This window comes from Rosa rugosa, chromosome 4 (genome assembly GCF_958449725.1).
Source record: "Rosa rugosa chromosome 4, drRosRugo1.1, whole genome shotgun sequence".
Taxonomy (NCBI): domain Eukaryota; kingdom Viridiplantae; phylum Streptophyta; class Magnoliopsida; order Rosales; family Rosaceae; genus Rosa; species Rosa rugosa.
The window spans coordinates 22,807,991-22,876,919 of NC_084823.1; the positions used below are offsets into that span (position 1 = coordinate 22,807,991).

The following is a 68,929-nucleotide window of genomic DNA, read 5'->3' on the forward strand; positions in this document are numbered from 1 at the left end:
ACTCTCATATATATATATATATAGACACTTATGAGTTACTCTCAATTTAGCTCATAAGATCACTCACTCTCATATATATATGTAGACACTTATGAGTTACTCTCAATTTAGCTCATAAGATCACTCACTCTCATATATATATATAGACACTTATGAGTTACTCTCAAATTCGCTCATAAGATTTCCCAACATTTGGTAGACAGACTCATATATATATATAGACCCTTATGAGTTACTCTCAATTTCCCTCATAAGGTTACCATATATATATTGACACTTATGAGTTACTCTCAATTTCACTCATAAGGTCACTCCACATTTGGCAGACAGACTAGAGCTCTAACTGAACGTAACCACTCGTCCGGCCACAGACGTGATTACGATTTAATACTATTAATAACCACCAGCCCGGTACGAGAGCGTGATTCACTAATAGATGCCATGGTCACCTCGTGACCTAGTGATCTCCACAGATCACAACAATTTATTGTTCCTCAACAATAAAACTCAACACCTCTCACAATATATTGTTTCTCAACAATAAACTCAATACCTCTCACACTGTATTGTTTCTCAACAATAACTCAACACAACTCCAACAATACATATTATTTCACGTAAATAATATATATATAGACATTCACACAGGAATGTCTAGTAACACCAACAATAGTTCATATGATTGCAACAAAATAAGCAATTAATTGTATTGGGTTCGTAATATGAACCACGTGAGGTTTACTCACCTCGATAATCCCGCTGCGTCTTCAATTCAGCTCAAAATACGATCCACAATCGTCCACCAACTCAAACCGTCAATCACCTAGTCAGATACGATCTTAACTTAGCAATCATTCATAAACCACACATATACGGAAATCCAACGGTCGGATTCTAATTTAATGATGATCCAACGGTCAGATCGAATTTATATGATGATCCAACGGTCGGATCCTCACGGATCGCCCTTAGGATCATCCTCCAAAATTATCACGAAGATCCAACGGTCGGATCTTCCTGAATCGTCCTTACAAACATCTCCACAAATTTTTATGGAAATCCGACGGTCGGATTCTCACGAATCGCCTTCCGAAACACTATTTCACAATTATACGAAGATCCAACGGTCGGATCTTCGTCCGTGACCTCTCAAAGTCATCAGAACAGTCATACGATCAACATATCAAAACTACAAGTCCATCGGACTGTCCGATCTTCAAGAAACATTAATCGAACGATCGAAATTAATCGAAATCATAAAATTCATAACTAAATCATACGATATCCAAAAATTGCGTATAATATATCGAAATGATCGTATCGACATGTAGAACACAAAAATGGACAGAAACTGTCCTTGGGGTGGCCGGAGGTCGCCGGAAACCACCATCACAGTGGCGGCACCGCCACCCATTCAAAGTCAAAATTAGCCAAAACTTCCAACATGAAAGTTCTTTATTTTTACATGCTGGTCAATATTCATAACTAGCACAAGATCAGAAATTAATGGGAAGAGGTTGAAAAATACCAAAACAGTCGAGTTGGCCGGAAAATCTGCAGAAACCGGCGAGCTCCAGTTTGACGTAAAAAGGTCCTCCAATGGCTTCGATCCCTTCTGGATATTTGTTCAGAAGTTCAAGGTGAGCTCTCCAGTTCAAGAATCACTCAAAACGAACCTCCACAACTCGAGATATCGAGCTCCACAGTCCGGTTTCGATCTAGGTCGGGTTGAGCTTCCAGTCGCCACCACAAGCCACGCCGCCGTGCAAGGTTACTTCTGGGAGCTTCAGGAAGTTGAGGTGAGCTCGTGGGTGAAGTTTGATGAGCTTTGGTGGCTTGTAGCTCGAGATATCAAGCTTCGAACCAAAACTGGGCTGAATCGGACTCGTGCCTCCGCCGTCGTTTCCGGTCGTACCGCCGCGCAAGGCTGCCTCCAGCATCTGCGCAAGGTTGAGGCGAAACTAATGGCGGTGGTCCGACGCCGTTTGGTGGACTAAGGGAGGAGCTATTGATCGAAGAGCTGCTGCTCTGTTTTTTTTCTTCGTTTCGGATGCGAGGGAGAACGAGAGAGAGAGAAAGAAGAAGAAAAAAGAGAAAAAGAAAAAGAAGGAAGGAGACCCGGAGGAAAGGAAAAGGAAAAGGAAAAGGAAGAAAAAGAAAAGAAAAAAAAAGAGAATCCGAGGAAAAGAGATTATAAAAAAAGAATCTCATATTTCCAAAATTCGTAACATAATCGTACGAACTCCAAAAATTTCGTTCGACATATGCACGCGATCATATCGACGAGCTCTACAACTTTTATGAAGGAAGTTTTCCCAAATTTTGAACGTATAAAAAGTCAACTTTGTTGACCCCCTAAAAACGTTCGTTTTCGAAAATAAAATCGTTCGAACTAATTCCACAACTTTTCCAAGCTTCGTACTCGCTCCTACTATCGTGAAATCATTTCTAAAAAACCATGGAATTTAATTGGGATTTTCCGGGGTATTACAGGTTTATCAGTGATTGAATTGCTATCATGCAAAGTATGTGAATTATTGAAGGAAGTTGAATTAGTAACTTTATCATGTTTATGTTTAGTTCAAGAATTATGGTTAATTGCGTATAGTCCTTCACAGTAATCTGGATTTAAGGTTTCTGTTTGGTTTTTTTTTTTTCCATAACTAAATGAAAGCGTAATACGAATTTTGATAAATAACAGCTCTGTTTATTATAATGTATCAAATTAAGATTTTTTATTTAGGTATTATCTTAATCTGACTTTACTTCTTTTTGAGCTGTTATACAGATCTATCAACAGAATTAAACGAACACAATTGTTTCCGATATGTAGAAAACTAGAAACTGATGGTATTAATAACTTTTAACTGTTTTCAAATATTATATGCAGGTCAATGCCAACGATCATTTGGTCAAGCGTCATATCAAAGGACGAAGCAAAGTTATTCCTGTGTAGCCATTATATATATACTAGACAGCATTCCCGCGCGATGCTGCGGGTTTGTTTTTGACTTTTTTCATTTCTCTAATTTGTTCATAATAGTCACAATTGTAAGGTAAAAACTGTTAATTGAAACTGTGTTAATTTTACATATTACAAAAAGTGGTGTTTTAATAGTAGAAAAATAAAACTACTACTGTTCTCTCTGCAAGTGAGGATGACTTACAATTAAAAAGAATACATCAATATCTACCAACAGAAGAAGCCGAGCTATGGAGCACAGAGGAGGTATATTTATCCTTGCAGATTTCTTGCCTCTGATAGTGATCTGAGGAATCCTATTTCCGCCTAAAAGAGTATGTATCTGCTGGGGGTCCATACATAGTTGTCCAAGAAATTAGAATAAGCCAATTATCATCACTACTGCCTGCAGATAGCAATTAGCATCATTTGCTCTGCCATTCTGATCAATAACATGAATGAGACAATATATCAAAGTAGTATAGATGAATATTAGATTCAGTAATGTAGGATAGCATATCAAAGGTCAGAAGCTGGTTTATGCTAGTTGTCTGAGATGAAATATACAGTTCCTTTCTCTTTTCTATTTTGATCAATACATCATGGACGCAACCAAAAGATATGCAAAGTTGTTGAAATCTATGAGGTTAGATACATAATAGTAAATAGATGTAATGGATTGGTAACAAATGGTACGGAAATTATGCTGGTTATTGAGAGTTATATGCAGGATATGCTTCGAACTATCAGAGGCAGGCATTATGAGATACACTCTCCTTTTGTTCAAATCAAATTCAAACAGGGGAGGAGAATAGGGAATGAAAGAATTCAAGCCAATAAAAAAAAATTAAAAATATTTAAAAAAAAATAAAAAAATGTAAGAAACAGCTTTTCAAGATTTTTGCTTGCTTATTTTATCTATCTGCCTCCTGTTAGGATTTCACTTTGGGTAAACAAACCACCTTATATATCCAGCCATCTAAATCAAGTGGCTTTGAATCATCCCACCTTTTTACTCCCTAATGCTGTCTCTTCCTAAATTGGGAGACAATTATTTACAAAACCAAAGAATGTGCTCCCAATTCACAACCCAAATCATAAAAAGGAAAAGAAATTCCAGCCCCAATATCATTCACCAATTTCTTTTAGGCAATCAAGGGACTTTGAATCGTCCTTCTGTTTTTCACCTGTTTTTTATTTTATTTTTTATTTCTTCTTCTTGCCTTCTTTTAATTTTAAGGGAAAAAGCATACTTCCAGAAGAACATGAAAAGTTTGGGGGAAACAAATAAGAATTTGCAAGAGAAGTGAACTTAGTTACCAGCCTCGCATTAGTTGCTTGAACTGCTTCTCATTGCTTCATCTTTTTTTCTAACATTCCTTGCATTTAAAGAAGTTGCTTTTAATTTTGGAATGTCTGTTCGACTCCTTCTTCCTCATGAAGCTCAATCAACATATGCCTTCAACTTCACTTTTGATGAGGAAGGAGACAAACTGCAACTTCTGTTACCGAAAAATTGATGAATGCACAGATCACTGAAAAGTTGAAGATGAATTTTAATGTGTGAATGAGATCAGTCATCTAGCAAGTAGCAACAAAGTAACAGAGCCAAAACAAAACAAAAAGTTTGAACCAAAAACCAATTTCAATGATAATCTCATTCACACAGAAGCAACAATGAACGTTAAATTGCGCATCGAAACTAATTGACCGAGATCATACCTTGCTAGTATGTAATATTCTAGATGGTGTGAAGTTGATTTCAACAGCATTAACTTGCTTGCATGAGTTGTAATGATGGGATCCCCACTGAAACCAAAACCAGGCTGCAATGTCTATTTCTTCTTTTTCTTCAAGGAAATTGGTATATGCCTGCGGCACCACATATAAGCAAGAGATTTAGACATAGCAAGACAGGAACGTGTGGTACAAATAAATCGATCTACAACTCATGGACAAAAATATTATCGATCGTACACTCTGAGGCCAATATTGGCCTAAATCATTTCTAGATTTAAAATTCACACTCTCACAGGTTATTCTAACGCCAATATTTTGTTTATTCTTATTTTTACGTATAATCACGAAAACATAAATCGAAAACAGAAAATCATACCAAATTCTTATTGGATACAGAGAGACCAAGACTCGGACCACACGAAAAATCTCAGCTTCTAACAAACCTGTGACAATCACAACAACGATAAAACGCAAAATCCAATAGCTCAACATAACTGAAATCAAGTGGCAGAGAATAAAAAACATAGCTGATCTTCTTTCTTTTAGACTGAGAATTTCATCATAGCTTCAAATAGAAAGATATTGTTACAAAAGAGCACCACAATCCTATAAAGTTATTGTCCAGTTCTGCAAGTATTGTTCTTCAAATAGAAAGATATTGTTACAAAAGGGCACCACAATCCTATGAAGTTGCTGCTGTTGCATTAGTGATGCTTCAGTTCAATAAAGGTACTACTACATACTACCACATACCAGATTAGTAAAATGACTTCTGATGATACACAAACTATTTCTGAAAGTAGAACCTGACAAACTTATGGGGAATGAAACTAAGTTGAGTCACAACTGAAATGTGTTTTGGTGTGCAGCCTCTCATAACAACAACCAAAACAAATGCCCTTCCCTAAGGATCTTAAAGCGTTTACCACAATGTATCTTTTGTGACTCATTGTCAGCCTTGAATTGTCTACCTAATTGGAGATACTTTGTTTCGACACTTCTTTCATATGCATGTTTCTGTGACTCTGGTTTGCACTTGTGGTGCAAGATTCCTCAATTTGTGGAACTGGGCCAAAGAGTGATCAAGCCTATTTATTACTTGGCATTTATACAAATTCCTCAATTTGTGGAACTGGGCCAAAGATTCCTCAATACTTGTGCATTTATTACTTGATTTTGTAAGTCCTATTTATAAGATGAATCATTAAGCTTCTGCATTCATATTGTGTTCACCTATTTCTAAATCTAATGCTGAAGATTCTTTAGAAAAGTACGGTTTGTTTCCAATGCTTAAACATTTAAGAATAAAACTGAATAAATAAAGCCTTCACAATGCTGCAAAACCCAATTCCCAATCAATTACTCCAACAAAAAGATTAATACTTTGTGGTGAAATCAAGGAATCGAATTCCGAATCAATCAATCCGACAACCAAACCAAAAAAAAAAAAAAAAATGTTGTTCCAATATATATCAATCGAAGTACATGTAAATAATAATTAATACGGTAAGTTCAAAAGATTAAAATGCAACCAATCCAACCAAGTACCTTTGGGGGGGGGGGGGGCGAAACAAAATATTGAGGATTTTGGATTGTAATCAAAACTCCATCATTACTATGATTGACTCTTCCCTTGTGTGCTTAATAAGCCGTCAAAACTTTCAAGGTTATAGATTGTATGACCTTAACAATAGACGCCGAAAACTCATATGATCTAGCGATTTTTGAAACTTGTTTCAAGCTATTTGAAATTTCATCTGAATCAGATTGTAGAAATTCATTCAGCTATAGAAATAGGTCCTAAAAGCTTCAAAACCGTTTTTATTTATTCAAAAATTTCAAGTATCAAAAAAAAAAAAAAGAGAGAGAGGAAGTTTGAGACTTTGAGTTAGAGTAAAACATAATGGCATCCACAATTCAGTCTCCAGAACTTACCAAATCTAGTGAATCAAGATTTAAGTGTCTGCAATGTAATTACAGAGATCAAGTTTTATCAATCGAAGATAAAACAGAAGCAAAATCCTGACAATAGATTCTTCTTAACCAAGATTGAAGAGGCAAAGACATGTATTTCAACAGAAAAACAATTAGAGATTCAAGAGATGGCGTTAACAATAATCAATAAAATCAAATACATTGACCACAATCTCACATTTAAATGGTAAAATCATAATCAAAATCTGACCTTCAACCCTTTCCAACTAATCACCCAAATCGCAAACTCCTCAATATACAATATCCCTAAAACTTGAAAACCCATATCAAAGCAACACATGAATTTAGATTCAAAAACATAAAACCAAAATCAAAATCTCACCTTCAACCCTTTCCAACCAATCACCCAAACCGCAAACTCCACAACAAACAATATCCCTAAAACATAAAAGGGCTAAATACTGATTACTACCTTGTAGTTTGGGTCCAAAATCAATTCAGTCCCTCAACTTCTAATTTCATCAAAAACACCCTTGCACTTTCAATTTTGATCTAATAGGTCTAATTTGTTAGTTTTCCGACAATTGAGTTATTTAACTTGTTAACGTGGCTCATATATGGCATATGTTTTATAATGTGGTGTCGAGGTGACCTGCATAGTCAATTTAAGAGTGAGTCCTACTATTAAAAATAAATAATTTTTTAACAAATAATCTAACTATAACTTGAACCCATAAAAGAATATTAACGAATTGGACCTATTAGATCAAAATTGAAAGTGCAGGGGTGTTTTTGACGAAATTTGAAGTTCAGAGACTGAATTGATTTTGGACCTAAACCACAGGGTAGTAACTAGTATTTAGCCCAACATAAAAACCCATATCAATTCAAAGCTAAGAACAACAAAATCGAAACCCAATTCAATTTAAAACCAACCACAGCAAAAAAAAAAACCCCAATTGATAAGAGCATAAAGTGCGACGATATTATTGAGTATATGCCCCATTTTAGCCTTGTTTCTCCCTTAAGTTTCGTGTTTTGAGTCATCGAGTCATTTTAAGAGTATTGTAGAGTGTTTGGCGTGAAATAAGCGGAAAAATATAAATTCATGAAAAATCCTAGCTGGATCAGGATTCCTCACTGTCGACTGTTTTTGCGGTCTTTACATTTTAATTCCCTTATTTTCTCTAGAAAATTCTGATATTCTCCTGCTTGTTGTAGGAAACCTTGGCTGGTGGAACTCTTGGAACCAGCAATGATGGAGTCATAAAATAAAGCATTTAAGACATTTGACCAAGCAATGAAGAAGGGAAATAAAGGAGAAAGACGTTTTCAGTTGGTGAATAAAGGAGAAAGACGTTTTAGCTTGTTAAAAGACCCCATTATGAGAGGAATTAAGGCCATAAAGGAGATGTTTCAGTTGGGAAATTAAAAGAATTATGATGCAATCTCATCGGTCCAATGATGAAGGGTATGATCGACAAATGCCAACCAATGCTCCCCTATAAATAGGCAACGTCCAGAATAGAATTGGCATTACTTCCCGGCCTATCACTTCCCGGCCCATCACTTCCTGGCCAAAAGCTATTCCAAGACTCTGCCCAATTCACTCCTTAAACTTCCATCACTTACAAGACCGTGACCACCATCCATCCATCATTCTACGAAGTTCTTAGGCGCTGAGTCAAGGACGCTCCACCACCATAGTAGAGACGAGTTCATCACCTTGTTGCCAAGCCGCTGAGGAAAGCTTCAAAGTGTAACTATGACTCTATTTACAATTTTTGTTTCGGTTTTGTGTGTTTGGAGTTGCGAGTTGTGTAATTGGAGACATGAGATTTTCAGAATATTTTTATTAATATTTTTGAGATTTTCAGTTTATTATTGAGTTAATTTCGAGAACTCTTTTATGATGCATGTTACAATCTTGTGCCCTTTTATGTGTTTAGGTAATTTTCAGAGTTAGGTTCATAAGTTTGCATGCTAGAATAATGGTGAGAGTTCTTGTGTGTTTGCTTAATTTGCCAAGAGTAATTATTATTTGTTAAGGCGCTGAGTTAAACAAGTAGTAATTAGTTCTAACGGGTGGTAAAAATCATGTCTTAATGATTAAACGATTCTGGAAATTACGTGTTAAATTCTATGTGTAATGGTTAATTTGCACGTGTGAGTTGATTCGAGGGTTAGATAATACTACTAGTTAAGAGAATTACGCTGAGTGTTTTCAAAAACTAGTAGTGTTAGGCTTGGTAAGGACTTTTCCGATCCAAGCCTACATTAGAACGAATTAGATAAATGGATTGATCCGCTGAGGCTTTTCATTTGGGCTCTTATCTAGGCATTTAAGATGGGCACAGTTTTGTAGCATGTTGAAATGAATTTCTGAGTGGTATTGATCTAGGTTAGGGAAGTCGATCATTGTATATAGTTTTATTTGTTTTGTTTTTATTTTAAGTAGATTAGGAACCAAATCTCAAAACCCCCATTTTATTCTTTTATTTGTTAATTGACCTTTTTGTGTAGGTGTACCCTACAATCCCCGGACTGAACGATCCCTGCTTATCCTATACTGACAACTACATTTTGCAGGGTTAAATTGTGAGGCTATTTTAGATCTGATTTATTAATACAACAAGTTGAAGGAAATTCTCGGAAGAAGAGACAGAGAATATCTATGCGAGAATATATAGCGTACCAAATTCAAGATCGAAACAACGAATTAAGTACTTTATTAAAAGGTGGACGATTATTTCAACAATTTTTAGTGGATTCTTATGCAACTGTTGAAGAAAATCGTTTAGATTGGATCAGAAAAAATCAAAAAAAATTTCGTAGTGAAATTTTAAATTTTTTTTATAATGCAGCTTCAAGTACAAGTAATAAAGCTAGCGATTTAGGACAAAAAATAATTTTTCCCAGCTCTCATACAGGAAGTCCAAGAGATATGATTAATAATTATCAAGATGCTATGACAATTTGTAGACAATATGGTAATCCTGATTTATTTATAACTTTTACTTGCAATGTTAAATGGATAGAAATTCAAAGATATTTTGAAAATATACCTAATTATAAAATTGAGGATAGGCCAGATATAATTTCAAGAATTTTTAAAATAAAATTGGAAGATATGATTACTTATATTAAATCTGGAGAACCTTTTGGAGAAATAGACGCATATGTTCATACAATAGAATTTCAAAAAAGAGGACTTACTCATGCTCATATGTTATTCTGGCTGAAAAAGGCTTATAAATGTTATATAGCAGCTGACATTGACTCTATCATTTCAGCAGAAATACCAGATAAAAACACAAATCCAGAACTCTTTGAAATTATTAGTCAATTTATGATTCACGGACCTTGCGGAGAGTTAAATATAAAATCTCCTTGCATGCGAGATGGAAAATGTTCAAAAATTTTTCCAAAATCATTTAATGCAAACACTATATTCGAGTTAAATACACCTACGGTATATAGACGTCGTAATGATCCCACAAAATACGTTTTAAAAAATGGTATTCAAATTGGAAATAATTTTGTTGTCCCTTATAATGCGAATTTATTATTAAAATATAATGCTCATATAAATGTTGAATTATGTTCTCAGTCTATGTTAATTAAATATTTGTTTAAATATATAAACAAAGGACCAGATCGAGCCCGAATTCTATTACGTGAAGATTTAAATGATGAAATTTCGACCTACCTTAATTGCCGATATTTAACTCCTCATGAATGTATATGGAGATTATTTGAATATTCAATTCATTCTAGACATCCGGCTGTACAACATTTACAAATTCATTTACCATCAGAACAAAATATAATTTTTAATGAACATCAATCAATTGAATCAATAATAAAACAAAAAAGTACTGAGGATACTACGCTTACCGGATGGTTTAAAGCAAACATAATTTATCCAGAAGCATTGGAATTAATGTATATAGAATTTCCAACTAAATTTGTATGGGATGATCGTAGAAAATATTGGACACCAAGAAAAAAAGGTGAAAGCATTGGTCGAATAACAAACATTAATCCCACAGCAGGTGAATTATATTATATGAGAATGTTATTAAATATTCAAAAAGGTTGTATTAATTTTGATTCAATAAAAACAATTAATGGTATTATATATCCTTCTTATCAAGAAGCCTGTCAAGCCTTGGGTTTATTAGGAGATGATAAAGAATGGATTGAAGCACTAGAAAACTCTTTACACGCTGCAACTGCTTCTGAAATTCAAGAATTATTTGTTACAATTATGTTATTTTGTGATGTTACAAATCCTGAAACATTACTAGATTCGTATTGGGTAAATATGGCCGACGATATTTTGTATAAAGCTAGAATTGAAATTGGTAACCCAAATTTAGTTTTACCAGAATCCGAACTAAAAAATAAATTGCTATTTGAATTAGAGCAAATGTTTAACAAATCATCAAGTTCATTAAAAGATTATAAATTGCCAATGCCGGATATAAATATGATACTTGATTTAAACAACAAACTCTTAAAAGAAGAATTAGATTATGATTGTCTTGAATTAAAACGTCAACATTTAAATTTAGTTGCTCAATTGAATACATGTCAAAAAATCGTATATAATGAGGTTACTAAAGAGGAAATAATTGAAGTTATAATACCATTAAAAAAAACCCAAGGCTTGACAGGTAAAACGTGTAAACTAAGTTATAATCGTATATAAAACATGTAATACTTTTTTTGTTCATGGTTATGGAGGAATTGGTAAAACGTTTCTATGGCATACAATTATAAATAAACTAAGATCTGAAGGAAAAATTGTTTTAGCTGTTGCCTCATCCGGAATTGCTTCATTATTATTACCAAACGGTCAAACAGCTCATTCTCGATTTAAGATACCATTAATAATGAATAATTTATCAATATGTCCAATAAGAAAAGGTACACAACTTGCAAAATTAATTGAGAAAACAGATTTAATTATTTGGGATGAAGCTCCAATGTGTAATAAACATTGTTTTGAAGCGTTAGACAAATCTCTACGTGATATTCTATCAAATTCAAATAATTTTCAAATTAATAAACCGTTTGGTGGTAAACCAATTTTATTAGGTGGGGATTTTAGACAAATTTTACCCGTTATTACTGGAGGAACTAAAGAGGAAATAATTGAAGTTACACTAAATAGTTCATATCTTTGGCCATCATTTAAAATATTTCACTTAACAGAAAATATGAGATTATTAAGAAACAATTTGACTGAAGAAGATAAGAAAAATATTTCAACTTTTGCAAATTGGTTACTGGAAATTGGGGAAGGTCGTATATCTTCAATTTATTATAAAGATGATGAAGATACATCTTGGATAAAAGTACCAAATGATTTGCTCATCCACAATTATAAAGATCCAATAGAAGCAATTTTTGTAACAACTTATCCAAATTTTGATACAAAGTATAACGATTTTAATTATTTAAAAGAACGTGCAATTATTACACCACGAAATACTATAGTTCGAGATATAAATAATTATGCTATAAATTCATTACCAGGTAACAAAATTACTTATTTAAGTTTTGATAGTATTATATTAAACTCCGGAAACAATGAAAATATTAATACTTTATACCCTATAGAATTCTTGAATAAACTTGAATTTAATGGATTACCATCACATGAATTAATTTTAAAAGTTGGAATGCCAATAATGTTATTGAGAAATTTAAACCAAATATCTGGTTTATGTAATGGCACTAGATTAATAGTGACAAAATTATTTGATCGATTAATTGAAGCAAAAATATTGACAGGAAATAACACAGGTAAAAAAATTTTCATACCTAGAATAGTTCTTACTGCATCAGAAAATAAATGGCCATTTATTTTTAAGAGACGACAATTTCCAGTAAAACCCTGTTATGCTATGACTATTAATAAAAGTCAAGGTCAATCATTAAACCATGTAGGAATATATTTGCCAGAACCAGTCTTCACTCATGGACAGTTATATGTAGCACTTTCAAGAGTTACAACGAGAAATGGATTAAAAATTTTGATAAATAATAACAACGATATTCCAAACATATATACTAAAAATATAGTTTACAAAGATGTACTACAAAACTTATAAATAAGCATATGCTTATTTTATATTAGTGAATCATCAGTGTCGATAAAAGAAAGAGAGAGAGAGACAGAAAGAAAAAAAGAAAAAAATTTGCAAACATGACGAGAAAATTTCAATTAACTCATTTTAGTTGAAGTGTGTGTATACATATATATATTGATAGCACATACTTATCAATTGTATATAAGACGAATTCATTGTAACCTAAATATGATATATATTATCCACCGATAGCTTACACATTTAACATTAGTCATGTGACATATATTACTTCAGAAAAGAAGAGCTTTCTTTATTGTTCTATAACTTTAAATCGTATAATTATAATTATTATTATTATTATTATGATATATAGTCAAAACAAAAGTCAAACGCTTAAATCAGGTGGAATCTAGACGAGGAGGAGTGGGATGTGTAATCCGAGATAGTGATGGCAGCTTTGTAGCTGGACAGGCTCGGCCATATACCCTTCTCACTTCTCCATTTCATGCTAAATTACTAGCTTTGCGAGATGGACTCTTTCTAGCTCAAACACTGCAGCAAGATGAGGTAATTTTTGAAAGTGACTGTGCACTTTTGGTACAAGCTATCCAGTCTCTAACTTATGACCTTTCTACTATGCATATTTTGATTGGGGAAGTCAGAACTTTGTTACAAACCCATCCTGGGTTCAGTCTTACTCATGTAAACAGAGAAGCAAATGTAGTTGCACATTTGCTTGCTTCTCATGCGTTGAGAACTAGTGATAGTCAAATATGGCTTGTAACAGCTCCCGAAATTATAAGGGATGCCATTCGAAACGATGTAATCGTTATCTGATTCAATGAAATCTATTTTCAAAAAAAAAAAAAAAAAAAAGTCAAACGCTTAAAGAAAGAAAGAAAAAAAAAATTGAAAGTTGAAACCGTCAATTCATTTTTTTTTTAGGGCAACGGAAGACTAATCCATTGATGAAAATCATAACGACCTCTCTCGGTCAAGCATGAAGGGTACAAACCACCCCTCATATTACAATGCATGCTCATCAGATAAACTGAAACTCAAAAAATCCAAAAAAACTAAAATCCAAAACAAAGGAACTACCAGCGAAAGTAATAAACTAAAGAAACACGAACCCTATGACTTCCAAAGTGTGACACCTGCTTGATTTCTTTGACGCCTAAGACCTTTCTGGTGTACGTTTCCAAAACCAAGAAGCCCCATCACACGCTAGTTGGCATAGAGGAGCATCTCCTACTCGGATTGGGGAACAGGCAAAGCTGCCTCTCCCCAAGGCATACTGCCAGAACCCTCCTCGATTGAGGCCATGGAAGAGCTTCTGCTCACAGACACCCCCTGCTTAACCTTGTTGCGTTGACCCCTAGGCCGACCTTTCTTCTTATACACTTTGGGAGGCGATGTCACCTTCACCTCCACCAACCCATCTGATGAGAATTCCAACCCAAAGTTTTCTGGTTGCAAAGTTGTTGGGACAAGAGCTAGGCCATGTTTAGCTCGCTTACCATCCTCAGTGTCCGCCTCCTCCCTAGGGCGGCGCACCCCCACAACTGGACCAGAATCCGTCGTGCTCTCAGACCCAGGCAAAACCACTAGCTCCGGGATAGGACGGATATTCACTTGTTTCTTCTTCAGTAAGTTTGGGACTTTGAAAGTCGAAGGCAAGGAGAGGGAGGGCTGAGAATTAGCCCGAAACACAATGCCCGGGAGAGCCGTCCCCGAAACCAGTTGCGAGCCATCCTCCACCACAGTGTCAGTTTCCGAATCATCCTCCCTAGGACACCGTTGCCCACCGTGGTTCAGAAGAGCGCACAACCTGCAACTACCCAACAATCGCTCATAACGGAAGCGCAACGTCAGAACATCAATGGGAGAAACCCTAACCCTTCGATCCAGCCGCACCGGATCGCTGATGGAGAGAACAAGCCTAACCCGGGCTTCTCCACGACGAAGAGCCAAACGATCCACTTCTAAGACCTCTCCAATCGTCCCTCCCACCAAACTGACCGTGGGTTCAGTCAAGATACCCGGTGGGATGCCCTGAAGCACAACCCAGATCCAGACGAAGTCGAGTTTCACCTCAGCAATCTCCGAAAAGCCATCATAATCAGTCAACAGAATCATAGCCCGTTGAAATCCCCATGGACCTCCCTTCTTCACCCTCGCAACATCACGTTCATGAGTGAACGTAAAAAGAAAACGATCACCCCGGGGTTGGACCTCCACCGTCCCCGTCAGCCTCCACATGGAACGAACCGCACTCCTGAACGATTCCAAAACCACTGCCCTACAAGTGTTGAGTTTCCCCACCAAGTAAAATCGGCGAGCAAGAAATTTCTTACCCGGAACCCTAAGGTTCCCCAAGTCCACTGGTTCTTCACCCTCTCTGAGCGACAACTTGGTCGCTAGCCTGGCAGTCATGGAGGCAATAGCAGCAGCCATGAAGCGGGACGCCGCACAACTCAAAATACTCGAAAACCCTAACCCTAGCAGAGCGAGAGAGGGGGGAGTAAAAGTCGCAGTATATTAGTTAGTCTGTTGAATGACGTACTCCCGTCAATTCATTTCAAAGTGAAGATCAAGGTGAAAAACAGAGTTTAAAACAGCTGCAATTTGAAAGAGATAATCAATCTTTGTCCTTCATCGCTCATTCAAGCACTCAATTCATTTCAACCTATCACAAGTATGCTTCCAGACAAAAAAGAAGAATGGAGATAATTCCAGAATAGACAGAAACAGTATCTAAAAGGAATGAGCTTCATGATTAACCTTTTACCCTGAATAACTGAGTATAAAGCTGACCTTTGGAACATTTTATCAACTCTAGAAGCCTCCACTCAGCCACTGCCTACTGTTTCATGATCTCAGCCTCATCCATCCCAATTAATCTCCATCAAAACTTGGTAAGGCTTTGTCTCTGTTCAATCAACGGTTTTTTTTTTCCAATCTCTACAGTCTATATCAGCAAAAGAAAATCACTTTGTTTCCAATCTTATTGATTTTGTTGTTAAAGCTAGGCAACATGTTTTTCTTATCAATAGTTTAAAATTAGGTGAGAGTTTGAGAACTAAGTGAGAGTCTGGATTCGAATTCTGTAATTGGATTCAATCTCTGAGAGCTTTTGCTGGACTTGCAGAGTGGGAGGCAAAGAGGGAGGGGACTTTTCCATGCCAATCAGAAGAAAAAACAAAAAAAAACAGGAAGATTTATTGAGGGAAAGTTTAGAGCGGAGGAAGGGATGTCTTAGCCGATTTCAGTATGTTCCCAATTTTGGAATTTCCGTTTCACATTCAAAGTTTCAATCTTTAAAGGTATCAGCTAACTTCATTATATAAATTTTTCGGCCAATTTTGGGTATTTGGTTCAAAATTATCAATAAAACATCAAAATTTTGACCACAATTGATTTTGATTTTGATCAAGATTGAGATTTTAATTTATTGATTTGGATAGGTCATTGAAAAAGTTTTCATATTTTTGTTTTTGCAGGCAATGGAAGATATGAATTTGGCAGGCAATGGAAGTCTCGCTTTATATATAAAGATTAAAGCCAAAGCAGCCACCGAGACCTCACCATTTCCACTGCTTCAGTCTCCCCAAGCTAAAGACTCCGCCTCTGAGGTAAATTCCCATTTTAAAAACCAAAACATATATATCTCCCTAAACATGTAGCTACATACATCTGTCTATTTATTTATCTAAATTATTCGGAATTTTCTTTTGCATTCCAGGCCTATTTAGAAATGTGACTCCTTACGTTGGAGATGCTATAGGAATTTTACTTCATAGACTTCTCAGTATTATAAGGACCATAGGTTTGAGTTGATTATTTTATTGGATATTAAAACATATATGTGGTTCCTTGATCATTAAGTAGAATTTGGTTTCACCATCACTGCCCTTTTGGTTATCAAGCTTATTTAGAAGTGTCTTTTGGTATACATTTGTTATCTGGGAAAGGCTATAGGAATTTAACTCATAGATTTGCTGGTATCATAAGCACCTTTAGATTGACTAACAGTATATATGAAATCTTGGTTTTCTCCAATATTCAGGTCAGGTTGAAGAGAGATTTGGAGATGAAGGTTGAAGAGAGATTTGGAGATGAGGGGTGCTGATGGAGGACCGGCCTTGGAGAAACTTATGTGCTTTGCTTGCATTTTGGGTAATAAGCCAACCGACTGCAACCTTCTCTTTCCAGATTGCTTTGCTTGCATTTCAATTAGGTACTTTTACTTTTGTTCTTTAATTTTCGCTACTTTTATTCGATTGGATTATTGAGCACAACAAGTTTGGCAATGCTTATTCCTACCTTAAAGAAACTTTAGCTTCAAAAATGAATTTTTTTTCTTTGTTGGTTATTTTTTTTCTTTGTTGGTTTTTTATTTTATTTTGTCAGTTTTGCTAGGATGGAAGCTGTCGTTTTTGTCAATGCTTTTGTTAGTTCATTTATGATTAGTCAATAATTCATTTATGGCGGAGGAAAAGATCTTACTTACATTAGATATTTGTTGAATAGGCTGATATGTTCTCATCAGTTGAATGGCATATTAGGTAGTAGTTGCTTTAGAGCATAGTCTGTTTCAAGAGTGATTTAGAAGCCTTGCCAGATTTAGAGCATAGTCTGTTTTTGATTATATACATGATATTTCCAGATTAGGTTTTAGCTTAGAACACATCACTCTGGTTCGCTTAGAACCTACAAAAGAGTATCAATAAATTTTTTGTCGCCTGGTATCAAGAAAATGATAGAGAAATATGTCTGGTACCAGGTTTTGGCAACCAGCTCAGCTCCTTCCTATACACTTATTTTTCTGAGTAAGTTCTACTCTGGTTTATATGTGGTTAATTGTGTTTCTGTTTATGTGCATTAGCAACTCTTATCGTCAGTGATTTATAGGCTTCTATTGTCTCTGTTTTTGACTTTATTACGTACCTTGATGTTTTATGTACATCACAGATATAGCATGGAGGCCATCTCTACTTTGATGAAGGTGTAAGGAACTCAAGACAACACCAACTGGAAACAAGAGCATTAGATGTATGGCTACTCTCTCTATGTTTCTAATATAACAAATTTTGGTTAAGTTTTTCCAGTTTGAAACAGCTCCTGGAAATCAGTTTACATTTTTTGTTTCATTACCATATGTATTGTAGTTTAAATGTTGCTTTTGTTTGAACTTTCCAATTTTTGTTCCCTGCTGATACTACCATGCTCAAGCATTGAAAAACTTTAAATTGACATTGGAGCAGTCATTAAACAAAGGAGAAGGATTTGCCTCATCTGTTCAAACCTGTAAGGATGCATGCATGCTTCAGTTTGACCATGGATATGCAAGTAGTGTTTGTATAATTGAAATTATAAAATTTTGTTACTTATAAATGAAAGAATAAATGCCTGAGATTTTGTTTTTTTTGCTGGTGATCGTCACATATTTGCAAAACACATTGTTTTTGTTATTTTTTAACATGCATTTGAATCACCTTCATGATTCTCTTCTTTTCATTCCTTACATTATACACTTGCACTGTCGATTCCTTATATTCTTTGGAAGAGTCAGTTTTAGCTGTGTAACTACTGTGGTTTGATACTTGCTGGATGCACTAGAAACTTTTAGTTCCATTGCAGCTCTGGGCATTGAATTTTCTTCTAATGATTAGCCTTTGGTGTAGGTTTTGATAGAGGCTCGAGCTCTTTATAACCTGAACTTTCTTGAAGTTACTAATATGGCTCTCTTAAGAACTATTTGTTTTCTCTGTTTATCTGCAAACTTGCTGCTACTTGCTACATATTCAACTGGTATCCATTCTTATTCCCTTTTGCTGCATTCTTTGTCTTGGCTAATTAGGTGACCTTTCGTGAGGAGTTCTAAATTAAAGGACCTGCAGACTCAAAACCAACAAATGCTGTGAACAATGAACCAGCTAAAGATGCGGAGTCTGAACTGCAATCATACACAAGTTTTTTGCCAAGTTTGACCATTTTTTGTAATATGCACATATACACCTACTTGGTTAGCATATTTTGAAATCTGGCTAAAGTACCAAATTTTGGATCATGTAAAACAATGTCTAATGTAATATATAATGCTCTTATATAGTGTACCTAATGTTTGTAAATTCAATATCTTAGAATTCAATAATGTATATCGTCGAATTCAATAATGTTGATAATATACCCGCAGCATCGCGCGGGCTATTTTGCTAGTTCTTATATAAAGACAAAACTTAAGATATTAAAAACAAAGTTTAAGTTACTTAAAAAATATAAGAGTGTAGATTGTAAAATTAATAGAATTGTGAATTTTATTCCCTTAAAGTTATAAACATCATGTACTGTTGTTTTACTTAACTGAGGCCTTCTCTACTATTGCTTGAGACTTGTTTTCAAAACACTTGTGAACGGCATGTGCATTCAAGGGGTGCTCACACTTGTGCAAGTCTTCTAATGTTTTGAGTGACATACTCTGAAGTATGATGATATGCGTAGTCCTAATAACGTGGCGAGCACAAGGCTAGGAACTCCAATTGACTTCATTTTTCGTTGCACGACTTTGGACTCGATTATTGGAGTTGTAAAACCTTTGTGGATGTAAACCATCATCCCCACAATGGGTTGCCTAGTGAAGTCGACGTCACGATGTGCATGAATTAGATTTGAATGCTCATAGAACAGGGGTCAGTTCATGCTCTCGATGAGTTTGTATAAGTTTGCATCGACTGTAACTATTATTTCTATAGTATTTTACGTCCTGAAACTTCTAATCACATCATATGGTCGATCAATGCTTTAGATAGTTGAGATTCATATATATTATCTTCAAAACCTATGTGCTTTTATTGTTAGGACTTAGGGCTTCATACCTTCATCCCTAGCCTGTACTTAGAAAAATCCACAGCATATGTCAAAATTAGCCTAGTGCGTGCATGGTGAAGAAAGCGCATAATAATGTGGAATTGAACATCTGTGTTTTAACTGGTAAAGTCAATATATGTAGAAACGCAGCGGTGATGAGCAACCAATACGAGGCAATTGATTCCGGCATACCAGAAATGGCCTGGATGTGGATTCTGGTCGTCGGGGAAGTGCAGGACATCCCCCTGTGCAAAAGGGACGGAAAAGACGGCTTTGTCCCTGTTTTTTTTTTTTTTTTTTGTAATTACATCGTTGCCATTCGTATCAGGGTTCACCTTTTTTCCTTCTCTCGCCGCTCAAATTCAACTGTTTTCGCGATCCAAAAGAAAGAAAGAAAATCCAAATCCGATCGTCTTCTTCAGTTTACAAGGTACGCCGATATGTTTCTCTCTCTTGTCTATCTCCGATTGTCTTCAGTTTACAAACTACATCCCATATTCCATAGGGCTAAAGCCAATCAACAACTGGATATGGCCAGAACATCAGTGTTTAATCAGAAAGGCCATCCTCACAATCAATTAGGAGTGAGGCAACACCATCTTTCATCACTTTTCCCACTCGGGTGTACTCATCCTCCCCGGACAACTTTTCTCAAGCAGTTATGATCCCTAGCTGAATATCGGTGAACAAACAAGTTAGTTAATAGCCGCATTCTTTAAATTTAAGTCCAAGTACCTGTGTAGAGGTTATCATACCTGTGATTGTAAAGGCCAAGTTAGTGTTTAAACATTTTCACCGAGTGTTAGAGCTTGGGACAAGTTGGTTCAGTTCTCAATTCCTCTTTGTTTTGATATACATTACTCTTTGTCAGGGGTGAAGACTGCATTATACTTGGACATGGTCTGGTCTATGTAGTAGATATTTTCAATTTATGATTAGCCAACTTGGATCCTTATTTTCCATAAAAGATCCAAGTGATCTCCATTGTTTATAGGCTTGGGAAGCTGTAGACACTCTATTGGTCACCATTTGTCCTAAACTAATTACATTTCTGATTTAATCAATGAACTTAATGTGCTTTTACTGGTTGGATATCTCTGCGACGTAGGCTTGGGTTCGTTTTGGAAGAGGTGTGTGCTGAGATTGTGATCGAGTTTAGGAGACGGGCTTTGGGAGTAAAAGAGGTATGTGTTTTGTTGCTTTCTCCAGTTCTGCCAAGTCAAGGTTGGTGTTTTTTTTTTCCCTTTTGTATTTGCAGATTTATTAGAAGAAAAAGGAAGAATTATGAACAAGAGAAAATTTATAATGAGCTTATTGTTTAGAACAGGTGTGTCAATAGTGAAAACAAGTGTTACTGTTTTTGGGTAATCAGGTTTTACTTCAAATAGTGTTGCCATTCAACCAAAGGTGATCTTCTTGGCCACTAAGCACTTTGTAAAGGAATGAAAATTTTCTGGTGGTGTAGAAAGAACTATTACTAACATTGGTTTGCCATATCAAGTTTGACTGATAAAACCATTAAAACTTGTATAGGGTTTATCAGATTTTAAGAGGCGCTAAAACTAAAACCCCAAAAAATGAGTTCCCACTACATGACGCCGGAGCCACCCTCGGCCTCGGGTCGGAGCTCCGAGAAGATGAGCCTGCCGACACTTCAATCCAAGATGAAGTGCGACCCGGAAGGCTACGAGACGGAGCTCCTCCTTGTGTACAACCAATTCAAGTCGTCGCTGGAGCTCTTCAAGCAACAAGCTGATCTCGGATTCAAGTCCGTCACCGGCAGCGGCGGCAGCGACCCCACCGTGGCCAAGGACCTCGCCGACCGGGCATTGTTTCTCGCCCACGTCACCCCCTTTTACCTGGCCCAATTGGCCCAATTCCCCTCACAGCTCTCTGAGTTTCTGCACTCCTCCGCCCGAACGCTTCCCTCTGGTCTCAGATTGCATGTTGCGCAAGCTCTCATTCTTCTTATGAACAGAAAGGTATGAACTTTATCAGAATTGAATGGTGTTATTTATTCATTTTTTCGATTTCAATGAATGTGGAGTATTGGAATTAAAAGGGTGGTTATTCAAAGTGTAGAAAGGTTGGAACTTTATTATGAACTGGGTTTTGATTGCAGACCAAGTTTTGGAGTATAAGAATTAAGTTGCTTGGTAGACTAGTTTTTGGTTTTGATTATAATGTGTGTGCTTTTTGGTGGTGTTCTAGATGGTGGATATTGCAGACAATCTAGGTTTGTTCATGGAGATACAGACTTATGGCGATAAGGCTTTAAAGACCCTGGCATACAATCACGTCATACATAGCATAAAGCGAATGAATATGAAGCATAAGAACGAAGCTAAGAATCGGGTGCTTCAGAATGTCTTGTTTCGGATGCTACAGGTGTGTGGTAATGCATTTCTGGACGTTCACAAGCTGCTGCCATATGATTGTTAAAATTTCAGGGGATTGAGTGCTTGAATTGGTGAATGTTTGTGTTCTTTTTGTTTTGTAGCTAGAGGATGAAACAAAAGCAAAGAGAGCACTTATCACTCTGCGTGAGCTTCACCGGAGAAGGGTGTGGTTTGATGAAAATACAGCGAACGCAATCTGCTCTGCATGTTTTCATCCATCGTCGAGGTGCTCATTGCTCTTTTGTTATTTTCTGTGTCATTTCCAATCATGGGGTTTAACCGATAACATTTTTTGTTTGAATGTCTCAGGATAATGATTGCTTGTCTCTCATTTCTGCTTGATTACGAGAAGATTGAGGAGGAGGATGATAGTGATGTGTCAAGTAGTGATGAGGACACTCCTATTAAATCTCATCTAGCCATTAATAGAGAGGATATATATAAGGTCAGTTTGACTCTATTAATGAGCATTGTTTCTAGCTAGTTTGTATCATGGTAAATGATACTTCAAGAGTTTTACTTTGATGCTTGTACATTTACCACATGCTTGTTGATAATCTGTATACTACAGTATGAGTATCCCATCTGTTCTAGGTAAATAGGATGAATTTCATTATTTCTTGCAAATGGTAATTTTTTTTACAAAACTAAAAATAAAACTACTTTCAGGCGCACCATAAGGGTACACTTGCTAGCAAGAAGAAAAAGAAAGCAAAACTGCAGCGTGCCATCCGTAGCCTGAAAAAACAGCAACGCGTAACATCAGAAAAAAGTACTTCAAATTATCATACGCCACTTAATCATTTGAGAGATCCACAGGTTTGTCTATTTTTATTATCTACATCTTGCTTGTCTTCTTTCTGTGATTTATTAAGGATATTTAAGATCTCATTCTCCACAGGAATTCGCTGAGAAACTATTCTCCCGTCTTCAAAATAGTACAAGAGTTGAACGCTTTGAGGTAAATAACTATTGATGTTTTAATTTGTAGAATTCAAAAAGTACACAGACATGCTTCACTTGTAGAGAAAGTTATTGCTCACCGTTATTGGAACACCGTCATATTTCAATAATACCTGTAAAGAAGAGATTCAATTACAAACCACTTTGTTGTATAACAATTGTAGAGAAAGTTATTGCTCACTGTTATTGGAACACCATCATATTTCAATAATACCTGTAAAGAAGAGATTCAATTACAAACCACTTTGTTGTATAACAATTCTGTGTTTCTTTTCTTTCTATACAGTTATGTAGTTTGTTGTAAAACTGACACTGGAAAGTGCATTTCTCATTTGTTTTGACTATTATCTTATGTTTACTGAAGGTCAAAATGATGATGTTGAAAGTAGTTGCTCGAACTATTGGGCTTCATCGCTTGGTTCTGTTGAACTTTTATCCTTATTTTATCAACTACATTACGGTATGTTATCTGACCTATTCAATGAATGTCTTTTTCTCTTGATAATCAAATTGTGACTTTATTAGTTTCGCAGCCTCATCAAAATGGTGTCACTGAATTACTCGCTGCAGCAGTACAGGCCTGCCATGATATGGTGAGTTAGCTACTCCTATATTTGATTGGACCTCAGTAGAAGTTCTTTTTTTTTTCCTGTCCCTTCATTAACTTAGGTCCCACTTCTATTGGAAATCAAGCATTATTTAAATTACTTGTTAGTCAGTCGACTCAATTTAACTTGTGTACTTGCTTATGAGTAGGTTCCTCCTGATGCAGTTGAACCACTTTTCAAACAGATAGTTAACAAATTTATAGATGATCGTGCACAGCCAGAGGTTTTACTTCATAAGTGCTATCTTCTTTCTTTTTTCTTTTTTTTCTTTTTTTTTGCCGTTCACAAGGCCCCTGTCTATATATGTGATCACTTTCTTTTGACAGGCCATAGCTGTTGGACTGAATACAACAAGGGAAATTTCTTTACGAATGCCTTTGGTAACGACCTATTTATATAAATTTTGGTTCTGGTATTATCTGTATTTCAGTTGAGGTTGCTAATCTAATGCTATTAATCATGGGTAATACCATATTCAGTCATTCTTATTTCTACTTGATGCATGATGCAAGGCTTTCTGAATTATAATTTTGTTTCCTGCAACTAGTTGATGACAGAAGATTTGCTGCAAGATCTTGCATTATATAAGAAATCACATACAAAAGCAGTGTCAGTAGCAGCCCGTTCGCTTATTGGCTTATTCAGAGAGGTCCCTTCTCCTTTTCCTCTTTATGCATGTGCTAGTGATTGCTAGTCATGCCTTTCCATGAGCCATGGTTGCATAGAAGACTGACTATTTAGTGTATGTACATGCAGCTTAACCCCTCGCTGCTGATTAAGAAGGATCGTGGTCGCCAACATGTTGACTCAAAGGCAAGGCCAAAAGCGTATGGAGAAGTCAATGTACTTAGCAATGTTCCTGGTCTTGATTTACTAAAACATGATGATGACAATGGGGAGAGTGATGATGATGAACCTTCAGTAAGGGGCACTGTTGAGATGGTAGCTTCCAGTGATGATGAAGGCTTGCAAATAACCAACACTGATAGTGGAAGTGAAGATGACAACATGATATCTGAAGATGGTGATGAGATAGATGAGAATGACAGTGATGTGAGTGGTGATGAGGATGAGGTGGAAGCGGAGGATGAAGATGAGGATGAGGATGAGGAAGAGAATACAGAGGATGAGGAGGAAGAATTTGACAATAATGATGCCAAAGATGGTGGATCTGGAGTAAAAGAAAACATAGCAAAAAAGAGGAAATTTGCTGATTTTGATACACAACTTAATGACGCTGAAGCAAGTCTTAGGACTTTGAAGAGATTAGCCAAAGAAAATATGGGTCCTGCTCCATCAGACTCGACAGATGGTTTTCTTTCTAATGAGGACTTCCGGAGGATTAAGGAATTAAAGGTATGTCAAGAATAAGGCAGGCTGTAACTTTAGGATGTGGAGAACATCAATGTTTTGTTCTGCACTCAAACATTATCATCTCTTGTCAGCTAGCAATATATTATGTTGTTTACTGTTTGATGTTTCCTTTGTTAGGCAAAGCAGCGATTGGCTCAGCAGGGGTTGTTGAAAAAGAGCTCAGATGCGAAGTCAACAGCATTCAAGATTCCCACTTCTGATGAATTAAGCATTAAGCGAATAGATCCTGCTAAGCTTGAAGTAAGTTTTATATCATTATGCTGGTATCGTATACTCTCAGTTTTATCTACATGTTGGCTTTAGAAGAATCTCATTTGCATTAAGAAATAATGCATCTGAAATAGATATAATAAATTGGACAACTTTTGTAAATGTGCTGGATTGTTTTGAGTAGGGAGAGTGAGAATATGTTTCTAAGAATTAGCAATTTTATCAGACTGCAAGTAGTAAAATATAACCGGATCAAATTCTAAATTTTCTAGTATTCAAATTCATGCTGTTTGTATATAATAAGCCAACACTTAAATACTTGTCCATTATAAAGATGCTGTTTCTCCCACCCTCATTTTTTGATATATTTGTATCATTTGCTTTGCGTATACCTTTACCTTTCCTGCTAGCAATGAAATTATTTGTACCGTTGTTTACTTTCATTGACCCAATTGAACGTCCACTATGTAGGTCCATGTAAAAAGAAGAATGACCAAGGAGGAGAAGCTGGCATTAGTGAAAGCAGGGAGGGAGGATAGAGGGAAGTACATGGCTAAAGCTGCTGTAAAACAGAAGAAGGTATATTTACTGCGATTCTTTGAAGTTATCATGTTTTAGTGTTCTACAAGCATCTTCATGGCTTTGAACTTTGCCATTTAGTTATGCTCTAACCCTCTTCCTGGATTCTACTATGGCTATGCACCCATTAATAAGTGAATAACCACTAGGGCGCCTATAAGTATGTGAGCTTGATTTTCTTTCAACATGTTGATAAATTTTGCAGTCGGGAGGCCTGAGCAATAAGCAGAAGGAACATAAGAAGGCTATGCCACTTGTTGCAAAGAGGGCAAAGGTAGCTAAATCTCGAGTGGAAAAACGCAAAAAGCAGCAGCTTTCTGGCAAAAATTTCCGAGGGAAGAAAGCATGGAAATGATCCAGAAAAATCCAATTTTCTTTTTGTCCTACTTCTGTTTTAGTTCAAGTAAATTTTACTACTTATTTTGTTAGAAGTACATTTTACATTTGAGATGAAGACTTCTCTGCGACTTGATCGTTTTATTTATTGGGACCCAAATTTCTTCTGAGCATTTGCCCTTTACGTAACCAAAAACAAACGGATAATAGATGTTTAACAGTTCCAAATAGAGGAAAACTTATGTCAAAAGTCAAATAAGCACCGTACTCTTTTAAAACGTGAGACCGAGGCATTTCAGTAGCTCTTTCTTTCTCCAGCCTTTTCTTTTGTGCTCGTGGTTAAAGTAAGGGCATTACTAATCAACAGTGGAATATGTACAACAGAAGCGATCAAGAAAATTATCATTACCAAATCAAGTAGTTTCTTTTTTCTTATAGCACAGCCTACATTGAACCCAAATTTAGAGCGAGGGGAGCAGTTGAGAAAATGGGAAGAAATCAAATACCCAATTCCATCCCAATTGTTTTTCTCCCTAGTTTCCCAATACCCACCTGTGTAATTATAACAACCGTCCTGATCTCTTTGAAACCATCTTGGCTGCCAGCCCCTCTCTTGCAACTTCCTCGCCTGCATCATGGCATTAGAAATAGATGCTCTTATTACTAGTGAAAGAAAATGAAAGAATTTATAACCATGTAAATTGCATAGCTAGAGATGTGACATGACTTTGCTGCACTTTCAGTCAATTCCCAATTAGACCACTGTCTATAGGTGAATGATCAAACTGATCCAGAAGAAAGAAATAAAAGAAAATACGGGGGGATACCTGTCTCTGTAGCTGTTCAAGTCTTAGTTTTTCTGCATTTGCCAATTCATATTCACCATTTTCTAAATGTCTTTGATCTGGCCTCAGCCACGAGTCTGTTGGAGGCAATTTCTCCAATAGTCCAGGTGTTAATTCATTCAGGGATATTGCAAAAGGAGAGAAATTATATCTTGTCTTAGTAACGTAGTTTTCCCTTTCCCAGAGCAGCACAGCCTCCGTCATTGGATCATAACCCTTTGGTTTTGTAGTTGGATCTCCTAGAACATAGTACATTGCCTCATCCCACTTCCCCATCAACATTGCTACTTTCTCTCCAGTTCGATTGTCTTGAACAAATCCATGAACCTAGAATTTCATGAAAAAGGTCAGATGTCAGTTTATTAACAGCAATGGCTGAAATGAAGTTGGCACCATTGTAATTACTAGTAACTACTTCGCAATACAACCCATTTGAAATACAGTACAAAAAGTAACACATGGTAGAATTTTCCCTACTACAGTGAAATTAAATGGACTACCATGTATTTAAAAATTTACTCAGACCCCCGAACATCCAGTAGTATTTCTTTAATTCCATTCTGTGCAAACACATGCAGTGTAAACTACAAGTAGAGCGAATGCCCTGCAATGATCACAGAAATTGTTGAACTCAGAAACAAGAGCACGAAATCTGGAGAATGCAACCTCAGCTTCATTAATTGCAGCTAGTGGCTTTTAAAGAGCCTTACAACAAAACAGAAAACAAAAGCAGCCCATACCTAGCACGTCTCCTTGATTGAGGTACATGACTACAAGAAACATTCAAAGTACTAACAACCAGTCCCTACAAACTAGGGACTATTCAACAACAGTAAAAGTAAATGCTAAAAACAAGCAACCACTAAACCAACAAAACAAGCAACCACTAAACCAACAATATCCTCCCCTAAACTAATTGCTATGAGCAATCAGTTTACCACTGGCACTTCACAAACACCTAGCAACTCTCGCAGCTTCACAAACTCATCCAGCTTGAGTGGTTTTGTCATGATATCAGCCACCTGATCTTTGGAGCCACAACGAACCAACTTCACCTTCCCATCTCTAGTTAAGTCTCGAAGGAAATGAAACCTAACATCTATATGCTTACTACGCCCATGAAGCACTGGATTTTTAGACAACTTTATAGTGGAACTGTTATCACACTTAATGGTAACACTGCTGTTTTGTGTGAGTCCCAACTTCTCCAACACTCTTTGCATCCAAATACCTTGTGTGGCACAAGAGGCAGCTGCAACATACTCCGCCTCGGTGGTTGACAAAGTAACAATAGGTTGTTTCTTCGACATCCAAGACACAGCTCCTCCACTTAAAGAGAAAACATACCCCGACGTGCTCTTCCTATCACTCATATCTCCGGCATAGTCGCTGTCGGTATAAGCTTGCAACATCTCATCTCCTCTCCTCTTGTAAAAGATTCCCAGCTCCACAGTTCCTCCCACATACCTTAACAATCTGAAAATGAAGCTCTGTGGGATTTGCCATGAACCTGCTAGCCATACACACAACAAACATCAAGTCTGGTCTTGTTACGGTTAAATACATCAGGCTTCCCACCATCTGCTTATATACCGTAGCATCCACTCTAACCCCATTTTCATCTTTTCCAATCTTCACACCAGGAACTATCGGATTATGAACTGAATTGCATCCATCCATGCCAAACCTTTCAAGCAACTCCTTTGCAAACTTCTTTTGGCTAATATAGATGCCTTCGGTGCATTGCAATACTTCCACACCAAGAAAGTACCTCATCTTGCCGACATCACTCATATCAAACTCTTGCATCATGGACTCTTTAAACTTGACAAACATTTTCTCACAATTGCCAGTAAAAATTAAGTCGTCCACATATAAACTCACAATTAAACACGTACCTCCTGCACCCATTTTGATGAACAGAGTATGCTCAAAGTCGCATTTCTCGAACCCTTCCTTCATAAAATAATTCTCAATCCTGCTATACCATGCTCTAGGGGCTTGTTTGAGCCCATAGAGCGCTTTCTTGAGCTTGTATACCTTGTTTTCTCCTCCCTTTACTTCAAAACCCTGTGGTTGCTTGACAAAAACAGCCTCTGTGAGTTCTCCGTGCAAGAAAGCACTTTTGACGTCCAACTGATATATGCTCCAATTCTTTTGTGCCGCCAATGCAATGATCATTCTTATGGTATCCCATCTAGCCACTGGTGCGTACACCTCTGTGTAATCAATGCCAAATCGTTGAGCATACCCCTTTGCCACCAACCGAGCTTTACACTTGTCCACTTCACCCTTCTCATTGTACTTCGTTTTAAACACCCATTTCACTCCTATGGTTTTCACACCTAAAGGCCGATCAATCAGCTCCCAAGTATTATTTCTCTCAATAGCTTCAATCTCCTTCTTCATTGCTAATCTCCACTTGGACTAACTCACAGCTTCCTCAAAGTCCACCGGATCTTCATTTGCGGTAAACACAGCTAGGTTGTGTAGTTCTCCTTCTTCGTCACTCAATCCCAAACCTACTCCACTCACATAATCACTCATCCAAACAGGCTGCCTCCTTTCTCTTTCTTCCTCTATTGTTTGCGGGCTTGCTTGAGAAGAGTTGCTTGAAGAGGAATTATCGGTTGCTTCTTCAATAGTAGCTTCACCAGCCGGCAAGTCATTTCCAATTTCCTCATCACTGTCGTTACCGTGATCCTCCAAGTTCTCATCACCATCTCCCCAATCCAACACATCAAGTTTTATGTCCTCTGCACTCCTCCCCCAATTCCAGCTTTCATTCTCTTCAAACACGACATCTCTACTTACAATAATCCTCTTTGTTGAGGGATTGTACAGCCTATAACCCTTAGTTTCTTCACTCACACCAAGAAGAACACATTTGCAGCTCTTGTCATCTAACTTTGTTCTCTTGACATCTGGAATATGGACGTGAGCAACGCAGCCAAAGACTCTGAAATACCCAACATTTGGTTTGACTCCGCTCCATGCTTCTTCAGGAGTTACATCTTGAACAGCTTGTGTTGGACTTCGATTAAGAACATGAGTGACCCAATTTACAGCTTCTGGCCGAAAATTCTTAGGAATCTTCTTCTCAGACAAGATGCTACGCACTAAATTCATGACCGTCCGGTTCCTTCTCTCAGCCACCCCGTTTTGTTGCGGGTGTAGGCGGCGGTGAGCTGGCGTTTGATGCCATTAGACTGACAAAATTTGTTGAATTCATTGGATGTGAATTCTCCGCCTCTGTCCGTCCTCAAGCAACAAATAGGGAAACCAATTTCCTTTTCAACTAGACTCTTGTATCTTTTGAACATGGTAAAAGCTTGTGACTTCTCGGTTAGAAAGTAAACCCACATTTTCCTGCTGAAATCATCAATAAAACTCAGAACATACCTCTTGTCACTGTTCGAAGTAGGAGTAATAGGTCCGCAGATGTCTGCGTGTACTAACTGTAATCTTTGTGAGGCTCTCCACTGGCTACTCTTCGGAATTGAATCCCGACTTTGCTTTCCCACCAAGCAATCATGACAAACCCTTGCAGAAGCTTTGATTTGAGGCAGCCCCTTAACCATCTTTCTATAATGCAGCGTTTTGAGTCCCTTGTAATTTAGGTGACTATAACGGCAGTGCCATAAGTGTGATAGGTCATCTGAAGAAGCTTGCATACATGTGGAGAAGTCTGTGAGCACAACATTAGCCAAAAGTACAAACATGCGATTTGCGGTCATTGGAGTCTGCATAATGAGTCCCCTCTTCGAATGATAAATTTTACAGACCCCATGTTGTATCAAAATGGCTAAGCCTTTCTCTTGCAATTGACCTATACTTAGCAGGTTATTTCTTAATTCAGGAACAAAATGGCTAAGCCTTTCTCTTGCCTTTCTGAATGGCAACCTTGAGGAAGAGCTTTATATGGATCAACCTGAAGGCTTTGCGTCTAAAGATGACATTCATAAAGTGTGTAAGCTTCATAGGTCCATCTATGGACTCAAGCAAGCTTCAAGGAGTTGGAACATCCGTTTTGATGATGCAGTCAAATCTTTTGGTTTCACACAAAACATGGATGAACCTTGTGTTTACAAGAAGGTCATCAGTGGGAGTGCTGTTGTGTTCCTTGTACTTTATGTAGATGACATCCTACTCTTTGGGAATGATGTAGGAATGTTATCTTCAATTAAAGTTTGGTTGTCCAAGACCTTCCTTATGAAGGATCTTGGAGAAGCTGCCTATGTACTAGGAATAAAGATCTATAGAGACAGATCAAAAAGATTAATTGGATTATCTCAATCCTTGTACATAGACAAAGTGCTGAATAGATTTCACATGGAACAATCTAGGAAGGGTTTTTTGCCTGTCAGACATGGGATTCACCTTTCTAAGAAAATGTGCCCACAAACGATTGAGGAAGTGCAAAAGATGAGCAAAATCCCATATGCGTCTGCAATAGGGAGCCTTATGTATGCGATGCTATGCACTAGACCTGATATTAGTTATGGCGTAAGCATAACCAGTCGATATCAGTCCAATCCAAGTTTAGAACACTGGAATGCTGTTAAGAATATCCTTAAGTACTTGAGAAGGACTAAGGATTTATTCCTCGTTTATGGAGGTGGTGATTTGCAATCAGAGTTGCAAGTGGAAGCATACACAGACTCAGATTTTCAATCTGATGTGAATGACAGAAAATCCACATCAGGGTTTGTCTTCACCTTGAATGGAGGTGCAGTAAATTGGAGAAGCTGCAAACAAAGCGTTACTGCAGATTCCACTACTGAGGCAGAATACATTGCAGCTGCAGAGGCTGCAAAGGAAGCAGTTTGGATGAAAAAGTTCATCACTGAACTTGATGTTGTTCCTCCCATTGAGTCACCGATTCCACTTTACTGTGACAACAATGGGGCAATTGCTCAAGCCAAGAAACCAAGGTCTCATCAAAAATCCAAACACATCGAAAGACGTTTCCATATCATAAGGGAGATTGTTAATCGTGGAGACGTTAACATTCTCAAAGTAGCATCTGTTGATAACATATCAGATCCATTCACTAAGCCTTTATCACAAGCAAAGCTAGAACAACATCTTGAGAAGATGGGTGTACGTTTCATGGCTGATTGGGTTTAGTACAAGTGGGAGATTGAAGGAATTGTGTCATAAAACAATCATTTTGATGTAATTATTATTGTAATTATTATTAATCAAAAGGGCAAGTTTATTGTTCATTGCTTATATTTAATATTTGATTGAACAAGGTCCAAGGAATATGAGTTAAAGAGAAAGTAATCTAAAGAGTTAGATGTGTGAGACCTTTACTCTTTCACACTCTTATCCTAAAAGGTTCCTAGTCATAAGATTATCACTTGGACATTGATAATCCGGAAAGACTGGCACATACTATGTATGCTCAATATGGAGGATGATATGTCTCTTGTCATTTGTGTAGAGACACTAATACAAGTATGTGGGTGCTCTTAACTTAAAGAGTACACTGAACGCGATCATTAGAGTTCTTGTATGGAGTCTTACTTACATGTCAAACTTAAACTCTAAATTGCAATAATACAAATTAGTCCTTTGACCTGAGACACCATAGTTGTCTTATGAGTGAATGGATTATCTCTTGATGATGCAATAATATTGTGTCCCTTAATGGATATAATAGATGCATTCATTGGTATAATCAATTCGGTCATGGAGACATGTGAGTGTACAACAAGGAATCTCTATCCTTAAGTAAATAAGGTGTATGTTCAAAGATGTGATTCAATGAGTCTTTGGCCAAAGCATTGAATGAGATTTAAAAAGGAGTTTTTAATCACATTCTAAGAATCACATAAGAATGAAAATCACATTAGGGGATTGACATATCAATTCCATACCCCGATGATGTGATTTAGAACATCGTGTTAGAGAAGGACCGTATTGTATTGTAATTCCAATTGAATAGGCTCTTTGTCATTCTACATTAACTAGGGTAGTCATGATATGTTGCAAGACGTCACTCATGACTTGTGAAGTCCCCGAGGATTAATAAACATTTATTATCCTAATAACAAGGGAGAATCAAAAATGGAGTTTTTGATTCGTAAACAAAATATAATGGTTTCTATAAACTTCACTGCCTTGTTAATTAGAACCTAAGAGATCGCACACCATATAAGTGGATCCTTGAGATTGTATATGAAGAAGACTAAACAAGAGTTGGTTATGAGCAAATAATTAATTAGATTTATTATTTGAACATAATTAGGATTTTCGGGTAAAAACCGAACCTATTGGGCCTAAACGATTGTCGGGTTTTTGGTGTGGACTTGGGCTTCACTAAATGAGATTTAAATGAAAGCCTAAGACACATTTTTAGTGCCCAATAACATGTATGGACCAGCCAAAATATTGGCTTTATGAAAGTCAATATTTTTCTTTTAGTAATTGGAGTTATTTCCTATTATATAAAAGTGAAAGCATGGACAAAGAAATAAGTGTGTCTCCACACTATTATTTTCAGATCAGAGAGAGAGAAAGAGAGTTCTCTCTTGGTCCATTTTTCAGAAATTAAAGGAAAGAAGAACACTTGCATAATTTCTTCTTTTCTTTCATCTTTCTTCATCTCTTGATTTACTTGGTGAAGATCCTTAGAGGCCATATATTTTTGTGGCTTTACTTGTTACATCAAGGAGGCGATTACAAGCACAAGAAGGAGTTCTTAATTCAAGGTGCTTCAAGGTGGAGGAAACACACACAAGGAGAGATCAAGGAGAGGAATTTTGGTGGTTCACTTGGATCGGATTAAAATCACGCTCCAAGGGTGAGTAGAACATAAACTCCCTATTTGTTCTTCCTTACTATGCATGCTTTGTTTATATACATATCACAATAAGCCAAGATCATGGGTTAAAGGAATGGATTTTATGTTTAGTTAGTAGTTTAATTGTTAAACTAATTCCGCACTAATTAAAAAGTTTTGAAATTCATCCATTCCTTCATGTTCATCATCGGATCGCACTCAATTTCAACAATAAGGGTTTAGGGTTCATTATCGGAGCATTAATAGTTTTATTTTGAGAAGCATCGGTAATGGGTTCAATGTAGATACTAGATTGACACGTACTCATTTGGTTTACACATGTGAGACATGATCTTTATTAGAGAAGCCGGTTGCTTGTAACATCATGTGCTGGTTGCATGATAAACAAGTATAATGTCACACTCTCTATTTTACAATCCACATCTTGTGTTTCTTTTTTTTTTCATATCATAACATCACATTTTCACAATCCATACCACAGAAATATAAAATTTTGAAAAACCTTATGATATTAAAAAAAAAAAAAAAAAAAAAACATACATACATACAGGATAGAGAGTAGATTGTACTCTTTTATATATAATACAATCTCGGATGTAGGGTGTTGGGCTCAAAATCGAATGCCTGGACTCATTAGCGTCATCCATCGATAAAATATGTTGATGGCATACTACGGGGACGCTCAACTCGTCTCCCGCACCACTTTCTCCTTCAACAAGCGCCAGCCGCCGCCTGCCTCCAGAAGAAACAAGCAAACAAGAATTTTCATGGAGATGCACAAGGTTCCACATGTACTCACCGTTGCCGGCTCCGATTCCGGTGCCGGTGCCGGAATCCAAGCTGACCTTAAGGCTTGTGCTGCTCGCGGAGTCTACTGCTCCACTGTCATAACTGCTCTCACTGCACAAAACACAGTTGGTGTTCAGGTTTTTATCTTTCTTTTTATCACCACAAACTATACCAAATCAATATATTTATGGGTTTTCATTTTTCATTTGTAGGGTGTCGACATTGTGGCTGAGGATTTTGTTGCAGAACAGCTCAAGTCTGTGCTATCTGATATGCATGTTGATGTCGTAAGTCAACTGCTGTCACAACGTTGTTTGTTTTTGTTTTTTTCTGGGCAAATTTCATGTCTCAAGAATTAGCAATTGAAAGCTTCAAACTGACATGATATATCATTTCCTAGGTGAAAACAGGCATGCTACCTTCTTTAGGCATAGTGAAGATTCTTCATCAATGTCTGAAGGAGTATCCAGTTCGTGGTATGATGTTCTACTAAAGATTGTACATACTATGTTTATATGCCATTCAAGTAGCTCTTTTAACTGAATTGGAGATGTCATTGAAGGCAGCTTTAGTGGTTGATCCTGTTATGGTATCTACAAGTGGAGATGTACTCGCTGGTCCTTCCATTATAACTGGGTTCAGGTATGCCAAACTTTTATTGTCAACATTGAGTAAAATCATAGACCTGCCAATGCCATCTGGTTTTATTTTGTTGGAGTGCTTACGCTGTTCAAACCATCTTGTGAATGCAAAGAGTACATTTTGCTCTGTTTGTGGCTGTGTGCGACTAGTATTTCGCATAAGCTTGAAGGGGCAGCTTTTGCTGAAATACAGAAAGAACACCGCCAATTGTACTATTTTAAGTTGTATGAATGGACATAATGTCTTGTTTATTACATCTTCACCAAGCTACGCTTCGGTGGTCACCTTTTCTAGAACAATTTTTTTTCTTTGAATGGGTAATAAACCTTTTCTATGACAAGAATTTTTCATTCTTATTTCTAAGTAACTAAAAAATGTGACAATCATATGACCATGTGATTCTATTAAGAGAGAGCTCATAACTATTTGCTATCCTAAATAAGTAGCTCTAGAATCTTTGCCATGATATAACATGTCAAGTGACCATGCTAATTCACATGCATCCTCTTTATTTTTATCAGATTTCCAAATTCTTAGCTTTGACAAAATTTGAGATTGTCACTCCTAGAAACGATATCTGCATTCCTTCCCGTATAAATTTTGATTGATTATTCTTAAGACTGAGTTCACAATAAAATTCGTTATTTAGTACAAAATCAGGTTTAGTTTTTTAATAGAAAAAGATGATCTTTACTCTGTTTGTTCAATGATCAATAGCTGGAGGTGTTAAACTGTCTACTTTGACTAGTTTGACTTAAAGCAAATTTACAGGGAGGGCAACATGTTTGCTGATGCCCTTGCTAGGAACAGTCTTGAAATTGAGAAGTCTTATGTTCATGGAGCAGGCTCCTGTTCATGTGTCCTCTTTTGTTGTGGATCACATACGTGCTCTTGCTAGACCAGTTGGCTAGTTGTCTTTCCTTTTTGCTCTTTTGTGAGTATTTACATGTATACAATATCTGTTTGATTTTGTCTGATTGTGATCACTAAATAATATAAGAACTATTCATGTCAAAAGTCAAAAATTTCTACCAAATAATTTTGAAAATAAAAAGAAAAAGGAAAAGCCTATTCTGCAATGCCCTTTTTGGTAAATAGTTGCAACCAAGACCAATTTGATAGTTACTTAGCTAAGTGGTTGCAACATTATCATTTTGATAGCAATATTGACAATAACAGCTCTACTGATCGTACGCATTCAAGCAGCCACTAAGTTTAATATGCTAGTCAGTTGTCCTTACACTGGTAGAAAGTTCTTTTTTTTCACCTGTGATCTTTGAATACCCCTAAAAGTTTGCTTCTTCATGGTTCTGCCTCCCATTTATTGCTTGGCCATAATTTATTATTATTTCTTTTCTTTTTTCCTTCAATCAGAGAGGAAGTCCCAGTCTCATATTCAGCAGATAATTCTTGAAATTATTGTAATTTTCTTGTTCCTGCTTGCAGAGAGGAGCTATTTCCTATTGCTGACATTGTAACCCCAAATCTAAAAGAGGCATCTGCTTTACTGGATGGTCTTAAAATAAAAACTGTTTCTGACATGCGTTCTGCTGCAAAATTACTACATGATATGGGCCCACGGTTAGTTACTGGAACATGCTTGAGATCTTCAGTTCATTCCTAGTTGATTGATTTGTAAACTCTTGTTTCTTATATCTGTTGCAGTTATATAATCCTGTCAGTATCAATCAACTTTTGGATGTGTTTCTTAGTTATCCAAAAATTGAAATTCTATTTTTTCAATTTTCTTTAACTTTATAGAATATTGTGTTAAAATACTGTTTCTCTGCTTTTAGAAATGTCCTTGTCAAAGGAGGAGACCTTCCTGATTCATTGGATGCTGTTGATATCTTCTTTAATGGTGAGCATAGGCCTTTGAAAATCATCAGCAATTTGATGCTATTCTTTTATTTACTTGATGTATGAGTTTCGTGTTCGTAAGGGAAACTCAATACTTATAATTGATACATTACAGGTGAGGACATATATGAACTGCGCTCTTCACGCATAGATACTCGTAATACTCACGGTACTGGTTGCACTTTGGCATCATGTATTGCAGCTGAGCTGGCAAAAGGCTCGTCAATGCTTGAGTCTGTTAAGGTAACTCCATAGGTGCTTCTTATATTCGAAGTCATGCAGGGAGAGTCAAAGAAAAAATATATCTTTCTCTTCTTGTGTCAAGTGCATATTCTGATCCAGTATTAGAGATACATGACGGGCTCCATTTGGTGAATTTAAATCTAGTTGCGGCTTTTAGAGAGCTAGAAGCAATGCCTTCTGGTTAGGTGGTATCTTTAATGAAAATACTGCTGATAATGTTGCATAGCTTAGGATGAGTTTGCCTTATTTCGAATAGCAGGGTTACATGGTTTTACAGATGTGGACCAAAGTTTTCTTTCCATTTTCACAGTGTACGGTCATAACTAATAAGGCAAATGATAATGTCCATTCTATTGTACTTGACTGAAGATTTTACAACCTTGTAAGGGTTATCTTTTGTATGGGTCACTTGCTTGTCTCAACGATTTTGATTGAATGCTGAAGCTAGTCAAAGACTCGCATACAAATTATTAATCTCTTCTCTCTTTTCTCCCTACTTCCTTCCCTCTTTTTACAAGGCTTTTCTTTTTGTGAGTGATCTGCACCGTGTTGTCTTTTAGGATATGCTTGAAATTTGTTGCTAACTTTGTGAGTCGCATTTTATGCTTCCCATTATCCATATTAATGTCTCCTTGCTTCGGTCTTGGTCTCAGTCTCAGTCCACCAAATCTCTTATCTAGTTAATGTTAAAAACAGGTAGCAAAGTGCTATGTTGAAACTGCCTTGGATTACAGCAAAGAGATTTTCATTGGAAATGGTCCCCAAGGCCCCTTTGATCACCTAATGAGGCTTAAGAATAACATTCACAAGTCTGCTGGACAAGTCAGATTCAATCCAAGCAATCTATTCTTGTATGCTGTCACAGATTCAGGTATGAATAGAAAGTGGGGCCATTCAATCTCAGATGCTGTTAAAGCTGCTGTAGAAGGAGGTGCGACCATTGTCCAACTAAGGTGTGCTTCTGCTGATATGTTTTTCCCACACAGTTGGATTACAATGTTAGACTATGCTTTGTATGATAATGTATTACAAGTGATTGGTGCGCTGCTGCTCCCATTTTTATGTATCAGTGCGTCTTATAAAAGTAATCCCAGTGATGTGCTTATCCTGATTTTTTCTTCTGGTATTCTCAATCATCATTTCCTATCTCATCTTCAGTGCTAATTATGACTTTTAAATCAAGTTAATTTGATGGCCCTCTATTTCTGAAAGGTGAAATACATATGATTCCAAACTTCTGTTTTGGAGTCAAATTCTGGTTTCAACTCACAAATGATGCCAAAATTTATGAGTAATATATTATCAGTGACTGATTATTGACCTCTTTTGTTCATCTTTTTTGTTTGTGTTTTGAACAAGAAAGAAATTGCTTGTTTACTTTAGTAGTTCAATTTGCCTTTAAAAGTATATAATCTATATGCATTTATATGTTTATTGTTTTGACCCAGGACCTCTCATTTCTCTTATTTTTATATGTAGGGAAAAATAAAGAATATTCAATATCTCTTTCCAAATTAACTTAACCTGGATTAGGGTATCTAGTCTTTAAGCTTCTGGATTATATTGTAAACATTTTAAGTTTCTAAATTAAATTGTATCTTTACTATCTAAAGTTGACATTTTATTGATAATTATTTGTTAGCACAAATATGCTGTTCCCCACCCTTGTAGGAAAAAAATGCAGAGGGGTTGAGGGGGTTACTGTTTTAAAAAGCTTCAGGATGAACCTTTTGTTTGCCTTCACTTACAAATTATCCCAACACTACAAATTTTAGTTCTCAATAATTTCTGATTGTAGTATCTTTATTTTTGGTTTTACTTGCTTTGCAGGGAAAAGGACATTGAAACACGGGATTTCCTAGAAGCAGCCAAATCATGTCTCCAGATTTGTCGTTCCCATGGAGTTCCATTACTAATAAATGATCGGATTGATGTTGCACTTGCTTGTGATGCTGATGGTGTGCATATTGGGCAGTCAGACATGCCAACCCATGTTGCACGTGCTCTACTTGGCCCTGAGAAGATCATTGGTGTATCTTGCAAGACACCTGAGCATGCAGAACAAGCATGGATTGCTGGTGCCGATTACATTGGTTGCGGCGGTGTACATCCAACTAATACAAAGGCAAACAATCTCACCATTGGCTTGGAAGGGCTGAAAACGGTTTGTTTGGCTTCTAAATTACCCGTGGTAGCAATCGGTGGGATCAATACTTCAAATGCACAATTGGTGATGCAAATTGGTGTACCAAACCTGAAGGGTGTAGCTGTTGTGTCGGCTCTGTTTGATAGGGAATGTGTGTTGACAGAAACCAAGAAGTTGCGCACACTGCTAATGGAGGCAACACAAGTGATGAAGTGAAAACATATGCGGATATGGCTTTCCTGCAAAGATTGGGATCATACTATATCCATGAGTTCATTGTACCTAAAAAACACTGATATCACAGCACAATAAAGACCCCTGCGCTCATGGTTCGCTTGCTCAGTATGGACGTTTGCTTACTCAGTATGGATTTTTATTTCCTCAGAATGGGCTCTTGCTTGCTCGTTATGGACGTTTGCTTTTAGTAATATTTTCCTAATTTGGTCGTTGTGGATTGCGATGATATTGCTCTAATTAATTTCTAATGATAGGTCACCATGTTCTTGGCATGTGATTTGGAGTCGGTGGAGAGACAAGTTCAGTTATTTGTGCATTATCTTATTGAATTTTTCTTGGGTGCATGTTTGAGTAGAACTGAAGAATACAATATTATTATCACCCCTCTTCTCTTGAAACCCTCCACAATATTCAAGCCTGATCGAGGAGATCTGCCATGTAATGGCCTTGCCAAAGTCAGAACCTTATCATGATGGGAGGGAGCAGCAGCCCCACTCGTTCTAATAGTCGGTCAAATACGAAATTAGACGGACAAAACGAAAATTGCTCAAACAAATAAATGTGCCCACAACCATTTGGATCTTAGTAGATGGCATAACTCAATTGAAAGGTATTGAGGTGGATTCCAAATGAACCTTGGATCCATTGCAGATCTAATTACTGTACTATACCATTATATTTAAGTTTGATTAAAAATTTAACTCTTTAAAAAAATTCAAATGCAGGTTCTGAGTCAACCTATGCAAATGGAACCTAGGTTTATTGTTTTATAATTCTATACTGCTATAAAAACTATTGGGGGAGAGATTCAATGTCACTTGCAGACGTATCTGCACTGTTGAGGACCATGAAAATAGCAATGATGACAAAAACAACACCATTTTCGGGGTGTATAGCTCTATTTCTCACTTTCAACAGAGCAGAGAAAATGAGGACCATGAAAATACCAATGATGACAAAAACAACACCATTTTGGGGGTGTAAAATACCAATGATGACAAAAACAACGCCATTTTTTGGGGTGTATGGCTCTATTTCTCACTTTCAACAGTGCAGAGAAAACGAGGACCATGAAAATACCAACGATGACAAAAACAACGCCATTTTTGGGGTGTATGGCTCTATTTCTCACTTTCAACAGTGCAGAGAAAATGAGGACCATGAAAATACCAATGATGACAAAAACAACACCATTTTTGGGGTGTATAGCTCTATTTCTCGCCTCAAGCTATCATGCATCCTGTCTCTATCTGGAAGACTTCTTCCTTCTCAAAGCTCAAGTAAAAATCTTTTCTTTTCTGTAAGACCACAAAACACAAACATCTACAAATGCAATCACAAATGACAAACCTCACAAGAATTATACCGAAAATATAACATAAAGAAGCAACAAAAATAAACTAGAAGACAGAACACGGCAAATTGGAAGACAAGCAATCAGATATACCAGAATAATATATATAACAAATGTGTTATAAACTTATGTTCTAACTGAACAAACCTCCGTGAGTACCACCATACCCACATTCCTAATCTCAAGTTCTGTGAATACACTTTTACACCTCCAATCCTTCCACTGCCCGTAAATCTGGAAAACAAAAGCAAACAACTCACTCACAACCTTTAACTACAAAAGCTAATACTGATACATCCACAGTCACAGTAGCAGGACAAACTTATGTATGTTCCTTAGCACCACACTGTATGTTTACGAACGTTTGTTTATTCAAGCACCATCGCCGGAGCAGAAACTGACTGTTTATACAAGTTTGACAACATTCTCAGCTACGCAGACACTGAAAAACCAACCTTCTTGACTTCTCAGATATTGATTATCTCAGACAACACGTACTTCCCCACTTTGATGTGCTTCTTTCACTCTCTTTTCATACTCGTCTTCTTCCTCCTCGCCCTCTACATCATCCTTTGCATCGCCATCATCTTCTTCTCCTCCCCAGCCAAAGCCTCCAACCGATCGGGAAACTGGGGGAGGATTTTTGGCTTCTTCCACTATCTTCATGATGTCTTCAACACTTTGGAGGGAAAAGGTTGGGTTTTCTTTTCTGTAGTACATGGTTTGAGCTGCTTCTGTGAGCTCTCTCGGCAAGTTCTTCAAAAACCATGGGTGGTTCTTGATTTCTTTAATGGTGATCCTCTGAAAAAAGAATTGAAGCAGTTGAGTGGACCATGAGGAAAATTGAAAACAAAAGACATTGTGCTTAACTGATAGGAATCATAGACCAAGCTGAGAAATTTAAATTAACGTATAAAACAAGCACAATGATCTCATGGCCTTGTAAGGTCTCTCCCATTCTCCCTACAAAAGATTAATATCTCCATAGTTTTGTAATTCATTTCTTTACAGTCCAATTGCAGAGAAAAATGGATTATTACTTATATATGCATACAAGCATCCTCTTGTTTACTAATATTTGAACATTTGAAACAAGACTTTCCCAGTTATAGTAAATACCAGATATCAAAATCCTCAAGACAAAGCTAGTGATAATAAATAAGCGATGCAACACTTACATTAGAGGTTCAGTTAGATGGGCAATTAAAACTATTCCCAAGCAATCTACAGAAAAGTTCATAGCAAGGCAAGATTGTAGAGCAGATACGCTACATTTATGTAAAAGCAATCAAGAACCAAGAAAATAAACTTTTTCTCCAAATATTCAACTTCAGGCCTCAAAGTTTTCATAACAAACCTAGTCCAGTAACAGTGTGTTAGAAACGTATATATGCACAATAATTTGAGGGGTTATTCAGTCTTCACAAAACATACACCAATTTCCATTCTTATACATATTCCCAAGAACTTTCAGCAAAATTTTATTCAAAGTTCCAAGGCAGCAACATACCCTTGCTGGATTTGCAACAAAGATGCGCGAGAGGAGATGCCTACAATCTTGAGATATGTGAACATAGTCTGGGATCTTGTACTGAACAGCCATTATTCGCTGCATCATTAGAATGACAGAAAACCATATAGTTTAGTACAGGGAAAAGGTAAACCAAGTCTCGGATAGGTTGAATAAAAAGGTAAACTTACATTAATGGTTTTTCTGAAATTCTTTGGATCTTCTTGGTCCTCAAATGGATATGCTCCCACCAGCATAACATATAAGGTCACCCCACAAGACCATACATCTGCCATCTGAAAAAACAGAAACCATTATCAGGACAGGAGAAAACATGTTTAACATGAGTGTAGAATATCATTTCACTTTCTGCTCTTCCCAAGCCGGATAAGGGACTGACTGCTTGATTCCTATATGTCATGCAAAGGAGCATATTCTTTGCACCCAAAAAAGAATGATATGAAATATATAGTGATCATGGCATTACGTAGCATTTTGCCATCGTTTTGATTGAAAATCTCTAGCATATGCTATGCCACATAGAAGAAGATAGTGAAACTAATGCAATTTATGTCTTTCATAAGAAATTAATTCAATTAAAAAATAATAGGAAAAAAAAAACTACAGAACTGGCATTTCAGATTAGCTGAAAAATTACTATTTCAGTAGATTAAAATACTAAATACATGGTTGTTAATTAAGTTTATAATGGTAAAGCCTAACTGTACCCTGGTAATTGACACGGAGCATTAGCCATTACTGCAATTAGGTCTCAAATTCTAGAAACAAATTTACAACTCGCAGAACTCCAAAGGGAAGATAACTAAACACAAAGGCATAATTACTCTTTTCATAAATCACTGAAAACACGTCTGATGCATCATGCTTCCCTATCTCTCAGTTCTGAACTAAAGTTGATGGGAATAAATTTGGATATCTCTTAGATAGAAAACAGGTGAGAGAAATAATAAAGTGTTGATTTCCTTTATATCATGGGTACTTAAAAAGAGAAGGCTAATATTGACAAGAAAAAAAATTACTCAAGTTACCTTGCCGTCATACTCTCTTCGAGAAAGAACCTCAGGTGCAATATACGCTGGAGTTCCCACAGTTGATTTTGGTCTTGAATGCAGCAAGGATGACTATAAAAACAAAGCTCATGAGTGTGTATAACACCTATAAAATTAACCATGAATCATCAAAGCTTCTCAGACTATGTTCAATGTAGAGTTAAACCTTAGAATAACCGAAATCACAAATTTTCAGGCGTGGAGCTGGGCTGCCATCCAGCAAGGTATTCTCCAGCTTCAAATCTCGATGGCATATTTGCTGCAGAAGAAGACAAGTAAGAATGAGAATGATAGGTAAAGGAAGAAACAATCTAGTGGAGAGATGATGAGCATTCTTACCAGAGAATGACAATAGCTAACTCCTGAGATAAGCTGCTGGAAAAAATATCTAGCCTGCAAAAGCAACAAATAAAAGTGAGGCGAATTAGGCATATTGAGTCGACATCACATTGTGTGATGTCGGCAGTGAGTTAAGGCGAGTAATGAAACCTCATCTTCGCTGAACCTTCCAGCATTGCAAATTCGCTCAAAGAGTTCTCCGCCTGCGGCATACTCCATAACAATAGCAAGATGTGTAGGAGTCAAAACCACCTGCAAATTCGCTGAAACAGTTAGTTCAAATATGGTGTGATCGTGGTTGATAATTAAGCAGAGATGGATGTGAAGAAAGTAGAGATACCTCCTTGAATCGAATAATGTTTGGATGGCGAAGTGATCTGTGGTTGATGATTTCTCTGGCAACATTCTCATCAATCTGGAAGCAAGCAAAGAATGAAATATATATATATATATGCATGCTTAATCACAATACAAATGCCCCCGAGTTGCAGCACAGGAATTCAAAAATTAAACCAGAAATGAATTGTAGAGAGAGAGAGAGAGAGAGGAAGGGAATGCAGACCTTGAGGCCGCGGTCGATGTATTTCATGGCGACGAGCTCTTTGGTCTCTTTGTTCCTCATAAGTCTGGCCACCCCGAAATTGCCAGATCCTATATCCTTCACAAGCTCATACTTTTCCATTCTTCTGCTTCTTCTTCTTCTTCTTGTTCCTTGTTGTTCGGTGTTGAGGTATCAACTGTAGGAGCTACACACCTCAAAAGCTGCTGCTGGGGCGGATTCAGCTTTCAATTCATGGATCTTCAAGATCAAACAAACTTGCACAGAGAGAGAGAGAGAAAACTATGAGATCGTTCGCTGGATTTGAGAATTGATTAGGAGTTTGGTTTGCATGTGGTGGAAGATTGTTTTTCTATTTGTAGAGAGAGAGAGAGAGAGAGAGAAGGCGAGTGAGTGAGGGAGGGATCCAAGATGGAGGGGAGGAGAGGTTAAGGCGAGTTTTCAAGGGAAAGCAAAGCAAGGAATCGCAATCTTCTTTTTATTTTTTTTTTATTTTTTAGTATTTAACACAATTTACACACACACACACACTGCTAAATGGGTGTGTGTGTCCCGTCCCTTTGCTTTTTTATAACACAGAATCTCAAAGGCATCTTCTCAATAATGGCCTTCTCCATTCTTTCTTTATTTCACAGATCCATTCAACTATCTTTATGTCCATTGAATTATTTCTCTATCGAGACTTGTCCACTCTGTCGACGCTGAATCACTGAGGAGAAAAGTTGTGGGATATCTCTGCTATTTTTTTTTTCTTTCTTTCTTGTATTTAGTTCTCGTTTGATTTGTTTCTTTTTTGCTCACTCGGGAGGTACAAACTTTAAGGAATGAGAATTCAATTAAATTTGACACAAGACTAACTATCAACAAATCCTGAAATACAAAGTTCGAGAAATAGAATTTAGAATAAAGTCTAAACGATCGTTTACCAAACTTGTTCCGTGCACCCAGCTCCATTCGTTATTGTCCCGTCACCGTTGCACAGTATCTGCATTCACACTATTGTAGGGGTGAGTTTTCGTCTTCGCTGCTCAACGGGAATTCTACCTCGACTAGAATTAAAACCAATAAATAATTTTTTGGGCTGCCTAGTATGAAAACATGCTTAAACCACATATTTCAAGGAACGACAAACTTTTAAAAATGCTTTCTAACTTGAAAATTGATGCAAGATACTCAAATACGTGTGCTAAATCTTACCCGATGGCCGGTCCCGTGGACCCACTACACGACTTACCTCAATTAATCTATAAATCAGGTAAGCGTAGCGAGAACGTTCGCTACCTAGCTACACACACGGAATCAGGTCATTATTGCGATCGCTCACTGTCCGATCGGTCTAGCTAACCCTCCGGAGGTTTTGGGGATCGAACTCAAGGAAGTCAGTGCCACCCTTCACTCTTAAGCCATCACATTTCTCATACGGTTTGGTTTGTATGGATCGCATTTTAACATAACCAAGCCACACTACTTAACATGCATAACTTAAAACAACTTAACAAAATAAAATCACACATTGAGGAGAGGCCCGAATCCCTACTTGGATTCCGATGCTTTTCCTCACGTACTTCGAGAGTCACGAACCTTCCGTTCCTCGGGTAACTGGAGTCCTAAGTTCCAACATTTTGATAGTCAATAATCTATTGAATAAATATATGAAATCTTGATGATTAATAAATCGTCCAACTAACTTTTCCTGGTTTGACCAGGAGTTGACCAAGGTTTGATTAACCTTTCCCAGTTTGACCAGGATTGACTAACTTTGACCCATTTGACCAACGTTTGACCAATCGCGACTATGTCGAAGTAAATCTAACATCGACTTCATTCTAAACATATTAGGTGTACCCGAATTTACTAAGGTCACCGAATATATTAATTCTTTTCTTTACTTTGTTACCATTTCACATAATACTCGAGCAAACGAAAGTTATGTCAAATTCCCAATTTCGTCAACGAATAATTTCAAATTACTTAACAATTCGTCGCATAGTAATTCCGTCGAATTACTATGGACACCCACATAACTTAAACCATCTCTTAGCACACTTTCAGTTCACTTTCAAGTATTCAACATCACAACCAATTATTACTATGACACAAACAATCCGTTCTAAACAATCTCCACAATTGCACCATCAACAATAGATTCAACAACCCTTCCAAGAGACATGACATTCACTTAATTTCATAGAATACCAAACTTTGACAGAACTCCAAATTTACCTTCAATAATTCGGATTAGCAAACCGGATGGCAGACTTCCACGCAGTAGCTTTCTGGAAACCAGATTGTGAATCTATAATCCCAGCCGCGACGTCCACACTTGACAGGTTCTAAATTTCAACTCCACCCAAAATAACAACCCATCAACAATGTAACAACAGTCATAATTCACCAGAGTCGAAAGTAGTTCAACTCACCGTGGTTCAATTTCGAAACTAAATGTTTTATGAAAACTTGACTGACGATGAACTGAGGATTCAATGCCTACAACCCAGCAAATTCGTGACTTCCAACTCTAATGTGGTGACCCAAGAGGGGGGTCCCACAGCGCCGCGACCCCGAGCCAATGAGAAACCGACATGTAACGAATAACATCCTGATAACTCATCAACCCGAAATCGCAAGGCCTTTTGGGTTTAGATAGTTGGTTTACAAAACACTTTCTTGGACAAATCATTCTAGCAACCGAACAGCATACTTTCAAAAGCGGAATTTGAAATGGGCTATGAGTTTTGGGCTTACAATCGGAGCCCAATTTGGAAAACAAATCACTAAGCAACTACAAGCGCGAGAGACGCGCCCCAGGGTTACGGGCGTCTCTAAGTTTTGGTAAACGAGTAGGAAATAAATAAAAAGTAAATAAACAAGCTACTTCAAAATCCGATAAAGGACCAAAACCTTCTTTTGATAAAATAAAAAAAAGAATGCGCCAAGCCGGGCCATGTGCCTCCTTTATACGCTCCCCGACCACATGCTCGAAACTTGCACACTGTTGTAGGGGTGAGCTTTCGTCCTCGCATGCCCAGTAAGGGCCGACCCAACTATGCTAGGTTTGAAAGATAATATACTTGAAAATATTTACTACATAATACTGTGCACGTTTATCGAAATTACTTTAAAAATAGGCAACCACAAACATTTGTTCTCTTTTATAAAACATATGCAGCATGCTTCACACAACTTGGAGCTCCGAGATACTTACCTGCCGGCTAAACTCAAACAAATCGGTGACCGACCTGGTTCGTCATCCTTCGAGAACCGGCCAACTACTTTGTAGTACTTCTGACTACAAGTAGCGAAAGTGTCCATTTCCTGGCCCTGAGTCTCCTATGACTGGTTCACTGTCTGTACTCACCTTTCCTCGACAAACATAGGAGCACAGCCCCCTCCGGAGGTTCACGGTTATCGACACCGTGGGATCCCTAGGAATCTACGCGTCTAGGTCCCATTCACTTTCAGGTCACAAGTACAAACATACAATGGGGTACAGTATCTCAACATACAAGTCTAACCTCGGTTTTTGCAATCAGTAAATATCAGTTATGGAAACACAGATATCACGAGGCATCGACTAATGAACAACCAAAAACGTATTTACAGGCAACATACTATTTTACTAGTGCATTCCACACATAGAAAAGCCTCTAACAAGGAAGGGACAGCTCACCCTACCTGGATATGGAGTGCTCGTCCACAATTAGATTCGTTCTCGACTTCCGATCATTTGTCCAAATCCATGTGCACACGCTCAAGTCCTTTAACAAAAACTAAATCTGATAAGTACTCAATTCATAACTCATTTGCTCAATTTCTTTATGAGTCACCAAATTATCCTGAATCGATATTTAATGGTAACCATTCCCGAACAATTCACTTAACGTAGTAAGCTCATTCGAGAGATGGTGATCACACTTCTTTCCATGTTAAAATTTCGGTCAACTGGTTTGACCTCATTTTACTTAATCGTTAACTACTAGCAAATAAATAGTAATTACCATTCCCGAATGATCACATTCTCACGATAACTTCAGGATATGGCAACACTAGAATACTCCAATTTTTAACCTTATTTCATGAACGTTAATCCAATATCCTAATTTAGCTCAATCAAATAAAATCCACCACTTTTCATAATCAATTTCTCAAACAATTGTGGTTACTTCATCCCTTTGACCTCATTCAACACATCGAGTTTTAATTCTCAATTACCACTAAATTAAGCCCATCAGCAAAAGGACATTTCCAAAACCAAATACATCATCTTAATTGAGAAAATAAACTTTGTCCATACATTCAATCAATTTCATCTCAAGTAATCCACAAGGCCACAACTTCACCATGTACCAATATTTCAGACCCTTACCCTTGTTCTTTTCCAAATTAGAAGCCGAATCGTGGAAGCTACACAAGTGTATGTCATAACCATTGTTAGCCAACTCCAACGTCGCACATCATGAATAGCGAGTGCAGCGACTAATCTTGTTGTCATAGCTTCGACGTATGGCCTGGTTGGGGACTTGGGGAGGTGAACGAGAAGAGGAGAGAGGGGCAGTAGGGAGAAAAAGGTGAGGGAGATCAGAGGTAGAGACACAAAAAGCAATGAGGCAAGATACACATAAACATCACTAATAGAAATTACAGTCACACCGATGCCTTAATCTTCCATGTAGAGTCCAACTGATGAACAATGTGTGTCGGATTTCCTTTACCCTCTCAAGAGTGTTATCAGTAGCTACATGCAGATGAAAGCTGGTTTTGGGACTGCATTGTAGCTCATGATTATCGAAAAGTTAACATGATTGGTGATGTGTCATTTAAGTGTAGTTTGAATACACCATCTATATGGAGCAACCTCCTCAAGTTATCTACATGAATACCCTGTACCCGATGTAGTTTCTTTTTTTGGCCTGTTTATTTATTGTCTAATTATACGAAGAAAAAAATATACTCTGAAAATAACGTTACCAGAGCCTGAACTTCAATCATGTACATACAAAATCATTTGGATTTGTTCTCAGTAGGTGTTTGAAACTTGCTAAAGGTGAGTGAGTACTTTCAGTCAGAAAGTACTGAAGAAGAGCCAAGAAAGTAAGAATCTTGAACTACACAACTCTTGGAATTTCTTGGGAATTACCAACAAGGATGAAAGGAAAGGTCATCAAATTGATTTGAAATTGATAATTATCTACATTTCACTACTAGCTCATCAATATAATCCAACTCTCTTCAGTATGTCTCCAAAATTACATAATGAAAACGTTAACTCACATGCAGGCAACAGCAGCTTCAGAAGCAAGATGATAATGCTTACTCTCGGAAAATTTCAGTCTGAATTGCTCAAAATTACCAGACTTAATTGCCTCCCTTACTGAGCGGAAGAAACTTAGATAGTGGTGAGTATTATGTCTGCAAATCAAAGAATAATATGATGATCATGAGGAAAAAATTAAAAAAAATTAAAAAATAATAATGCCGACTGTAAAACTATAATCGGAAGCAAATAAAGTAGCACATACATTTCAAGTAGAATCTGAGCTAGCATTTCATGAACATTGAGCAGGTGATTGATGTACGCTTTTGTATGATTCTGGCATGTGTAACATTTACAGTTTTGAGCAATTGGTGAAGTGTCTTTCCTGAAAAAAGAGGGTGAAAAAGAATGTCAAGATAACATCTCTTGCGAGCACTGTAATAGTTATTTTTGGATATAGTGGGCAATAAATGATTGCTAAATATTCTATGAATATGTTAGGTTGGACTTCACAAATTTATGTCACAAAATGCAAATGCTATTCCAACCCGCATTATCTCTAATAAACTTGGAACTAAATTAAAATAATAGCATTTGTTATCACCAAAGATAGCTTGGGCAATCTGTCGGGTTGCATTATGAAAAATAATTGAATTACAGGGATCTGTTACAACAAAGATATGTCATTGGTAAGGAGAACAAATCTAGAAAGGTTACTTAGCATTAGGTGATTCTTGGTAGAGGTTAGCTAAGCACACGGTAAAGTCAATCATGGATCTCTTCACGCATTGTTTATCCATGAGTTAAGGTCAAACTTGGGTTGCTATTAAACTATCAACCTGACATACAGAATATGAAACCAATACACTTGTGAATACTGTTAATGCAACAAGCATAAAGTGAAGTCATCAGTTACCTGTAAATTGTTGCTCTCAAATTAATCTTTGTTTGATCACTTCCTATATTAGTTAACTGAAAAGCAGAGACATTCTCAACACCATCTAGTGGGAAGGTAAGTGCAAAGCCTCCAACGGTAAGATGGTATATATACCTGCAACAGATTGATACATATTACCCGTTATGGAGAAGATACTAGCAAGGAGAGACATATGCCGAAATTGTTAGAAAAGAATGAGCAACTTACGTAGAGTCAAAGATATCAATTCCTGCAGCAACACCCTGCAAGACCTCCTCTGCCAGAAATAAGAAAAAGAATAAGTTCATTTGCCAAAAATATGTTATTTAAACCATGTATTTCAGATATTATAAAGATGGAAATAACCCCCTTTGATGTATTGTCCAAACAATTGCAAAACTACAATATATTACCATATGAAAGATCACAGAATGAATACTATCACTCATGCAAATACTACACGAATATGTTTAGCTAAAAGATATATTTTCTATTGAAGCCATAAAATTTTCTCAGAAGTTATGTGTTACCAGGGATTGAAAAGACCAATTTATGGTAAATTTGGTACACCTATTACCTGGAAGTCCAAGCCCACTGACCAAGCGTGGTTTCTCCTCTTCTAAAATATCCTGAACATATTCTAGCATTATTAGATATCAAAAATGATAAAAGAAAATAAAATCGTTTCTTTTATCGACTCAGCTAAGAAGACAGAAGATAGAACTAATAATGAACAACATTACTGTAACAATCAATTTAAGTAACTTCAAACTGTTGTTGAAGAATCAGCTTAATTTTGGTAGTGTAGTTGTTAGTAACAGAACAGAAACTTGTACAGTAGCCAGTGTGCTCCTTAGAAAGTCCAACTACCAAATTACTATCACGCCAAGACCCAAAAAGATGAAACTTGATGTGATGGTAGTTTGAGAATTAAACTTGTGGACGCTGAAAATCCACCATGTTTATTTAACCATATTTTGGCTTATATAACATCTCTGTGAATAAATAACTTGTGGGGGCGCGACTCACTCAATTGTGCATTGAGGTTTAATCCTCAAGTAATTCTTTCATTGGTATTGTCACTATATTGATTCAAAAAAATTAGGAACATCTATACTATACGATGCACTCTAATATTTTAGTTATGGTTGAAGATGACATCTTTATTATTTTTGTTTGGAACACTGAATAAAAATCTTCATTTTAGGAGTGTTAATTTTTAATTTTTTCAAAGAAAGAAACAAATTATATTCATTAAAAAGAAAATAAAAAAACTGATACAATAAAAGTGGACAAGTAGTCCACAAGCAACAAGGTAGGAAAACAACAAAAGCCATGAAAATACACCAAACACACTTGCAGACAAAGCACCCAAAGAACCCTATGCTTTACTACATCTCCCCTCCAGACAAGCAAACTGAGAGAAATGCTATACTCTCTAAATTCAGCTGAAACAGAAGCCCATAGAGCTGTCAAAAACTTCACCTTAATCCAACGCTCCTACAACCCATAAAAATTCTTCTATTTCTTTCCATCCAAAGCACCCACATGACATCTAGCACATTGCAACCTGTTCGGAAGCCATTATTACTGGCGCTTAAAAGAGCAAGACTCCCTGCTGGGATCTTCCAACTCAACCCCTCTATAAACACCCTCTCCCAAAAATGAGAAACAACTTCACACTGCACAAAAACATGATCTATACACTCCTGTAGATGATTTCATACTCCTGTTTTGTGCAATCGCATTCCTCCCTTTTTATTCTTTGACATTGAAAAGATGAAAGGCGGATGAAAAGTATAAATATATGAGGGGAGGCATGCTAATCTAATGTACAAGAAGGGAATGTGAAATTTATCATCCAATTATGTCAATTGTCAAATGATTATGCTATAGAAACATCTACATCAAACCCCTGAAAGGGGTGAACCAAATTCCCCTAAAAGAACCATAAACAAATTATAGTATAGCGTTGTTTCCTAGTGATATGATACATTAATACCTTTTGACCAGATAATAGCTGTTTGACCTCAAGTGCCAACCGAATATTACACATGGATCTCCCTCCCTCCCTCTCTCTATGAGAAGAGAAGAGAAAGTGTAAACCCTGACAACAAATATTGACCTCTATCACCAACACTCATTCGACTCATTCGTCCAGCCTAACACATTTATGCAAGGACAAGACTCGATTCATATTAAAATATAACTAAGTTGCTTAACCACTGATCTTCAAAGATTACGAATGTCATTTAAGTGTCTTCAAATATGACAAATGGAAATGCTGCTACTAAAACAAGGAATGTAACTCACTGATCAAGTCTAGAAATAAATGTTGTGACTTACAGTAACAGCATTAAGGAGAGCAGGGCGCTCATCCATGCTCTCTCCAAGCCCAAAACCTCCAATCCAATAGCCTGCACAAAGATGTATTTCTTATCATCTAAAAGTTTAACAATACCACAAATGAAATAGTAATGATAATAATACACCGGTACATCAAAACGAATACATCAAATATTAGGACGACGAATGCAACAACATCCATTGACTTGGATTTTTGACATTTAATCGGTGTAAAGCTTTAGGAGTCAGAGCAGAGAAACTATAGTTTATCCTGTTGTATTTCGTAACATATAACAAATCTCTCTCTCTCCCTCTCTGAAATGAAGTTTTATGATAAGTTTCATGAGTTTTAAAATCCATGTAAGGATGATATGCTTTGGTGCATACTTTCTAAGAAATCAGGTGAACTTGCTCCAACATTTGAATTAATTCATTACTATATAGGCCAAATAGACTGAGCTGGTGATAACATGCATGTACGAGACGGAAGATACACTTAAATCCCATTCATGATGGTTCTATAACAATGACATCAATCTCTTATCGGCAGGAGTAAAGAATGTTTATCTTTAAGTAGTTAGTAGTGAACATTTTATTCTACCGTTTTTTAGTGGAATAGTACATTCAGAAGTAGATCTTGAAATAAAGTGCAAGCGCAAAGGTGAAGAAGAGAACGTGAAGAGGTCGAAACAGTATATTAACTGTTGCAGATCAATATTAAGGAAAAAAAAAGTAAACAAAAAAAAAATGTTGTAGTTTATGTAATGGAACAACTGCGATACTCCCCAAGACAGAAAACAAATCTGACCATAATACAAAAATGCTTTTCAGCTTGTACTATGGTTATATTTAATATCTCTCAAAATCCATGAAACCCAAAACACATGATCCACACTCTTACTATGATGTAAACACTAAGAAAGTAAAATTTGATAAGCTACAATGACAACTAAAATTTTGTAATACAGTAACAAGAAGATTGAACATTTATACCTATGGAAGTATTAGACCAAAATTATATCCAATTGACCAACTGTCCAGTGTTTAGAAGAAAATAATCAAAAGTACAAAGGGAGCATATGCATACATCTTTTTTCAGAAGAAAATAATAGAAAACTGCAGTTAACCTGATACACTTCGGCTAGCCACCTCTTGCGCACATCGCTCACGTTCTTGAACAGAAGATCCTCCAACAATAGATCCAAAAACAGATCCACCTGCCTATATTTTGAATGATTAGTATATGTCCATCATTTAATTTAAACAAAAAAGAGTAAACTCAGTTTAATTTCACTTCAAACCCTACTAATAAAGTTGAACCATTACAGCATCAAGACATCAGTCACATTAAAACTCTAAAGAAACTAACAATCAAAATTAAAGAAGAACTACCCTTGCAAAGTTATTCACAACTAAACTGACTGTTTTTCTGAGGCAAAAATTAAACTGAAAACCAACAACCTCCACAATGTCTTCAAAGGTACTAGAGGACACAATGAAATATCTATAAAATCCATAAAAGCAAAGCACAATATAAAGTTAAGCTTGATATCAGAGACTACATTTCAATGGCAAAAAGCGCATTCATGGTAACTGTGTACCAATATCAAGACCTACTTTATTTGGGGTCGGAGAGTGATATTCACAGTATATGGTGACAAAAATTCTACTACTACTTTTTTACAAGGTCAGTTTATCAGGCCAATACGTATTATTTGGAAATTGATTATTTGATACCATCATATAAGCTGTTCATAACAAGCATCTAGGTAATATAGTAATCATGAGTTTATTTGGCAATTATATGCTGTAACAACTTGTAATAACCATTCTAGACATGAACATCAATTATTGGAAAGGTAAAGGTGGCAGCAACATAACTCGTACTAGAAGTAAACATTCTTGATCAACTATTCATTTAGGTAGCTTTCTTGATGCAAATAAATGAAGATGTACTCCTCGATAACTTGCTGAGGATACAAACATCATGTGAACTTAGTTGTCAACTCACATTCATCAAACAAAAGTGTCCAACATATTCTAGCTTCTAAGTAACAACTTTTACAATACTAGGTCTTCTAGTGATACCTCTTACAAATAATACATATTATATGCAATTAATGTTAGTCCTCTCTAAAGTATGTGTTTGATAATAGCACAAGTGTATTTTTTTACCCGATTTAGCTGAATGCATTCGTCGAGCCATCTTACAGTTCGATCAACAGAGGTCTTGTTCCTCTTATCAGACACCCATGCAGGAACTTCATCCGCCAAAGCGGTCCATATATTAGGCTTTAACGAAAAAATCAATTCAACATACTCTACAGGCTTAACCTACAAACACATAAAAACCGCTGTAAATTCACTACATTAACACAAAAACAAATTAAGAGTACATGGAAACCAATATGTTCATGAGGGCACTTACCAAACTGCGACCACAGGGAGTCTCGAAAGATGCTCCCAATTTATTGGTGCTATTACATTCTGGGAGGCATTGAATAGAATCTCTCGGAATGGCTACGAATCCGTGGTCCGGCAAACCCAGCATCTTATGCAATCCTCCTATTTTTGATATTGTCTGAGGTGAGATGCCTTCTAGGCTGCCAGAATGGTAAAAATGTTAAGTTTGTTGTCAGAACCCAATTCAGAAACATTTAGAATGCAATTTTAGAAAAGGGTGGAGAGTAGAAGTACTTACAAGTGAAGGGAGCTAAGATGGAGGAGATGAGAGTCGGGGGAAGGAAGAGAAGGGAGAAGGTCAGGGGGTATGAAAAGGGGCAGGCCCTTTCGGGTAGAGAGGAGAAGAGCAGGAGTCTCTATTGGGTTCGGGCAGCTGCCCAGCTGGAGTACCCCAGCCCGTGCTCTTCCACTGCTCCATGCCTTCACTGCGAATTTCATGGTTCTGTGTTGTTTGGCCAGAGATAAAAGGAGTCGGAAAGAACGAGAAAGAGAGAGAGTAGCGGTAGAGGGGTTTAGGCAGGGTTTTGATTGGGTTACTTTCTATGGTCTCCCTGAAAAGAAACAAAAAATAATGAAAAAAAATTACTATAATACTACTTTATTTGGGTGTGTTAATAACAATTTACAAAAAAATAAAGATTGATGTTCGAGTGTTATTAATAATAATTTTTTAAAAACCCGTATCTTGAGAGAATGAGGTTGAATTTTACTGCAGATGCGATCGTGGAAGTCGGTCACCCATTGCAAGCTGGTAGAGTTTGGGATAATCGATTACCATTAACGACTCTACCGTCGTATAATTTCGATCTGTTTGCTTTTAGATGCCCAAGAGGCTTTTATTTTTGGTTTTGTAATAGTCTTTTCTAAAAAAAATGATAATCTTATATATTTTTTGGTTTGTTACTTGCTAGATTTGTTTTGTAGATAAAGAGTTAGGTTTCAAAATGATGAAAGACTTTTGTAGGAACAACAACAATTTAGAATTTAATTAAATCATCGGTTCTTGCACAGGTTAGTTATAAGTATATAACCAAAGTTCGATATAAAAAAATAGATTGTGTTGATATAATAAGGGGTCCTTGACCAAAAGCCCCAAAATGAGCCAAAGTTATCTCACTTACCCCAGCAACAGATTTTTATTCCCCACTACCTAATTTAACTTAAAAAAACAATTTTACCCTCAGTTAAATTAATAAATTACACCCCATATGCCATCGAGCTCTCTCTCCTCTCTCCCCTCCGATCTAACTCTCTCTTATCTCTCTCTCTCCTCTCCGATCTGACTCTCTCTCTCAGCCGGCGATGGTCGAACTCTCGATCAGAGCCTCAAAACAGCGCTGCCTAGCTTCAGACTATCGATCAGAGCCTCAAAACAGCACCGCCTACCCTCGGACTCCAGATCAGAGCCTCAAAACAGCGTCGCCTAGCCTCGGAGATACCTCGACGAAGTCTCTGAGATCGTCGATGGAGAGGCCGAACTTCCGATCGATCTGAACGTCGTCGTCGTCCTCTCCCTCTCCCTCTCCCTCTCCCTCTCCCTCTCTCTCCCTCTCTCTCCCTCTCTCTCTCTCCCTCTCTCTCTCTCCCTCTCTCTCTCTCTCTCTCTCTCTCTCCCTCTCCCTCTCCCTCTCCCTCTCTCCCTCTCTCTCTCTCTCTCTCTCTCTCTCCCTCTCCCTCTCCCTCCCTCCCTCCAGCACGAAGCCTCTCTATCTCTATCTTGCAGATTCCAACGATCCAACGAATGTCGTGATCTGCATCTCACCGGTCTCGACAATCCGGTTTCGATCGACCTATTGGGACCAAAACAGCAAATGAGGCTTTGCAACCGGCGACGGGTCTGCAACCGGAGAAAACCGGTGATCGAAGAAAGGTTGAGAGTTGGGTGCCCAAATTTTTTTATTTTATTTTTTTTAAGTAATGGGGCAAAAAGAAAGGAAAAAAAAAAGTTTTGAATGTCTATTGGGGCAATAGATGTTTTTTCCTGGTAAATGGGGGCAGAAGGCTCAGAAGAAAGAAAAATGAAAAAAAAATGTTCTATTGGGGCAATAGACGTCTGTTGAAGCGTCTATTGCGGGGCAATAGACGTTTTGAATTGATGTAATCTTCTCATTTTTTTTATTTAATCAAAGTTTATTTGTCTAAATTTAAAGAGATTGATTCCCATTCCTGCGACTGAAAGTTCTGTTGGGAGGCAATAGACGTCTATTGGGGGCAATAAACATTTCCGGTGAGGTTTTCAGAAAAGTCCGGTGGGCGGCGGCCGACGACCGGATTCCGGCGAAGTCCCTAATGGTTTCTCTCTCTTCCATTCTCTCTCTCTCTCTCTAAGTAAACAAAGGGGTGGGGTAAAATGGTATTAAAAAAAAATCTTAATGGGGTATTAAGGAAGACCTCCTTAGAGTGTTTTAGGTAAGAGGGAATTAAAAAATATTAATGGGGTAAGTGAGAAAAAAATCTCTAGAAATTGGGTAAATGGACAAAAAGTCAAAAACCCTATAATAAGATCTCGTTTGGTTCACGGAAAGGAAATCAATTCTTTAAGAAATCCTATGGCAAAGGAAAATAAACTTCCCTCTAACTTTCTTTTCCGCGGTTTGGAAAAGTTGGGAAAGTAAGGAAATCAATTCCTTAAGCATTATACGCATAGATTGATTTTTCTATGAATTGCTAACCTAAATGCAAGTTATTTTGAACCAACAATGAATCAAGTATGTCTAATTATGTGAACAACTTACTTCATTAAATGTCAATAGCATGAAGATTCTCTAAATTTCTATTACTTTACAATAGATTTTATTTTGTTACTTGGTCCATAATAGAGGTATATATAGATTACTGTAACTAAGAACTTGTTGTCACAAATTTTTATCGGCCAACAAGAAATTCTAAAGATTGGAAGTTCAAAATCAGGTAATTTGACACGCTTGAGCTTGTAAGACCTAGCCACAAGTTTGCACATCAGCTAGGGTTCGGAAAAACTAAGGTTTCTCTAGTCCTCTTTCGGAATTTTCCATCTACCATCGATGGCTGCGAGATTGTCTACAGCGCTGGCTCTAACAAATGAGGTCATCGTGGATCTGGAGGAGATGGGTTCGGCAGCCATTACTGCATCCTCATTTTACTTGGTGGGAAGGGTTTTGACCTGAAAGGCTGGAGATGATAAGGGGCATCCTTGAACGCTAGTGGTGGTTTGGGGGTTGAATGATTGATCATCGTCCATGAAGATGGACATTTTTTGTTCAAGTTCAAACTGAGGAAGGAGTGCAACCGTATTCTTCATGATAGACCTAGGTATTACAATGGTCGAATATTGTTGCTGGGAGAGTTGATGGACTTGAGGAGATGGCGATGGTACTGCTGCAGTTCATGAAAACCTAGGTGGTGGTAAGGAGGTTACTGACGCGATTGAGGACGGAGGGATCCTTGATGATGTTGGGAGCCTCGATGGGTCGCTATCTCTGAGTGGACCAGTTTGTTTTACAGAGAGGGGAGGCTGAGCAGCGGTTCCGGGTCATGGTGGACGTTCAACGGCGGTTGTGGACCACGCAGTCTTTCCGCTTTGCCTTTACGATGACGATGGAGGTCGAGTTGCACTGTGAGAAAGTCAAAGGACGATGCAAGGCTTGAGGATGATTCAACCATGGCTCTGATGGTTGTGGTTAATTTCTGATGAAGCAAGCTGCGGTAGTGCAGCATTTAGTAATGTCGACGCCAGTGTTGAGAGCGGGAAATTGTGTGGGACAGGTTAGTGGTAAAAGGGTCAGCAACGAAGCTAGAGCATAGAAAAGAAGTAGGATAATCATTTACAGAAAACTTATGATAAAAGGGATTAAAAGCTATTATAATCTATAACAGTCATCCAACTTGTTTTTAGAAACTGAGACCGGCACAGTTTGGTTAGTCGAATGACTGTTCTGCTTCAATGAATTTGATTTTCAAGGCTGTATGTTGTTCTTATTGAAAATTTGATTTTGTAGGCCCTCCATGTGGCAAACATTGGTAACTTAGCATTTATCATAGTCAGAAATGGTGCTGTTTTTAAGAGATCAATGATTCATGATGGAACTCACCTGCCTTCCTGCCCGAGCAAGAAGAGTAAACTTCCGGTTGATGGCTGGTGACTGAGGTAAAAAAGCAAGACAAAGTTAGAGTAAGAAAGTGTAGTAACACTTTGAAACCATTTTTGAAAGCAAAATGAAGATAGTAGAGAAAGTTGATAGATTTAGCTGAAAGGAACTAACATTAGAAAGCCAAAGCAGCAGGTCCTGGGAAACCACCCTTTTCTCAAACCCTTGGTGAGTGATTCCTAATTCATCTATTCTGGACATATCACATACGGTAGCAAGTATTAAATATCAGGTATATAAACTCAAAAAGACCATCAGCTAGCAAGTTCCTTATACACACCACAGATCATATTCTATACCAAAAACGCTTAACTTAATCATTTAGTAAAGAGAAATTAGGGAATCAACTTTTATCACTGGATGCCCATGTATGGCAGCCTTGGCAGGACTTGGATTTGATGACCCAAAAGAATATTTGTGCAATATATGGCAGAACCAAAAATTAGAATAAGTGGGGTCTGGAAAAAGAACATTCAGACTCCCATAGACAACGTGCACATTTACAAAAAACTGAAAAGTATAAACCTCTCTTATAGCCCTGGTATGACTTTGAGACATAATGTAAGGCCACTTTCAGACCTCACCTAAATGACTTTATTTCTCTGTTTTCAAATACCCAATGATAGTGTCTTTACATAGAGCCACTTTCAAACCTAGACAACATGGAACAATAAAACCATGAGCCTAACCATTCCGACTAACCCCTTGTTGGTCCCAAGTCATAACTCCTAAATGGCACTTTACAGTAACAGCACAATCCTTGAAGTCAACTAATATGTGATTTTTCCTAAAATTCTAACTTCCACCGACATCCCCATATTCTATTACAGTTCCTTGGACTAATTTTAATTTGTTGCACTATTTGCAGGCAGTAATGATGCAAGGTTTCATTTATAATATTCCCAGCTGATCTATAATCTCAACAACAATATCACTCCAACCAGTCCTTGGAAACATATGAATTCCCCAGAAACAAATAGGATGTTTTCATGCTCAAAATGCGAACTTAATTGAAATTGACAATTCAGGACATCTAAACTTTATCTAATATGAAGCAAACGCAGAGGAGGCCTGGACTACTTTTGTAAGTACTATCGCCAAGATACTAAATCTGGACCTAAACTGCATGCTTCATTTATACCCGTTCATCGCGCGGACTTGAATATTAGATATACGAAGACAATTCAGAGCCCACTTAGAGCAAGTTCACCCGTTGGGTCACCGGGTCACCTACTATTCACTACTTTTTGGTGTATATTTTCATTCTCTGGGTCACGAAATACACTATGCCCGTGACCCAGGACACGAAATACACTGTGCAGGTCACCATGGTGACCCAGAACACTGTACAGGGTGACCCAGGGCACGAAATACTCTGTGCTCGTGACCCAGAGGGTGAAATTAACACTAAAAAATAGTGAATAGTGGGTGACCTGGTGACCCAACGGGTGAACTTGCTCTTACAGTCACAGTCTGTCTTGTTCTCCTACCCTAAGTCGCTTAGAGCTGCTTCTTCCTCCATCACAATTATTTCTCTGGTTGGAATTCATATTAATCACAAATTTAGAAGCAGAAATGAAGTCAAGAAATAGGGAGAGGGGAAAAAAAAAACCATTAAAGTGATTCCATTACACATTTTTGACAAATGAATGACATGAGTATTTGGATAACAGAAGTCATTCAACTAACCAAACTTAGTGTTTCTTCCTTTTGAGAAGGGAACTATTATGAAGTAAGGAGACCTCATAATCTGTCTGAGATAACTGTAATTCTATTGGTATGAAGTATATATCGAGTAGTGTCAACAAATCATACTCATAAGTATTGTCTGCAACTAACTGTAATAATAACTATCCTGAAGCAACAAACAGTTAACATCTATACGTAAACAGCACCATCAAAAATGGTCCCAACACCCAGGAAAATTAAAAACTTTCACTCTAGACATTCAACTCTCCACACTGTTCCATTTAGTTCCAAGCAAGAAAGCATCAAATTCTTCAATACCCAATTCAAGCTTCAAAATTTCACCCTACTCCTCTGTTCTATCAGCAACAAAACATACCCAATATCCAAATAACACACAACAACAGCAAAACACATCACATCAAATCGTGAAAACAAAAAATAAGAACACCCAAAAAAGGCTAAAAGAATTGAACCTGAAGAATTAACTCCAAATTGGTAGAGATCCTGAGTAACAGAACGGGGAGCCTCCTGAATACTATTCCCACTCTCAAACCGCTCCATATCCTCCTACACTCTTCTAGTACCAATATCTAACCAGGAACACAAAAACAGAGCAGAACCCAGTAGCTAAAATTCCCAAAACCAATCAAGGGTTGAATCCCAGAAAGCAAAACCCTTAAAGCTGAAATCTCCCCTAATCACAATTCACACTAGCCAATTAAAATTGCAGAACAAATTTCTCTGAAACTGTAAGTAGGAATCTATGCCTTAGATTTATAAGCTAACCCACAGTAGACTGGTGAAACATCAAATGAAAAACTCTATACACAATCAATCAACCCCAATATCGTTGATAAAGGAAAAAGAGGGAGAGCCATTCAAACATATTAAATAACAAACTCTAAATGCATATCTTATAGCAACAACAGAAAACAAAGACAAAAGGCATCGATTTTTTTGCATCAAAACCATATCAGTAAAGAAAACCAATGAAATGAAATGGAAATCAAAGAGGCCAAAATGACGATGAATAACCAAAAAATCTAGCAATCCATTACACAATACATTCCGTCGATGTTAAACCTTTCAAAATCCACAACCAGTGACTTATCGAAACGAAACCTCTCCTTCTCTTCTCTTGATCCCAACGACCTCTATCGCCTTGCCCAAATCCTCACACTCTTGTATTGTAAAACGGCAGAGAATCACAAAAAACACCAAACACCCTTATCACCGAAATCATGAACAATGAAGCAAAAAACCAAACCCTTATTCTCAATTTCCACAATCGACGATCAATGTCACCAAAAAACAAAACAATGGAAAACCCCAATGTCCATCCAAAGACCCCAACTTTAAACAAAACCCACATTAATCAAGACAATATTCAGATCCAGATGCAACCAGACCTGAGAATTAGGCGAGACAATTACCGGAGCTTAAAATTATCAGATAATCACTTTAGGGATTCGCCTCCGATCTATCTCTCTAGTCTCTACCTCCTCCTCGTGCAAAGCAAATAAACACAACCGATCTCTCGATCGCTCTAGCAGATTATCCCGCGCGATGCCGCGGGTTTGTTTATTTGCTGCGGTACCCTACAAAGATAATCAAAGATATTCCAATATTAAAAACAGCATGGTCAATGTATTTGCCAATCGAGAAAGCAGGGAATGAGTAAAGACATAAAGTTTCAAACGATGAAAACATAAAACTGAAATAAGAGTTTACGGTAAATAGATGTAAATAAGAACTGTAAACCTTGGTTTGATATAATTATAAGTGTGGAAGTTATGATAAAGTTCTGACACCATTTTTTTTACCTCAACAGAAAAGTCATCAGTCAATTTTAGCGAAAATATATTTTCAATACCAGCTTGTACAGAGATTTTGATAAAAGTATGGAAGTTTGATTTTCATAGCTGAAGTATCGTCCTTTCTGGAATTTATAACAGGTGAGTGCTTGTTTTGAAATTTAGTTAAAGATGAAGCTGCTGCTGTTGCATTAGTGATGCTTCAGTTCAATAGAGGTACTACTACATGCTACCACAGACCAGATTAGTAAAATAAAAAAGGGTTAAAACTCAAATCTGCTTTACTTTTCTAATGTTTCCATTGAGCTACTACCATAACCGTTTACGTTTTCAACAACATTGTCAACTATCACAGGGGTGGAGAGGAGAAAAACTCGGGAAAAACATGACCATTAACTAAAGAACAAAAAAAAAATGAATAAGATGAAATTCCCTTCTCACAATGGTTAATACCAAGAATTATTTCAAATACAAATTCTCAAAACTTAGATCGCGCTATAAAATTAAAGCCATAAACAACCATCAGTTAACAACATATCGTACTGCGGATTTTTCTATTCTCATACGATGATGTTGATGTTCTACTATGATGTACCTGTATGAATAATAGAATGGACGAAGCAAAGAATAAAATTGAGAAAAGAAAAAAAAAACCCAGAAATTAGATCCAATCTAACATGAAAATTCATAAACACATAATATGAAGCACGCCCAAGTCTCTGAATTACCCAGACCCAGGAAATCACCAATCACACAGGAAAAAAAAAAATCACAAAACGTAGCAAGGAATTCAAGAAAACTAACATAATCTAACTATACTATACCCAAGTATCAATACACAAAACGAAGCAAAGAATTCATTACCTGATTGAGTGATTGTTGTGAAGTCTGATGAACCTGCAAAATTAAGAGAGCAGTGGGAGTTGGAGAACGGTCAGGAGGATCAATTGATTTCTGGAGTTTTGTAGCTTCACCGTCAAATTAATCTATTTGCCAAGTTTCTCTCTTTCTCTATGTAGAGTTGAGAGCGAGAGCTGCAGTTGCTGCTGTTCGGTTTAGGAGGAGGCAGAAGCCAGAAAGGAGAAAGGAGGAAGAGAGAGAGAGAGAGAGAGAGAGAGAGGTGAATGGCAGAGTTGCAAAAAGTTATAAACGAAGGGCAAAATAGTCTTTTCAAATTCCCAGTGAACAGCCCTACAGTGCCACTCACGTTTAGTATCTTCTAGTAAATTTGAAGTGAGGGCAAAAGCGGCACTCCACTTCGAGAGCGAAAGTATTGTTAAATGAAGAGGAGAAATAAAACACCAACGCAACAATTTTAGTAAATTGCGAACAACGACGCAGAAAATGCTCAAGTCATTGGCCGCCAAAAGTTCCCTCCACCTCTATCTCCACCAAAACCAAAACCCAAAAACCCTCCACCTCCTCCGCCACCTCACCACCCTCAATGCCTTCCCTCCCCAAACCCCGCTGTGGCCCCCACAAAAGTACAAATGGAGCATATGCACACATCTTTTTTTAGAAGAAAATAATAGAAAACTGCAGTTAACCTGATACACTTCGGCTAGCCACAAGAGCGCACATCGCTCACGTTCTTGAACAGAAGATCCTCCAACAATAGATCCAAAAACAGATCCACCTGCCTATATTTTGAATGATTAGTATATGTCCATCATTTAATTTAAACAAAAAAGAGTAAACTCAGTTTAATTTCACTTCAAACCCTACTAATAAAGTTGAACCATTACAGCATCAAGACATTAGTCACATTAAAACTCTAAAGAAACTAACAATCAAAATTAAAGGAGAACTACCCTGGCAAAGTTATTCACAACTAAACTGACTATTTTTCTGAGGCAAAAATTAAACTGAAAACCAACAACCTCCACAATGTCTTCAAAGGTACTAGAGGACACAATGAAATATCTACAAAATCCATATCAAGCAAAGCACAATATATATAAAGTTAAGCTTGATATCAGAGACTACATTTCAATGGCAAAAAGCGCATTCATGGTAACTGTGTACCAATATCAAGACCTACTTTCTTTGGGGTCGGAGAGTGATATTCACAGTATATGGTGACAAAAATTCTACTACTACTTTTTTACAAGGTTAGTTTATCAGGCCAATACGTATTATTTGGAAATTGATTATTTGATACCATCATATAAGTTGTTCATAACAAGCATCTAGGTAATATTGTAATCATGATCGAGTTTATTTGGCAATTATACGCTGTAACAACTTGTAATAACCATTCCAGACATGAACATCAATTATTGGAAAGGTAAAGGTGGCAGCAACATAACTCGTAATAGAAGTAAACATTCTTGATCAACTATTCATTTAGGTAGCTTTCTTGATGCAAATGAATGAAGATGTACTCCTCGATAACTTGCTGAGGATACAAACATCATGTGAAATTAGTTGTCAACTCACATTCATCAAACAAAAGTGTCCAACATATTCTAGCTTCTAAGTAACAACTTTTACAATACTAGGTCTTCTAGTGATACATCTTGCAAATAATACATATTATATGCAATTAATGTTACTCCTCTCTAAAGTATGTGTTTGATAATAGCACAATAGTGTATTTTTTACCCGATTTAGCTTAATGCATTCGTCGAGCCATCTTACAGTTCGATCAACCGAGGTCTTGTTCCTCTTATCAGACACCCATGCAGGAACTTCATCCGCCAAAGCGGTCCATATATTAGGCTTTAACGAAAAAATCAATTCAACATACTCTACAGGCTTAACCTACAAACACATAAAAACCAATTGTAAATTCACTACATTAACACAAAAACAAATTAAGAGTACATGGAAACCAATATGTTCATGAGGGCACTTACCAAACTGTGACCATAGGGAGTCTCGAAAGATGCTCCCAATTTATTGGTGCTGTTACATTCTGGGAGACATTGAATAGAATCTCTCGGAATGGCTACGAATCCGTGGTCCGGCAAACCTAGCATCTTATGCAATCCTCCTATTTTCGATATTGCACTACGCCAATAATATGATCAGACGACAGTTTTTCACTGTCGTCTGATACCCCTCTTTGATGTTGACTGAGTGAGTGTCGTCTGATAGAGGTATCAGACAACAGCGAGATTCTGTCGTCTGAAGAAAATTTGGACAAGAGCAAGAACTAACAAAGCTGTTGTCTGAACACCAGAAAAGATAATAGACAACTTAAAATAGCTATTGTCCAAAGTGAATTAAGTCAGCAGAATCTAAAGAAAAGGAACTTCTGAGGTCATTAAGACAACATAACTTATAGTGTAACATTGTCTGTTAAAGTTTCACACTATTTTTCTCATAGTAAACTCTTGTGTGTTGTTTAATCAGACAACAGCTTTCTGGGTTTTGCAGTTATTGAAGTTTATTTCCAACCATAGTTTTCCTAGTATGATGTACTAGTTAATGAAGTGAGACAATAGTTTCTTTGTACTCTTTGTTGTTTTCATTTGTTTCACACAACAGAATATGTACCTTTGTCATTGTGTTTTACAATGTTGGGCAATAGAACCAGTTTAAAAGATATTGTTGTTATGTTGTACAGACAACAGTTTTTTCATTTGATTTTTTTGGTGCTCAATTGTAAGACAATGGTTTTCTGGTGAAATTGCATTGTCTAAGATTGGATAATATATAAGACATACATTCTAGATATTGCATCTAACAAAAACTTATCAATCAATGCATCCACAAACACATCCAATATTGATGCCAAAAGATTTCCATTAATTCCAACAAGATCTACAATATTCCATTAGCAGTATTCATTCCAATAACATCAACACAGTATTCATCCAGAAAACTCCATTATGCATTGATGGTACAGTTTAACCACAACTAATTGAAGCTTGAGGCAATGCAGGGAGGATTCGAGATGGATTTGTAGCAGGAACTGGTTCTATATACATCTGCACAGCTGCAATTTCCTTTGTCTTGGAGGTTTGTGGTTGGTGACATTCACAGTTTTAGGAGGCCTATAGCAGCTGCAAGCTTTAATCCATCAAGGGAAAGATTAAGATATCAAATGTTTTCAAGTCAACATTGAAGTAACTGATATGTAAACATAAAGTAGACTAGATAGAAAGGATGTCTTAGGAACAGGTTTTGCAAACTTTAGCTAGAAGAACTTTTTGTCTCTATACTGGAATTATACTCAAATGGCTAGCTAAATAACACAAAGGAATCAATAGCATGTTACTACACAATAATAGGTCGAATGATTCTTAGAGTGCATGACTTTCATTTTCTTTACCCTCCAAAAACAGAGGTATTTTTTCAGAAATCATCTTAGCTTAAATAACGGATGAACTTCAAATGTTCCACAAAGCCAACAGACTAAAGAGGACCAGCTGTTGAAATTTTGTTTCTATATAGTAGAGAAAAATCCAACAACATGTAGGGACCCTTCCCACTCCTTTCTATTTGTTCTTACCCTTAACTAGAAGTAAACCAAAATGAAGTTGCGAAACTAGCTACGGAACCAGAAGAGCTCAAACCTAATTTCAAACATCCATAGAAAATCAAGAATGATTCTTTCGCCACAGAACAAATTACAGAGCTAAAAAGTAAGAACCAGTCAAGGAGCTCACCTTGTGTTTGATACAATGCCTCAGTCAACGAGCAAAGCCTCCCTTGATCAATGGCCGAATCTCCGGCCAAAGATGAAACCAAACGCCTTCGGCACTGCGTTAAAACACATTAATAAACTGAAATTGATGAAGAAAATGGATTAAAGAGGTGAGCTCACCCGTGCTTACCAGGCCTAGCAAGCTAGAAGAGTAGTAAAATCTTCAAATACTTGAATAATTTCAAGCACAAGATGCCCAGAAAGAAAAGCACAAATTCATAACCACTCTCCTCTGCTTTAGTACTCAAACTAATCCATTCAAGATCCACAGGACCTCCAAATTCAGAAAACGCAAATCAAAATCCATAATCTTTAGAATTGAAGCTTCTTGACAAAGAGAAGAGTTCAAAGCTTACTGAATCAAAGCGATGACGGAGGTATTGCGAGATGGTGGCCAGAAACTAAAGAAGGCTAGGGAGCAGCAGCGTCGCGGATTGGAGGATTGCGTGCAAAGGCAGGAGTGGGTGCACGACGATGCTGGCCATGGGTTTTGATCGGATTGAGTTGCTGGTTCGATTGGTGGTGGCGGTGTAGTGCATTGGTGACCGAAAATAGTTTCCTCAAACGATGGCAAGGAGAAGTGGAAGGAGAGAGGAGAGAATTAGCCGTGCGGCTAAGGAAGAGAGAGAGTGTGCTGGGTTTCTAGGGTTAGTTCCTTTAAATACTAGTCAACATCAAAGTAAAATTTGGTCGAACGGAGGGAAAGGGTGAAAATTTAAAATTTGGCTAAGTGTTAAATTTAACTTGGGCGTGCCAACATTTTGAACTCTACAACTCATACAACATCAATTTAAGTACATTGTTTGAAAGAGAGTGGCACAATGAACAACTAAAAACTGTTGTGTGAATCAAACAATCAGACGACATATTTTTCAACCATTGTATTAATAGTAATTGCACAATAGCAATGTAATAAGAGTTTTCTGAGTAAATTTATTCAGACGACATCAAATTTCAACCATTGTCTGAATAACAATGAAACAACATCAACATTTATTATGTTGTCTGAAACTAGCTATTTAGACAACACCAACCTGAAAATCTGTTGTCCCTTTAAGAAATGCGGACAACATCACACCTATTTTACAATAACTGTTGTATGATTGAATCATACATAATAGAATAATTCTTGCTGTCGTCTGAATTTTTCAGACGACAGAAAAAATGTGCGCAGTTGTCTGATG

At 37.1% G+C, this 68,929-nt stretch overlaps 5 protein-coding genes and 2 long non-coding RNA genes across 19 annotated transcripts; 3 read left to right on the forward strand and 4 right to left on the reverse strand.

The window, feature by feature from the left end:
* Positions 1-3,013: 3,013 nt before the first annotated feature.
* LOC133742163 (uncharacterized) lies at positions 3,014-7,090 on the reverse strand. Of its 2 annotated transcripts, none has more exons than XR_009862383.1 (5): positions 7,020-7,090; positions 5,079-5,145; positions 4,685-4,834; positions 4,283-4,497; positions 3,014-3,368 (listed from the first exon to the last, which is right to left on the reverse strand). It is a non-coding gene; the product is annotated as an uncharacterized LOC133742163 (long non-coding RNA). The 2 variants fall into 2 exon arrangements; XR_009862384.1 differs by lacking the exon at positions 7,020-7,090 and adding an exon at positions 6,888-6,919.
* Positions 7,091-15,337: 8,247 nt separating this feature from the next.
* LOC133745858 (uncharacterized) lies at positions 15,338-18,877 on the forward strand. Its single transcript, XR_009863839.1, has 6 exons — positions 15,338-15,656; positions 15,890-16,064; positions 16,242-16,373; positions 16,808-16,978; positions 17,713-17,793; positions 18,602-18,877. It is a non-coding gene; the product is annotated as an uncharacterized LOC133745858 (long non-coding RNA).
* Positions 18,878-19,915: 1,038 nt separating this feature from the next.
* Positions 19,916-26,225, forward strand: LOC133743311 (uncharacterized). Of its 5 annotated transcripts, XM_062171190.1 has the most exons (19): positions 19,916-20,038; positions 20,114-20,302; positions 20,717-20,792; positions 20,936-21,015; positions 21,142-21,590; positions 21,820-21,996; positions 22,109-22,233; positions 22,317-22,452; positions 22,677-22,826; positions 22,909-22,968; positions 23,335-23,430; positions 23,504-23,563; positions 23,727-23,801; positions 23,905-23,958; positions 24,126-24,227; positions 24,335-24,934; positions 25,070-25,192; positions 25,634-25,741; positions 25,947-26,225. In XM_062171190.1, exons 5-19 carry the CDS (start codon positions 21,186-21,188, stop codon positions 26,094-26,096), a joined length of 2,421 nt encoding a protein of 806 aa, XP_062027174.1. In that variant the 5' UTR covers positions 19,916-20,038; positions 20,114-20,302; positions 20,717-20,792; positions 20,936-21,015; positions 21,142-21,185; the 3' UTR covers positions 26,097-26,225. The 5 variants fall into 5 exon arrangements, with proteins under 5 accessions (XP_062027174.1, XP_062027173.1, XP_062027172.1 ...); XM_062171189.1 differs by lacking the exon at positions 20,936-21,015; XM_062171193.1 differs by lacking the exon at positions 20,114-20,302 and having other exon boundaries at positions 19,972-20,038.
* An 8,096-nt stretch (positions 26,226-34,321) lies between these two features.
* LOC133746132 (thiamine biosynthetic bifunctional enzyme TH1, chloroplastic) lies at positions 34,322-39,979 on the forward strand. 2 transcript variants are annotated; one of them, XM_062174294.1, is made up of 9 exons: positions 34,322-34,647; positions 34,735-34,809; positions 34,923-34,998; positions 35,089-35,164; positions 36,611-36,745; positions 36,961-37,025; positions 37,140-37,267; positions 37,964-38,220; positions 39,098-39,979. In XM_062174294.1, exons 1-9 carry the CDS (start codon positions 34,390-34,392, stop codon positions 39,627-39,629), a joined length of 1,602 nt encoding a protein of 533 aa, XP_062030278.1. In that variant the 5' UTR covers positions 34,322-34,389; the 3' UTR covers positions 39,630-39,979. The 2 variants fall into 2 exon arrangements, with proteins under 2 accessions (XP_062030278.1, XP_062030277.1); XM_062174293.1 differs by having other exon boundaries at positions 34,323-34,659.
* A 1,093-nt stretch (positions 39,980-41,072) lies between these two features.
* On the reverse strand, positions 41,073-44,972 carry LOC133743198 (serine/threonine-protein kinase SRK2A). The gene is made up of 9 exons (XM_062171049.1): positions 44,486-44,972; positions 44,264-44,338; positions 44,074-44,175; positions 43,924-43,977; positions 43,751-43,843; positions 43,564-43,656; positions 42,706-42,810; positions 42,515-42,613; positions 41,073-41,805 (listed from the first exon to the last, which is right to left on the reverse strand). The coding sequence occupies exons 1-9, from the start codon at positions 44,603-44,605 to the stop codon at positions 41,488-41,490; spliced, it is 1,059 nt and encodes a 352-aa protein (XP_062027033.1). The 5' UTR covers positions 44,606-44,972; the 3' UTR covers positions 41,073-41,487.
* A 4,656-nt stretch (positions 44,973-49,628) lies between these two features.
* On the reverse strand, positions 49,629-64,192 carry LOC133742740 (uncharacterized). Of its 7 annotated transcripts, none has more exons than XM_062170410.1 (15): positions 63,956-64,192; positions 62,711-62,875; positions 59,703-59,781; positions 59,532-59,582; positions 55,700-56,012; positions 55,427-55,601; positions 55,174-55,332; positions 54,126-54,219; positions 52,999-53,069; positions 52,655-52,759; positions 51,230-51,281; positions 50,881-50,929; positions 50,653-50,787; positions 50,002-50,121; positions 49,629-49,891 (listed from the first exon to the last, which is right to left on the reverse strand). In XM_062170410.1, the coding sequence occupies exons 5-15, from the start codon at positions 55,897-55,899 to the stop codon at positions 49,750-49,752; spliced, it is 1,302 nt and encodes a 433-aa protein (XP_062026394.1). In that variant the 5' UTR covers positions 55,900-56,012; positions 59,532-59,582; positions 59,703-59,781; positions 62,711-62,875; positions 63,956-64,192; the 3' UTR covers positions 49,629-49,749. The 7 variants fall into 7 exon arrangements, with proteins under 7 accessions (XP_062026394.1, XP_062026395.1, XP_062026398.1 ...); XM_062170411.1 differs by having other exon boundaries at positions 62,687-62,875; XM_062170414.1 differs by lacking the exon at positions 59,703-59,781.
* Positions 64,193-64,444: 252 nt separating this feature from the next.
* On the reverse strand, positions 64,445-66,095 carry LOC133744525 (uncharacterized). Its single transcript, XM_062172622.1, has 4 exons — positions 65,950-66,095; positions 65,696-65,854; positions 64,639-64,731; positions 64,445-64,558 (listed from the first exon to the last, which is right to left on the reverse strand). The coding sequence occupies exons 1-4, from the start codon at positions 66,070-66,072 to the stop codon at positions 64,445-64,447; spliced, it is 489 nt and encodes a 162-aa protein (XP_062028606.1). The 5' UTR covers positions 66,073-66,095.
* Between the last annotated feature and the right edge of the window lie 2,834 nt (positions 66,096-68,929).

Coding starts and splice junctions, on each gene's coding strand:
- LOC133742740 (XM_062170414.1), bottom strand. CDS start 55,899: ATGAAATTCGCAGTGAAGGCATGGAGCAGTGGAAGAGCACGGGCTGGG. Junction 55,333..55,426: donor CTCCCTGTGGTCGCAGTTTG/GTAAGTGCCCTC, acceptor ATGTGTTTGTAG/GTTAAGCCTGTAGAGTATGT. Junction 49,892..50,001: donor GCTCAGATTCTACTTGAAAT/GTATGTGCTACT, acceptor TTTGATTTGCAG/ACATAATACTCACCACTATC.
- LOC133743198 (XM_062171049.1), bottom strand. CDS start 44,605: ATGGAAAAGTATGAGCTTGTGAAGGATATAGGATCTGGCAATTTCGGG. Junction 44,339..44,485: donor ACATCGACCGCGGCCTCAAG/GTCTGCATTCCC, acceptor GCTTGCTTCCAG/ATTGATGAGAATGTTGCCAG. Junction 42,811..43,563: donor GAAGAGAGTATGACGGCAAG/GTAACTTGAGTA, acceptor CTGTTTTTTCAG/ATGGCAGATGTATGGTCTTG.
- LOC133746132 (XM_062174293.1), top strand. CDS start 34,390: ATGTTGATGGCATACTACGGGGACGCTCAACTCGTCTCCCGCACCACT. Junction 34,810..34,922: donor CTGATATGCATGTTGATGTC/GTAAGTCAACTG, acceptor ATCATTTCCTAG/GTGAAAACAGGCATGCTACC. Junction 37,026..37,139: donor TGTTGATATCTTCTTTAATG/GTGAGCATAGGC, acceptor GATACATTACAG/GTGAGGACATATATGAACTG.
- LOC133743311 (XM_062171190.1), top strand. CDS start 21,186: ATGAGTTCCCACTACATGACGCCGGAGCCACCCTCGGCCTCGGGTCGG. Junction 21,591..21,819: donor TTCTTCTTATGAACAGAAAG/GTATGAACTTTA, acceptor GTGGTGTTCTAG/ATGGTGGATATTGCAGACAA. Junction 23,431..23,503: donor ATTTTATCAACTACATTACG/GTATGTTATCTG, acceptor TTAGTTTCGCAG/CCTCATCAAAATGGTGTCAC.
- LOC133744525 (XM_062172622.1), bottom strand. CDS start 66,072: ATGCTAGGTTTGCCGGACCACGGATTCGTAGCCATTCCGAGAGATTCT. Junction 64,732..65,695: donor AATGCATTAAGCTAAATCGG/GTAAAAAATACA, acceptor TTCAAAATATAG/GCAGGTGGATCTGTTTTTGG. Junction 64,559..64,638: donor GGCTAGCCGAAGTGTATCAG/GTTAACTGCAGT, acceptor TGGGGGCCACAG/CGGGGTTTGGGGAGGGAAGG.